This window comes from Procambarus clarkii, chromosome 76, assembly GCF_040958095.1.
Source record: "Procambarus clarkii isolate CNS0578487 chromosome 76, FALCON_Pclarkii_2.0, whole genome shotgun sequence".
Taxonomy (NCBI): domain Eukaryota; kingdom Metazoa; phylum Arthropoda; class Malacostraca; order Decapoda; family Cambaridae; genus Procambarus; species Procambarus clarkii.
Genome location: NC_091225.1, coordinates 13047506 through 13118290, shown reverse-complemented (window position 1 = coordinate 13118290; position 70785 = coordinate 13047506). Strand labels below are relative to the sequence as shown.

The 70785-nt window shown below is 52.9% G+C and overlaps 1 protein-coding gene across 1 annotated transcript; it reads left to right on the top strand.

The window, feature by feature from the left end:
- The first annotated feature begins 19103 nt into the window (after positions 1 to 19103).
- On the top strand, positions 19104 to 38750 carry LOC138357082 (serine/arginine repetitive matrix protein 1-like). The gene is made up of 2 exons (XM_069313631.1): positions 19104 to 19144; positions 36255 to 38750. Exon 2 carries the CDS (start codon positions 36402 to 36404, stop codon positions 37911 to 37913), a length of 1512 nt encoding a protein of 503 aa, XP_069169732.1. The 5' UTR covers positions 19104 to 19144; positions 36255 to 36401; the 3' UTR covers positions 37914 to 38750.
- Positions 38751 to 70785: the final 32035 nt, after the last annotated feature.

Below are 70785 nucleotides of genomic sequence, written 5' to 3'. Positions count from 1 at the left end.
GGTAGTGAGGGGCAGGAGAGGGCTGGAGGCAGGGGTAGTGAGGGGCAGGAGAGGGCTGGAGGCAGGAGTAGTAAGGGACAGGAGAGGGCTGGAGGCAGAAGTAGTGAGGGGGCAGGAGAGGGCTGGAGGCAGGGGTAGTGAGGGGCAGGAGAGGGCTGGAGGCTGGGGTAGTGAGGGGGCAGGAGAGGGCTGGAGGCAGGGGTAGTGAGGGGCAGGAGAGGGCTGGAGGCTGGGGTAGTGAGGGGGCAGGAGAGGGCTGGAGGCAGGGGTAGTGAGGGGCAGGAGTGGGCTGGAGGCAGGGGTAGTTAGGGGCAGGAGAGGCCTGGAGGCAGGGGTAGTGATGGGGGAGGAGAGGGCTGGAGGCAGGGGTAGTGAGGGGGCAGGAGAGGGCTGGAGGCAGGGGTAGTGAGGGGGCAGGAGAGGGCTGGAGACAGGGGTAGTGAGGGGGCAGGAGAGGGCTGGAGGCAGGGGTAGTGAGGGGCAGGAGAGGGCTGGAGGCAGGGTAGTGAGGGGGCAGGGTAGTGAGGGGGCAGGAGAGGGCTGGAGGCAGAGGTAGTGAGGGGCAGGAGAGGGCTGGAGGCAGGAGTAGTGAGGGGGCAGGAGAGGGCTGGAGGGAGGGGTAGTGAGGGGCAGGAGAGGGCTGGAGGCTGGGGTAGTGAGGGGGCAGAAGAGGGCTGGAGGCAGGGGTAGTGAGGGGCAGGAGAGGGCTGAAGGCAGGGGTAGTGAGGGGCAGGAGAGGGCTGGAGGCAGGGGTAGTGAGGGGCAGGAGAGGGCTGGAGGCTGGGGTAGTGAGGGGGCAGAAGAGGGCTGGAGGCAGGGGTAGTGAGGGGCAGGAGAGGGCTGAAGGCAGGGGTAGTGAGGGGCAGGAGAGGGCTGGAGGCAGGGGTAGTGAGGGGCAGGAGAGGGCTGGAGGCATGGGTAGTGAGGGGGCAGGAGAGGGCAGGAGGCAGGGGTAGTGAGGGGGCAGGAGAGGGCTGGAGGCAGGGGTAGTGATGGGCAGGAGAGGGCTGGAGGCAGGGGTAGTGAGGGGGCAGGAGAGGGCTGGAGGCAGGGGCAGGAGAGGGCTGGAGGCAGGGGTAGTGAGGGAGCAGGAGAGGGCTGGAGGCAGGAGTAGTGAGGGGGCTGGAGGCAGGGGTAGTGAGGGGCAGGAGAGGGCTGGAGGTAGGGGCAGGAGAGGGCTGGAGGCAGGGGTAGTGAGGGAGCAGGAGAGGGCTGGAGGCAGGAGTAGTGATGGGGCAGGAGAGGGCTGGAGGCAGGAGTAGTGAGGGGGCAGGAGAGGGCTGGAGGCATGGGTAGTGAGGGGCAGGAGTGGGCTGGAGGCAGGGGTAGTTAGGGGCAGGAGAGGCCTGGAGGCAGGGGTAGTGATGGGGGAGGAGAGGGCTGGAGGCAGGGGTAGTGAGGGGGCAGGAGAGGGCTGGAGGCAGGAGTAGTGAGGGGGCAGGAGAGGGCTGGAGGCAGGGGTAGTGAGGTAGCAGGAGAGGGCTGGAGGCAGGAGTAGTGAGGGGGCTGGAGGCAGGGGTAGTGAGGGGCAGGAGAGGGCTGGAGGTAGGGGCAGGAGAGGGCTGGAGGTAGGGGCAGGAGAGGGCTGGAGGCAGGGGTAGTGAGGGAGCAGGAGAGGGCTGGAGGCAGGAGTAGTGAGGGGGCAGGAGAGGGCTGGAGGCAGGAGTAGTGAGGGGCATGAGAGGGCTGGAGGCCGGGGGCAGGAGAAGGCTGGAGGCAGGAGTAGTGAGGGGGCAGGAGAGGGCTGGAGGCAGGGGTAGTGATGGGGCAGGAGTTGGCTGGAGGCAGGAGTAGTGAGGGGGCAGGAGAGGGCTGGAGGCAGGGGCAGGAGAGGGCTGGAGGCAGGAGAGGGCTGGAGGCAGGGGAAGTGATGGGGCAGGAGAGGGCTGGAGGCAGGAGTAGTGAGGGAGCAGGAGAGGGCTGGAGGCAGGAGTAGTGAGGGGGCAGGAGAGGGCTGGAGGCAGGAGTAGTGAGGGGGACAGGAGAGGGCTGGAGGCAGGAGTAGTGAGGGGGCAGGAGAGGGCTGGAGGCAGGGGTAGTGAGGGAGCAGGAGAGGGCTGGAGGCAGGAGAGAGCTGGAGGCAGGGGTAGTGAGGGGCAGGAGAGGGCTGGAGGCAGGAGTAGTGAGGGGGCAGGAGAGGGCTGGAGGCAGGAGTAGTGAGGGGGCAGGAGAGGGCTGGAGGCAGGAGTAGTGAGGGGGACAGGAGAGGGCTGGAGGCAGGAGTAGTGAGGGGGCAGGAGAGGGCTGGAGGCAGGGGTAGTGAGGGAGCAGGAGAGGGCTGGAGGCAGGAGAGGGCTGGAGGCAGGGGTAGTGAGGGGCAGGAGAGGGCTGGAGGCAGGGGCAGGAGAGGGCTGGAGGCAAGGGTAAAATAAGGCGCTAAGGAGAGCAGCAAAACACCGTTCACCATATGATCAGACAATCCAGGAGCTCCATGAACTCCTGAACATACAGCCACTAAACATCAGACTGCAGCACCAAGCCATCAGGGTGTGGAACACCATCCAAATGTTAGAGGACCCGATGTTAGGAAGATTACTCCAAGATGAGACGCCCGGCTCCCACAGCTGGTGGCCCAAGAGCCTCGATTCACTAGATGAAAACCCCGCCCCACAGTATATAATTCCCAGATGAAATACTAACCAGATATCCTTCCCCCATAATTGAAAAATTGAGTATGTATTTGTGTGTATATATGTGTGTATGTGTGTGGTGTATGTGTATATGTATATGTACATATATATTATTAAATATATCGAAAAAGTAAGATTAATAATTCTAACACGAATTTTCTCAATATTTCTTATATTTCTTTTCACTGTTGATGGTAATTGAAAAATCAATTCTCCAAAATTCATTTTTATTTCTAGTCTGACGCGACACTTGAACGCGTTTCGTAATAACTTATTACATTTTCGAAGATTTCAGTTTACACACACACACAACTATAACTAAACAGAGTTTAAACAGCTTTGATTTTATACCTGCATTTGGGTGAGGTGATATGTTACAACAGCTTTGGATGAGGTGAAAACAAACTTTCAACACAAGACAGAACACGAAACAATGGGTATAATATTTTGTAAGTTAAAGGGAAGAATGGAAGTAACTGCAAAGGGCCTATTGGCCCATATTTCTTGATGCTTCTTGGTGCGGAGTCTTGAAGTGGGTAGAATGTAATGATCTGGGGCTCAGATCATTGGTTCTCCCTTCTCCCCTCTTTTCCCTCCCCTTCTCCCCTCCTTTCCTTCTCCCTCTCCCCTCCTTCCTTCTCCCCTCCCCTTGGCCGTCATTCGTCTCCTCTCCTCTTCCCCCCCCCCCCTGTCGCCCATTTGTCAGGGTCAAGAGGTTGACCTGAGGGTAGGGTGATCGTGGATACCTTGGCTTCTCCCACTCAACTTCCCCACTCAGATATTTCCCTCTCCACCCCCTCTCATCCCTCTCTGTCCCTCTCAGCAGCGGCCTTCCCCATACCAGGCAGAGTCAAATGTCCCTACTCCTATCTTAGAGGAGACAGGCTTGAACATAAATTATCAGTTTTGTAAACATTGCTCGCAGGTGTCTGGGCTCCATAGACGCGCCTTGTCCCCCTTCTCTAGCTGGGGAGAGCTGACTCAATCTTCAGAAATTCATGTAGCTTTCCACGACAGATCAGTGAAGGTGATTGGCCTGAGATAAGGGCCAAGTCCTTATTGGCCCTAGAGAGCCAGACCTCAGGCCTACGTGTTAAATGGTTGGCCAGGGCCAAAATAATGGGGGGAGCCCTGGGGCTGTATTAGATGGTGGGAGGAGCAATCCTTCCCAGCAATAAGTTGGAAAAACTAAATTTCATTAGTGTGTCTTGGGAGTGTATTAGGAACAGGGCCGCAAGCCCGTATCCTCGGGGCTGAGGGCAGCCATCAACATCGTGGCCGTAGTGCGGGTATTTAAGGTAGAGTAGCACTTGAGTTTTTGTGTCCTCGGTAAATATCCATTGTGCCTCTAGGGAAATAGAATAGGTGATGTGTTCAAATTGTCGTAATTTACATGTTTCATAAAATAAATTGTATAGCTTGTCCAGTGGTATTCACTTAACTCCCCTTTGATATATTTTGCTACTTTGTCATTTTTTTTAGGTGTTGTATTGGAAGCCCCCCCAGGTTCTCCTACTATTAATAGATACTAAAGTTGCCCTTGGATTCAAATAAGTAACGTAAATTACACAAACTAATTTTCCAAAATTTATTACTGAAATTCATATTACCCGGAGTCCCATGGTTACTGATTCCTTGCCTTCCTGGGGGATCGGTGATTGACACATTCAGGTATGGTGGGCCGGGAAGGTGGTGGCAGTGTAAATGTGTTTTGTTATTTGTTTTTTTTAAACTAATAACCCTTGTCCTTGGTGTATCTTCCTCATTTAATATTCCTCTTACATACGTGGCAGTCCAGTGAGGGGTCATACTGGACTGTAACAGTGTTAAGCTGGGGTATTGAGTGGAGAGAGACAGAGATGTACAACAGAGAGCGTATATTACGATCACGAGAGATAACAAGATAACAGGATTAACACTGGGGGACATCGGGTTATTACAATAGAGGCCGCGGTTATTACCACAGGGTAAGTGGTCATTACAAGAATATAGTTGTGCATTAATTGGCTGTTGATTGCTGGTGTCGACTTCTTAATGTGTAGTGCCTCGCAGATATCAAGCCGCCTGCTATCGCTGTATCTATCGATGATTTCATTGTTTTTTGTTAAGACTTCTCTGGTGATGGTCTGTTTGTGGGAAGAGATTATATGTTCCTTAATGGAGCCCTGTTGCTTATGCATCGTTAATCGCCTAGAAAGAGATGTTGTCTTGCCTATATACTGAATTCTTTGAGGCTTACAGTCCCCAAGTGGGCATTTGAAGGCATAGACGACATTGGTCTCTTTTAAAGCGTTCTGCTTTGTGTCTGAAGAGTTTCTCATGAGTAGGTTGGCCGTTTTCTTGTTTTATAGTAGATCGTCAATTATATCTTCTGATTTTTGTCTGTAGGGATAACGTTTCTATTAACAATATCTTTCAGGACCCTTTCCTCCGTTTTATGAGCTGTGGAAAAGAAGTTCCTGTAAAATAGTCTAATAGGGGGTACAGGTGTTGTGTTAGTTGTCTCCTCTGAAGAGATTTTGATCTGTAATTAAAGAAATGTACAAGAGGAATAGTCTCCCATTGATGGAATTCCCAGACACTCCCTCCTCCACTAACATCATAAAAGCCCTGGTGGACAGCAATGTAGCCAGCACTACCCCAACTGTGACTACCTCCCAACAAGTGCCAGCACCCACGACCCCAGCAACCACCAACAAGCCAGAGGAAGATGATACAACACCAGCAACCACCACTCAGGACCCCCGGAGACGGGCCACACATAAACAACAAAACATACACAGGACCAGGGACTCGCAACGGCTCTCACTGCTTCCCGCACACCCACACAAAATGTCACCCAAGCCTCAGTAGAGGTCCCAAACACAATCAATTTCTTCTCAAGAAAAGCAACCCACCAGGTTACCCACAAGACCCTCCGAGAGCAAATAAAAACTCAGCACATAAAATTCCAACACAACATTCCCGGTGTCACTACGAGTGACGTGTACGACCAGATAATGTCGTATACTTTTAACCAAAACCCCATAACCATTCAATAGATAAGCGGCGAGGACTTTACCACAATGAGCAATGGTTATGGACCGGTCCCAAACAATCCACAAGGTGGAAGAGACCCATCAGATTCAACATAGCCATCCAGTCATTGACAATAATTCAACACAATGTTCTATGCTGGACTCCGCACAGAGCATTGGAACTCAGCAACTTGTACAGAGAAATTGACCCTGATATAATACTCATTAACAGCCATGGGAAAAAGAATGGTGAAAAGATCAAGATCTTCAATTACAAAATTTTCCAAGTCAACAGAGCTGACCAGGCCAACGATGGAGCGGCAATTGCCGTAATAAGAAATATTCCACACAAAATTCTAGATAACTTCCAGGAAAACTTCCTGGCAATTGAACTCCAAACTACGAAAGGTATAATCTTCATAGGAACATGCTACCAACCACCAAGACGTCCTTACCTTCCCCTGGCCGACATCGTGAAACTTACCAGAAGGAACAGACCTACCTACTTTCTGGGTGATCTGACCGCCAAGCACAGAACACTGGGACATGGAAGGAACAACTAAGCAGGAGAAGCCATCCACAATATGATAAGGAACGGAAATCTAACCCACCTGGGCCCAGACTTCCCAACTTACGTCAGACAAGGCCACAGTGGTAAACCAGACATAATACTGTCCAACAACCACCACTTCCTAAACACCCACATAGAAAGGGGACCTGTGAGCACAAGCGACCACCTACCAATAATAATGACGCTGTCAACTAACCCCATTCAGAAACCCTCACCACCAAGACTTCAATACACTGAAACTGACTGGGAAACGTTCAAAAGCAGTGCACAGGAAATCAGTGTCACAGATTTTAATGGAAAGGAAACATCATGCATAAACGCTGAGTTAAATGCATGGATTAGCACCATAGAAAAATGCATGACTGATCACATCCCCGTAGCTCACCATATAACGCTCCCACACCCCCCAGCCACTGAGGTGCTCAGGACACTGCAAACCAGATATAACAACCTTCTACAACTCATAACACAACACGGGTGGACGGATGAGCACAAAAGACTACAAAGGGAACTACAAGATGAGCTGCAAGATCTATGCAAAACAGAGTACACCAAACAATGGGATGACCTAATAAGCAAAATCCAAGTCGACTACAGGAACCCAGGAAAGTTCTGGAAAAAAGTAAAGACCCTGATGGAAAGCTCTTCTGAGGAAACACCCTACATCATAGACGCCTCAGGAAATAAACTCTATGAGGAGAGAGAACAAGAGCAGGAATTCAGGAAGTTCTGGAAAAAAATATTCAGGATAAACCCGGAAGAAAATTTAAATTTTTGCCCAATTAATGAAAGGGAAATTACAACTCAAGTCGATAACAGAGCTGCAGCACTATTCCCGACGCAAACAATAGACCTTAACAACATACGCGATGACTGCCACCTTATGAAGCACATAACCATTGCGGAGGTCCATAAAACAATTATGAGTTTCCAGAACAAGGCGCCGGGCAACAGCAAGATAAATAAGATGGTATTATCCAACCTACCAGTGAATGCACTCCATCAATACACATGTATCATAAATGCAGCTCTTGTATCTGGACTATTCCCCACATACTTCAAGAATGCCACAATAAGATTAATCCCCAAGCCAGGGAAACCCCCAACCCAAACTGAAAACTACAGGCCAATTTCCCTCCTCGAAGTACCAGGTAAAATATTCGAAAAAAATTATCAATCAGAGACTGGTGAAGTACATGGAAGAGGAAGGGAAGTATAACACCAGGCAGCATGGGTTTAGAAACCGCAGAGGGGCCCATACAGCTATAGCCCTGATCTACGAACATATAGCCAACGCGGTGTCAAAAAAAGATCAGTGTAATATAGTGCTTAGAGACGTCTCGAAAGCCATCGACAAAGTGTGGCACACACAGGCCTAATATATAAGATATCTGAACTAGGGCTTCCTGAGAGAAGCCCTAGGGCTTCTGCTACTCTCTGCAGCTTTATAGACAATAGAACTGCTAGGCTTAATATCGGCAGCTACTTGGGTGACGTAATAGAACTGAAAAGTGGAGTACCATAAGGAAGCTGCCTCTCCCCCACTCTATTCAACATATATACAGCTGACCTACCCCAACCCCAACATGGGGTTACATCACAAACGCTGACGATGTTACCCAAATAATTTGCCAACCGGGCCCATCAAAGCCGCTACTAGCCGACAAGACCAAGGCAGCAATTGAACTCATAAACAACTTTGGGAAGCAATGGAAAATTAGCACCAATAAACAAAAGTTTCAGATAATACACATTGCGAAAAGAAACCCGGACCCCATCATCCTTAACAACCATCCGATCCAATATGCGGAGGTAGGCAGAATACTGGGACTTATGATAAATAGAACAGGGATACAAATTCATGTAAAGGACCGACTAAACAAAGCCAAAGCAGCATTAGTAAAACAGAAGATTCCGAAGCCTCAGTACTAACATTCAGATCCACCTATATAAGGCTCTAGTTCGGCCGCATCTAGAGTATCTTTATGGTGTGTAGTACCACTACACACCATAAAGAAAACTAACATGCAGAAACTGCAAGCAGTACAAAATAAGGCGCTAAGGAGAGCAGCAAAACACCGTCCACCATATGATCAGACAATCCAGGAGCTCCATGAACTCCTGAACATACAGCCACTAAACATCAGACTGCAGCACCAAGCCATCAGGGTGTGGAACACCATCCAAATGTTAGAGGACCCGATGTTAGGAAGATTACTCCAAGATGAGACGCCCCGCTCCCACAGCTGGTGGCCCAAGAGCCTCGATTCACTAGATGAAAACCCCGCCCCACAGTATATAATTCCCAGATGATATACTGACCAGATATCTTTCCCCCATAATTGAAAAATTGAGTATGTATGTGTGTATGTATATATGTGTGTAGGTGTATGTATATGTGTATATATTTATGTATATGTATGTGTTTGTGTGAGTATATGTATGTATATATATTAGTATATTTTGGTAGCAGTCTTTCCTGTAGACATATATTATTAAATATGACCGAAAAAGTAAGATTAATAATTCTAACACGAATTTTCTCAATATTTCTTATGTTTCTTTTCACTGGCGATGGTAATTGAAAAATCATTTCTCCAAAATTCATTTTTATTTCTAGTGTGACGCGACACTTGAACGCGTTTCATAATAACTTATTACATTTTCAAAGACTTTAGTTTACACACACACAACTATAACCTGCAAACACTAAACAGAGTTTAAACAGCTTTGATTTTATACCTGCATTTGGGTGAGGTGATATGTTACAACAGCTTTGGATGAGGTGAAAACAAACTTTCAACATAAGACAGAACACGAAACAATGTGTATAATATTGGGTAAGTTAAAGGGAAGAATGGAAGTAACTGCAAAGGGCCTATTGGCCCATATTTCTTGATGCTTCTATATTGGTGCGGAGTCTTGAAGTGGGTAGAATATAGTTGTGCATTAATTGGCTGTTGATTGCTGGTGTCGACTTCTTAATGTGTAGTGCCACGCAGATATCAAGCTGCCTGCTATCGCTGTATCTATCAATGATTTCCGTGTTTTTTGTTAAGACTTCTCTGGTGATGGTCTGGTTGTGGGAAGAGATTATATGTTCCTTAATGGAGCCCTGTTGCTTATGCATCGTTAATCGCCTTGAAAGAGATGTTGTTGTCTTGCCTATATACTGAGTTCTTTGAGGCTTACAGTCCGCAAGTGGGCATTTGAAGGCATAGACAACATTGGTCTCTTTTAAAGCGTTCTGCTTTGTGTCTGGAGAGTTTCTCATGAGTAGGTTGGCCGTTTTCTCGGTTTTATAGTAAATCGTCTATTGTATCTTCTGATTTTTGTCTGTAGGGATAATTTCCTATTAACAATATCTTTCAGGACTCTTTCCTCTGTTTTATGAGCTGTGGAAAAGAAGTTCCTGTAAAATAGTCTAATAGAGGGGTACAGGTGTTGTGTTAGTTATCTCTTCAGAGGGTGCATGGCGTTTCACCTTCCTTCTTATGATGTCTTCAATGAAACCATTGGAGAAGCCGTTGTTGACTAGGACGTGCCTTACCCTACAGAGTTCTTCGTCGACTTGCTTCCATCCTGAGCTGTGGCTGAGAGCACGGCCGACATAAACGTTAACAACACTCCTCTTGTACCTGTCTGGGCAGTCACTGTTGGCATTGAGGCACATTCCTATGTTTGTTTCCTTAGTGTAGACTGCAGTGTGGAAACCTGCGCTCCTTTCCATGACTGTTACATCTAGAAAGGGCAGCTTCCCATCCTTCTCCATCTCGTAAGTGAAACGCAACACAGAATTCCGCTCAAATGCCTCCTTCAGCTCTTGCAGATGTCTGACATCAGGTACCTGTGTAAAAATGTCGTCAACATACCTGCAGTATATGGCTGGTTTCAAGTTCGTGTCGACTAAGACCTTTTGTTCGATGGTACCCATGTAGAAGTTCGCAAACAGGACACCTAGGGAAGAACCCATGGCGACCCCATCTACTTGCTTATACATGTGCCCATCCGGGCTCAAGAAGGGTGCCTCTTTAGTACAAGCTTGGAGTTGTTTCCTTAGAATGTTTTCTGGTATGTCAAGAGGAGTACAGGCCAGATCACGATACACTCTGTCCGCTATCATCCCGATTGTTTCATCCACAGGTACGTTGGTAAACAGTGATTCTATGTCCAATGAGGCTCTTATCTCTGTGGCCCGTGTTCCCCGCAGTAAGTCAACAAATTCCTTTGGATACTTCAGGCTGAAGGCACAAGGGACATAAGGAGTCAGCAAACCGTTGAGTCGCTTCGCCAGTCTGTACATGGGTGTGGGTATCTGGCTGATGATTGGCCGAAGTGGGTTTCCAGGCCTGTGTGTCTTGACATTTCCATACGCGTATCCAGGTTTGTATTCCCCAATAATCTTTGGCAGGTGAAGTCTGGATTTCTTGGCGTTCACAGTTTCGAGCAATTTGTTGACCTTTGCTTTCAATTCGGCTGTAGTGTCCTTCGTTACCCTTTGGAATTTAGTTTGGTCAGAGAGTATGAGGTTCATTTTCGCCAGATATTCGCCTTTTTTAAGAATGACGTATATTGGCGACTTGTCACTTCTCCTGACGACTATCTCCTTGTTTTCACGAAGGCTCTTAGCTGCCGCTTTGAGCTCGGAAGACAATATGGTGCTTCTGTAGTTGCCTCGATTCTTTCCTCCTTCCGCAATAAGTTCTGCTTGTAAGGTGTCTTTGGTGGTGACCTCCTTCTGTGTCTCGAGGTCGAATATGTTGTCCAACAGGATCTCCAACTCCACTTTCCGGGCCATCTCACTTGGTCTGGGCATAACGTGACAGTTTATACCCAGATTTAGGAGAGTGACTTGGTCCTCAGTGAGGTTGATTCCTGCAAGGTTCAGGAAGCCGTCTCTCGGTCGTGGAATTGCCATAGGTCCTCCATATAACGTTGTTAGTTTCTTGATTATCCTGGTTTCGGTGCTGAGGTGATGTCGATCTGTGAGGATGTCGAGGTGTTGTTCGATGCGAGTACGGAGACTTTCGTCTATGTTGCTGTTTCTCCATTGGTTTGTAGCATGAGGTAGTTGCGTTTTGTTGTCTTTGATTTCATTTTCTGCCTTGTGTATCTGATTTCGAATCAGATCCTGGCGATATTTTATCGTGAAGGCTTGATTCCTTAATGCTTACTGATTCTTTACTGTTGTAACATATCACCTCACCCAAATGCAGGTATAAAATGAAAGCTGTTTAAACTCTGTTTAGTGTTTGCAGGTTATAGTTGTATGTGTGTAAACTAAAGTCTTTGAAAATGTAATAAGTTATTACGAAACGCGTTCAAGTGTCGTGCCAGACTAGAAATAAAAATGAATTTTGGAGAATTGATATTTCAGTTATCATCGACAGTGAAAAGAAACACAAGAAATATTGAGAAAATTCGTGTTAGAATTATTAATCTTACTTTTTCGGTCATATTTATTAATGTATGTATATATGTGCATGTATGATCAACTCGATAAATAATAATAATAAAATAAAGAGCCTTAAACAGAACATGTGTGGAAGCATCGGAGTGTGTATATATGAATGCTACACAGTATTCATCTATAGACATCATATATGGTGAAACACATGTGAAGAACCTCTCTCACACACTCACAGCTCCCTGACAAGAGGGAGCCAGCTTAGCTTAGCTGCCAACAAACACACATGGTGTCAGCAAGGCGGACAGCCCGCCTGCTTTCATACCTGTCACTGTATTTCCCACTTCTATACTTCCCTTCACCTATGCCTCTTCTTCCTCTTTACTCCCCCCCCCCAAAAAAAAGGCAAGGGTAGTGAGGGGCAGGAGAGGGCTGGAGGCAGGGGCAGTGAGGGGCAGGAGAAAGCTGGAGGCAGAGGCAGGAGAGGGCTGGAGGCAGGGGTAGGGAGAGGGCTGGAGGCAAGGGTAGTGAGGGGGCTGGAGGCAGGGGCAGTGAGGGGCAGGAGAGGGCTGGAGGCAGGGGCAGGAGCGGGCTGGAGGCAGGGGTAGTGAGGGGGCAGGGGAGGGCTGGAGGCAAAGGTAGTGAGGGGGCAGGAGAGGGCTGGAGGCAGGGGTAGTGAGGGGCAGGAGAGGGCTGGAGGCAGGGGTAGAGCGGGGCAAGAGAGGGCTGGAGGCAGGGGTGGTGAGGGGGGCAGGAGAGGGCTGGAGGCAAGGGTAGTGAGGGGCAGGAGAGGGCTGGAGGCAAGGGTAGTGAGGGGGCAGGAGAGGGCTGGAGGCAGGGGTAGTGAGGGGCAGGAGAGGGCTGGAGGCAAGGGTAGGAGGGGCAGGGGAGGGCTAGAGGCAGGGGTAGTGAGGGGGCAGGAGAGGGCTGGAGGCAAGGGTAGCGAGGGGGGCAGGAGAGGGCTGGAGGCAAGGGTAGTGAGGGGGCAGGGGAGGGCTGGAGGCAGGGGTAGAGAGGGGCAGGAGGCAGGGGTAGTGAGAGGGCAGGAGGCAGGGGTAGTGAGGGGGCAGGACAGGGCTGGAGGCAGGGGTAGTGAGGGGCAGGAGAGGGCTGGAGGCAGGGGCAGGAGCGGGCTGGAGGCAGGGGTAGTGAGGGGGCAGGGGAGGGCTGGAGGCAAGGGTAGTGAGGGGGCAGGAGAGGGCTGGAGGCAAGGGTAGTGAGGGGGCAGGAGAGGGCTGGAGGCAAGGGTAGTGAGGGGGCAGGAGAGGGCTGGAGGCAGGGGTAGTGAGGGACAGGAGAGGGCTGGAGGCAGGGGTAGAGAGGGGCAGGAGAGGGCTGGAGGCAGGGGTAGTGAGAGGGCAGGAGGCAGGGGTAGTGAGGGGGCAGGACAGGGCTGGAGGCAGGGGTAGTGAGGGGCAGGAGAGGGCTGGAGGCAAGGGTAGGAGGGGCAGGGGAGGGCTGGACGCAGGGGTAGTGAGGGGGCAGGAGAGGGCTGGAGGCAAGGGTAGTGAGGGGGCAGGGGAGGGCTGGAGGCTGGGGCAGGAGAGGGCTGGAGGCAGGGGTAGTGAAGGGCAGGAGAGGGCTGGAGGCAAGGGTAGGAGGGGCAGAGGAGGGCTGGAGGCAGGGGTAGTGAGGGGGCAGGAAAGGGCTGGAGGCAAGGGTAGTGAGGGGGCAGGGGAGGGCTGGAGGCAGGGGTAGGGAGAGGGCTGGAGGCAAGGGGAGTGAGGGGCAGGAGAGGGCTGGAGGCAGGGGAAGTGAGGGGGCAGGAGAGGGCTGGAGGCAGGAGTAGTGAGGGGGGCAGGAGAGGGCTGGAGGCAAGGGTAGTGAGGGGGGGGGCAGGAGAGGGCTGGAGGCAGGGGTAGTGAGGGGCAGGAGAGGGCTGGAGGCAAGGGTAGGAGGGGCAGGGGAGGGCTGGAGGCAGGGGTAGTGAGGGGGCAGGAGAGGGCTGGAGGCAAGGGTATTGAGGGGGCAGGGGAGGGCTGGAGGCTGGGGCAGGAGAGGGCTGGAGGCAGGGGTAGTGAAGGGCAGGAGAGGGCTGGAGGCAAGGGTAGGAGGGGCAGGGGAGGGCTGGAGGCAGGGGTAGTGAGGGGGCAGGAAAGGGCTGGAGGCAAGGGTAGTGAGGGGGCTGGGGAGGGCTGGAGGCAGGGGTAGGGAGAGGGCTGGAGGCAAGGGTAGTGAGGGGCAGGAGAGGGCTGGAGGCAGGGGAAGTGAGGGGGCAGGAGAGGGCTGGAGGCAGGAGTAGTGAGAGGGGCAGGAGAGGGCTGGAGGCAAGGGTAGTGAGGGGGGGGCAGGAGAGGGCTGGAGGCAAGGGTAGTGAGGGGCAGGAGAGGGCTGGAGGCAGGGGTAGTGAGGGGCAGGAGAGGGCTGGAGGCAGGGGTAGTGAGGGGGCAGGAGAGGGCTGGAGGCAGGGGTAGTGAGGGGCAGGAGAGGGCTGGAGGCAGGGGTAGTGAGAGGGCAGGAGAGGGCTGGATGCAGGGGTAGTGAGGGGCAGGAGAGGGCTGGAGGCAGGGGTAGTGAGGGGGCAGGAGAGGGCTGGAGGCAGGGGTAGTGAGGGGCAGGAGAGGGCTGGAGGCAGGGGTAGTGAGGGGGCAGGAGAGGGCTGGAGGCAGGGGTAGTTAGGGGGCAGGAAAGGGCTAGAGGCAAGGGTAGTGAGGGGGCAGGAGAGGGCTGGAGGCAGGGGCAGTGAGGGGGCAGGAGAGGGCTCGAGTCAAGGGTAGTGAGGGGGCAGGAGAGGGCTGGAGGCAGGGGTAGTGAGGGGCAGGAGAGGGCTGGAGGCAGGGGTAGTGAGGGGGTAGGAGAGGGCTTGAGGCAGGGGTAGTGAGGGGCAGGAGAGGGCTGGAGGCAGGGGTAGGGATGGGGCAGGAGAGGGCTGGAGGCAGGGGTAGTTAGGGGGCAGGAGAGGGCTAGAGGCAAGGGTAGTGAGGGGGCAGGAGAGGGCTGGAGGCTGGGGCAGTGAGGGGGCAGGAGAGGGCTCGAGTCAAGGGTAGTGAGGGGGCAGGAGAGGGCTGGAGGCAGGGGTAGTGAGGGGGCAGGAGAGGGCTGGAGGCAGGGTTAGTGAGGGGGCAGGAGAGGGCTGGAGGCAGGGGTAGTGAGGGGCAGGAGAGGGCTGGAGGCAGGGGTAGTGAGGGGGCAGGAGAGGGCTGAAGGCAGGGGTAGTGAGGAGCAGGAGAGGGCTGGAGGCAGGGGTTGTGAGGGGCAGGGGAGGGATGGGGGCAGGGGTAGTGATGGGGCAGGAGAGGGCTGGAGGCAGGGGTAGTGATGGGGCAGGAGAGGGCTGGAGGCAGGGGTAGTGAGGGGCAGGAGAGGGCTGGAGGCTGGGGTAGTGAGGGGGCAGGAGAGGGCTGCAGGCAGGGGTAGTGAGGGGGTAGGAGAGGGCTGGAGGCAGGGGTAGTGAGGGGCAGGAGAGGGCTGGAGGCAGGGGTTGTGAGGGGGCAGGAGAGGGCTGGAGGCAGGGGCAGTGAAGGGGCAGGAGAGGGCTGGAGGCAGGGGCAGTGAGGGGGCAGGAGAGGGCTGGAGGCAGGGGTAGGGAGAGGGCTGGAGGCAAGGGTAGTGAGGGGGCTGGAGGCAGGGGCAGTGAGGGGCAGGAGAGGGCTGGAGGCAGGGGCAGGAGCGGGCTGGAGGCAGGGGTAGTGAGGGGGCAGGGGAGGGCTGGAGGCAAAGGTAGTGAGGGGGCAGGAGAGGGCTGGAGGCAGGGGTAGTGAGGGGCAGGAGAGGGCTGGAGGCAGGGGTAGAGCGGGGCAAGAGAGGGCTGGAGGCAGGGGTGGTGAGGGGGGCAGGAGAGGGCTGGAGGCAAGGGTAGTGAGGGGCAGGAGAGGGCTGGAGGCAAGGGTAGTGAGGGGGCAGGAGAGGGCTGGAGGCAGGGGTAGTGAGGGGCAGGAGAGGGCTGGAGGCAAGGGTAGGAGGGGCAGGGGAGGGCTAGAGGCAGGGGTAGTGAGGGGGCAGGAGAGGGCTGGAGGCAAGGGTAGCGAGGGGGGCAGGAGAGGGCTGGAGGCAAGGGTAGTGAGGGGGCAGGGGAGGGCTGGAGGCAGGGGTAGAGAGGGGCAGGAGGCAGGGGTAGTGAGAGGGCAGGAGGCAGGGGTAGTGAGGGGGCAGGACAGGGCTGGAGGCAGGGGTAGTGAGGGGCAGGAGAGGGCTGGAGGCAGGGGCAGGAGCGGGCTGGAGGCAGGGGTAGTGAGGGGGCAGGGGAGGGCTGGAGGCAAGGGTAGTGAGGGGGCAGGAGAGGGCTGGAGGCAAGGGTAGTGAGGGGGCAGGAGAGGGCTGGAGGCAAGGGTAGTGAGGGGGCAGGAGAGGGCTGGAGGCAGGGGTAGTGAGGGACAGGAGAGGGCTGGAGGCAGGGGTAGAGAGGGGCAGGAGAGGGCTGGAGGCAGGGGTAGTGAGAGGGCAGGAGGCAGGGGTAGTGAGGGGGCAGGACAGGGCTGGAGGCAGGGGTAGTGAGGGGCAGGAGAGGGCTGGAGGCAAGGGTAGGAGGGGCAGGGGAGGGCTGGACGCAGGGGTAGTGAGGGGGCAGGAGAGGGCTGGAGGCAAGGGTAGTGAGGGGGCAGGGGAGGGCTGGAGGCTGGGGCAGGAGAGGGCTGGAGGCAGGGGTAGTGAAGGGCAGGAGAGGGCTGGAGGCAAGGGTAGGAGGGGCAGAGGAGGGCTGGAGGCAGGGGTAGTGAGGGGGCAGGAAAGGGCTGGAGGCAAGGGTAGTGAGGGGGCAGGGGAGGGCTGGAGGCAGGGGTAGGGAGAGGGCTGGAGGCAAGGGGAGTGAGGGGCAGGAGAGGGCTGGAGGCAGGGGAAGTGAGGGGGCAGGAGAGGGCTGGAGGCAGGAGTAGTGAGGGGGGCAGGAGAGGGCTGGAGGCAAGGGTAGTGAGGGGGGGGGCAGGAGAGGGCTGGAGGCAGGGGTAGTGAGGGGCAGGAGAGGGCTGGAGGCAAGGGTAGGAGGGGCAGGGGAGGGCTGGAGGCAGGGGTAGTGAGGGGGCAGGAGAGGGCTGGAGGCAAGGGTATTGAGGGGGCAGGGGAGGGCTGGAGGCTGGGGCAGGAGAGGGCTGGAGGCAGGGGTAGTGAAGGGCAGGAGAGGGCTGGAGGCAAGGGTAGGAGGGGCAGGGGAGGGCTGGAGGCAGGGGTAGTGAGGGGGCAGGAAAGGGCTGGAGGCAAGGGTAGTGAGGGGGCTGGGGAGGGCTGGAGGCAGGGGTAGGGAGAGGGCTGGAGGCAAGGGTAGTGAGGGGCAGGAGAGGGCTGGAGGCAGGGGAAGTGAGGGGGCAGGAGAGGGCTGGAGGCAGGAGTAGTGAGAGGGGCAGGAGAGGGCTGGAGGCAAGGGTAGTGAGGGGGGGGCAGGAGAGGGCTGGAGGCAAGGGTAGTGAGGGGCAGGAGAGGGCTGGAGGCAGGGGTAGTGAGGGGCAGGAGAGGGCTGGAGGCAGGGGTAGTGAGGGGGCAGGAGAGGGCTGGAGGCAGGGGTAGTGAGGGGCAGGAGAGGGCTGGAGGCAGGGGTAGTGAGAGGGCAGGAGAGGGCTGGATGCAGGGGTAGTGAGGGGCAGGAGAGGGCTGGAGGCAGGGGTAGTGAGGGGGCAGGAGAGGGCTGGAGGCAGGGGTAGTGAGGGGCAGGAGAGGGCTGGAGGCAGGGGTAGTGAGGGGGCAGGAGAGGGCTGGAGGCAGGGGTAGTTAGGGGGCAGGAAAGGGCTAGAGGCAAGGGTAGTGAGGGGGCAGGAGAGGGCTGGAGGCAGGGGCAGTGAGGGGGCAGGAGAGGGCTCGAGTCAAGGGTAGTGAGGGGGCAGGAGAGGGCTGGAGGCAGGGGTAGTGAGGGGCAGGAGAGGGCTGGAGGCAGGGGTAGTGAGGGGGTAGGAGAGGGCTTGAGGCAGGGGTAGTGAGGGGCAGGAGAGGGCTGGAGGCAGGGGTAGGGATGGGGCAGGAGAGGGCTGGAGGCAGGGGTAGTTAGGGGGCAGGAGAGGGCTAGAGGCAAGGGTAGTGAGGGGGCAGGAGAGGGCTGGAGGCTGGGGCAGTGAGGGGGCAGGAGAGGGCTCGAGTCAAGGGTAGTGAGGGGGCAGGAGAGGGCTGGAGGCAGGGGTAGTGAGGGGGCAGGAGAGGGCTGGAGGCAGGGTTAGTGAGGGGGCAGGAGAGGGCTGGAGGCAGGGGTAGTGAGGGGCAGGAGAGGGCTGGAGGCAGGGGTAGTGAGGGGGCAGGAGAGGGCTGAAGGCAGGGGTAGTGAGGAGCAGGAGAGGGCTGGAGGCAGGGGTTGTGAGGGGCAGGGGAGGGATGGGGGCAGGGGTAGTGATGGGGCAGGAGAGGGCTGGAGGCAGGGGTAGTGATGGGGCAGGAGAGGGCTGGAGGCAGGGGTAGTGAGGGGCAGGAGAGGGCTGGAGGCTGGGGTAGTGAGGGGGCAGGAGAGGGCTGCAGGCAGGGGTAGTGAGGGGGTAGGAGAGGGCTGGAGGCAGGGGTAGTGAGGGGCAGGAGAGGGCTGGAGGCAGGGGTTGTGAGGGGGCAGGAGAGGGCTGGAGGCAGGGGCAGTGAAGGGGCAGGAGAGGGCTGGAGGCAGGGGCAGTGAGGGGGCAGGAGAGGGCTGGAGGCAGGGGCAGTGAGGGGGCAGGAGAGGGCTGGAGGCAGGGGTAGTGAGGGGCAGGAGAGGGCTGGAGGCAGGGGTTGTGGATGGCAGGAGAGGGCTGGAGGCTGGGGTAGTGAGGTGGTAGGAGAGGGTTGGAGGCAGGGGTAGTGAGGGGGCAGGAGAGGGCTGGAGGCAGGGGCAGTGAGGGGGCTGGAGAGGGCTGGAGGCAGGGGCAGTGAGGGGGCAGGAGAGGGCTGGAGGCAGGGGTAGTGAGGGGCAGGAGAGGGCTGGAGGCAGGGGTAGTGAGGGGCAGGAGAGGGCTGGAGGCAGGGGTAGTGAGGGGCAGGAGAGGGCTGGAGGCAGGGGTAGTGATGGGGCAGGGGAGAGATGGGGGCAGGGGTAGTGATGGGGCAGGAGAGGGCTGGAGGCAGGGGTAGGGAGGGGCAGGAGAGGGCTGGAGGCTGGGGTAGTGATGGGGCAGGAGAGGGCTGGAGGCAGGGGTAGTGAGGGGCAGGAGAGGGCTGGAGGCAGGGGTAGTGATGGGGCAGGGGAGAGATGGGGGCAGGGGTAGTGATGGGGCAGGAGAGGGCTGGAGGCAGCGGTAGTGAGGGGCAGGAGAGGGCTGGAGGCTGGGGTAGTGATGGGGCAGGAGAGGGCTGGAGGCAGGGGTGTTGAGGGGGCAGGGGAGGGCTGGAGGCAGGGGTAGTGAGGGGGCAGGAGAGGGCTGGAGGCTGGGGTAGTGATGGGGCAGGAGAGGGCTGGAGGCAGGGGTGTTGAGGGGGCAGGAGAGGGCTGGCGGCAGGGGTGTTGAGGGGGCAGGAGAGGGCTGGAGGCAGGGGTAGTGAGGGGGCATGAGAGGGCTGGAGGCAGGGGTAGTGAGGGTGCAGGGGAGGGATGGGGGCAGGGGTAGTGAGGGGCAGGAGGCAAGTAGCCTATTAAGGGAGGGTTGTGGTGGAGAGCGAACAGTGTTGTGTTTGTGCTCGTCGAGCGTGTTAGTGTGTGCTGGTGGGTCCCCTAGTGTCAGTGGGTACGCTGCCCACCTGCTCTACCAGTGTGTGTTGGTGGGTCCCCTAGTGCCAGTGGGTACGCTGCCCACCTGCTCTACCAGTGTGTTTGCTGGTGGGTCCCCTAGTGTCAGTGGGTACGCTGCCCACCTGCTCTACCAGTGTATGCTGGTGGGTACGCTGCCCACCTGCTCTACCAGTGTGTTTGCTGGTGGGTCCCCTAGTGTCAGTGGGTACGCTGCCCACCTGCTCTACCAGTGTGTGCTGGTGGGTCCCCTAGTGTCAGTGGGTACGCTGCCCACCTGCTCTACCAGTGTGTGCTGGTGGGTCCCCTAGTGCTAGTGGGTACGCTGCCCACCTGCTCTACCAATGTGTGCTGGTGGGTCCCCTAGTGCTAGTGGGTACGCTGCCCACCTGCTCTACCAGTGTGTGCTGGTGGGTCCCCTAGTGCTAGTGGGTACGCTGCCCACCTGCTCTACCAGTGTGTGTGCTGGTGGGTCCTCTCATCCTATTAGAGGACAGCGTACTCAGATACGGTAAAAATGAGAACCTTAAACATAATACAGGGTACAAAACGCAATCAAATCTGCCATATTTAATCACCCACACAAATACACATCTATAATCTTTTGTGTCACAAGTGATCAACAAGAGGCTCCCAACAGTCACTATACAAGGCACTTTACATCTATGATGAGTCACACAGTTACTAGTCTTGCTCCACACCCACCCAACTGGGCGGCAGCTTTACAGTCATGTGCTCCACACCCACCCAACTGGGCGGCAGCTTTACAGTCATGTGCTCCACACCCACCCAACTGGGCGGCAGCTTTACAGTCATATGCTCCACACCCACCCAACTGGGCGGCAGCTTTACAGTCATGTGCAAGCATTACTTAGGCCGGCCACACATGTGCAGTTTTAACTGACAGTTATAACTGTTCAGTTAAAACTGTCACAGTTCAAACTGACGTCAGTTAAAAATGAAATGCACACACACACACACAGTTCAACCCGTCAGTTTTACCATGGATTCCGAGGAGTAGGATCTTGCCGCTCCTGGTGTATTCTTGGTAATGCTATAGCAAATAGAAAAAAGAAAACTAAGAAGCGTAAGCAGGGGTGCAAAAAGTGGTTACTAATACTGAAGGAATTAAGTGAAGAACCAATTGATTTTCTCAATTATTTGCGCATGACTGAAACTGTGTACCAAAAGCTGCTTTCGCTGGTTTCTCCTTTCATTAAAAAGAAAGATACAATAATGAGAAGAGCAATATCGCCACATGAAAGATTAACTGCCTCAACCTTCTTTTTCTCCTTGCGATAAGCGCATCTCAAACTATTAATTTTCATCAAGACTGACTTCTTAGTGGCACCAGGCTCAAGTTCCTCCAACTTCTTTACTAATTTGCTCTAGGCAACATGTGCGGTCATGATACTCTTCACTTTTAACTTGCCACAGGCAAGGTTCAGATCGATAGAGTTCAATGAATTCAACAATCACGTGGTTTTGTTTACGTGCCATCTCAAACATCACTCACCGCTACCACCTGTAGAAATACAACCCGTTCTCGCAAATTTAATAAGTCAATATTGACTTATTAAATATGTGCATAGGTGACATACTTAACATAATAGATACCCTTAAAAAGATTCATAGAAAACACCGACCTTACCTAACCTTGTTAGTATCTTAAGATAAGCATTTTATTGCTTCGTAATTACAATTATTACCTAACCTATAATAGGTATAGGTTAAGTAATAATTGTAATTACGAAGCAATAAGATGCTTATCTTAAGATACTAACAAGGTTAGGTAAGGTCGGTGTTTTATATGAATCATTTTAAGGGTATCTATTATGTTTAGTATATCACCTATGCACGTAGTTAATAAGTCAATATTGACTTTACGAATTTGCGAGAACGGGTTGAGAAATGAGAAGTTGAGAACTGTACAGTTACGAATCCCCACACACACTCGGTTCAGTTACTCCTTTCAGTTAAAAATATGGAACATTGCATTTGTCGCAGTTTAACTGTACAGTTCTGTTGAACTGACGAAATGAGCAACTGAGATACCCACACACGTGCAGTTTTAACTGAACAGTTATAACTGTCAGTTAAAACTGCACGTGTGTGGCCGGCCTTACAGTAAGCAAGTTTTGGATACTTCGTCAAGGTTTCGGGCAGCACATCATTATGAATGAAGTACTTACACATTTCTTGGACACTATTGATGGTGTTATCTCTAAATTCCGCGATTTTTTCACATTCCATTATATAATGACACAAAGTATGCGAATAGTTCTGCTGACAGAGTTTATATTTAGTCAAATCTACATCAGCAGATGTTACAAACTCCCAGAGGTACTTGTAGCCGAGCCTAAGCCTAGCAGTGGTAACATCTAGAAGTCTGCTAACATTATTGGATGACCCATAGACGTGCGGTACTTCCTGCATAATAGAATGATGATAGATGGAGTAACTGGTGTCAATTTCACTTTGCCTCAAGTCTTCGAAATTTAGTTGATGTTCCTGGGATATTGCTGCTCAAAGGCAGTCCAAGTTGGTAATCAATTCCCTCTTTACGAGCAAGTCTTGGCTAGCTCATCAGTTCTATCATGCATTCGGAGACCAATATGGAAAGGAATCCACAGGAGACAAACTCTGACTCCATCATTGATTATTTCACTATATTTGTGTCTAGCTTCAGAGATAAGCACGTCACAGTTATGCCTTAGGGAGCTGAGGGCAGTCAAGGATGACAAGGAATCACTTACAATTAGCGTGCCAACTTTGGATTCATATACGCGCTCGAGTACAAGGATTATGGCAACCAATTCTGTTTGAAGAGTGGAGGCCCAGTTACTTAGACGCGCTCCACACTCATGGGAGAAGGAACCATCTCTCCCTGTCACAACAACTGCACTTCCAGCTGCACCATGGGACTGATGCAAGGATCCATCAGTGTAAATAATCTGGGAAAGTGAGCGCTCTCTGACTAAAGCATCAATTTGGCATTATACTTTGCTTCTTGTCGAAGCAAGCTTGTTCTTTAATCAGCTTCTTGGGTGGGAAAGGGGGGACAGTAATTTGGAAAGGAGTGATCTCCCATGGGGCAGGAAAGTGTTGTTGTTGTCTCTAGGTAGGGGTGATGAAAGTTATACATTCTGAGTACATTGGCATTTTCGGAAATCTATTTGGAGGGATGCTGGAAGAAAATGCAGAATAGAACCAGTGAAGAGCAGAGGTGCCATAAGCACAATCAGAGAACACTGTATAAACATCAGAGGTCCGCGGTTGTTCAACGTCCTCCCAGCGACTATAAGAAATATTACCGGAACAACCGTGGACATCTTCAAGAGAAAACTAGATAGTTTCCTCCAAGGAGTGCCGGACCAACCGGGCTGTGGTGGGTATGTGGGCCTGCGGGCCGCTCCAAGCAACAGCCTAGTGGACCAAACTCTCACAATTCAAGCCTGGCCTCTGGTCGGGCTTGCGGAGTAGAAGAACTCCCAGAACCCCATCAACCAGGTAGTGCCAGTGGGTACGCTGCCCACCTGCTCTACCAGTGTGTGTGTGTTGGTGGGTCCCCTAGTGTCAGTGGGTACGCTGCCCACCTGCTCTACCAGTGTGTGTGTTGGTGGGTCCCCTAGTGTCAGTGGGTACGCTGCCCACCTGCTCTACCAGTGTTTGTGTTGGTGGGTCCCCTAGTGTCAGTGGGTACGCTGCCCACCTGCTCTACCAGTGTTTGTGTTGGTGGGTCCCCTAGTGTCAGTGGGTATGCTGCCCACCTGCTCTACCAGTGTGTGTGTGTTGGTGGGTCCCCTAGTGCTAGTGGGTACGCTGCCCACCTGCTCTACCAGTGTGTGTGTGTTGGTGGGTCCCCTAGTGCCAGTGGGTACGCTGCCCACCTGCTCTACCAGTGTGTGTGTGTTGGTGGGTCCCCTAGTGCCAGTGGGTACGCTGCCCACCTGCTCTACCAGTGTGTGTGTGTTGGTGGGTCCCCTAGTGTCAGTGGGTACGCTGCCCACCTGCTCTACCAGTGTGTGTGTGTTGGTGGGTCCACCTAGTGTCAGTGGGTACGCTGCCCACCTGCTCTACCAGTGTGTGTGTGCTGGTGGGTCCCCTAGTGTCAGTGGGTACGCTGCCCACCTGCTCTACCAGTGTGTGTGTGTTGGTGGGTCCCCTAGTGCCAGTGGGTACGCTGCCCACCTGCTCTACCAGTGTGTGTGTGTTGGTGGGTCCCCTAGTGTCAGTGGGTACGCTGCCCACCTGCTCTACCAGTGTGTGTGTGTTGGTGGGTCCTCTAGTGCCAGTGGGTACGCTGCCCACCTGCTCTACCAGTGTGTGTGTGCTGGTGGGTCCCCTAGTGTCAGTGGGTACGCTGCCCACCTGCTCTACCAGTGTGTGTGTGTTGGTGGGTCCCCTAGTGTCAGTGGGTACGCTGCCCACCTGCTCTACCAGTGTTTGTGTTGGTGGGTCCCCTAGTGTCAGTGGGTACGCTGCCCACCTGCTCTACCAGTGTTTGTGTTGGTGGGTCCCCTAGTGTCAGTGGGTACGCTGCCCACCTGCTCTACCAGTGTGTGTGTGTTGGTGGGTCCCCTAGTGCTAGTGGGTACGCTGCCCACCTGCTCTACCAGTGTGTGTGTGTTGGTGGGTCCCCTAGTGCCAGTGGGTACGCTGCCCACCTGCTCTACCAGTGTGTGTGTGTTGGTGGGTCCCCTAGTGTCAGTGGGTACGCTGCCCACCTGCTCTACCAGTGTGTGTGTGTTGGTGGGTCCTCTAGTGCCAGTGGGTACGCTGCCCACCTGCTCTACCAGTGTGTGTGTGTTGGTGGGTCCACCTAGTGTCAGTGGGTACGCTGCCCACCTGCTCTACCAGTGTGTGTGTGCTGGTGGGTCCCCTAGTGTCAGTGGGTACGCTGCCCACCTGCTCTACCAGTGTGTGTGTGTTGGTGGGTCCCCTAGTGTCAGTGGGTACGCTGCCCACCTGCTCTACCAGTGTTTGTGTTGGTGGGTCCCCTAGTGTCAGTGGGTACGCTGCCCACCTGCTCTACCAGTGTTTGTGTTGGTGGGTCCCCTAGTGTCAGTGGGTACGCTGCCCACCTGCTCTACCAGTGTGTGTGTGTTGGTGGGTCCCCTAGTGCTAGTGGGTACGCTGCCCACCTGCTCTACCAGTGTGTGTGTGTTGGTGGGTCCCCTAGTGCCAGTGGGTACGCTGCCCACCTGCTCTACCAGTGTGTGTGTGTTGGTGGGTCCCCTAGTGCCAGTGGGTACGCTGCCCACCTGCTCTACCAGTGTGTGTGTGTTGGTGGGTCCCCTAGTGTCAGTGGGTACGCTGCCCACCTGCTCTACCAGTGTGTGTGTGTTGGTGGGTCCACCTAGTGTCAGTGGGTACGCTGCCCACCTGCTCTACCAGTGTGTGTGTGCTGGTGGGTCCCCTAGTGTCAGTGGGTACGCTGCCCACCTGCTCTACCAGTGTGTGTGTGTTGGTGGGTCCCCTAGTGCCAGTGGGTACGCTGCCCACCTGCTCTACCAGTGTGTGTGTGTTGGTGGGTCCCCTAGTGTCAGTGGGTACGCTGCCCACCTGCTCTACCAGTGTGTGTGTGTTGGTGGGTCCTCTAGTGCCAGTGGGTACGCTGCCCACCTGCTCTACCAGTGTGTGTGTGTTGGTGGGTCCCCTAGTGTCAGTGGGTACGCTGCCCACCTGCTCTACCAGTGTGTGTGTGTTGGTGGGTCCCCTAGTGTCAGTGGGTACGCTGCCCACCTGCTCTACCAGTGTGTGTGTGTTGGTGGGTCCCCTAGTGTCAGTGGGTACGCTGCCCACCTGCTCTACCAGTGTGTGTGTGTGTGTTGGTGGGTCCACCTAGTACCATTGGGCACGCTACCCACCTGCTCTACCAGTGTGTGTGCTGGTGGGGTCCTGCAAGAAACACATGGTAGTGGAGCTGACCATGGTAGTGGGGCTGACCATGGTGGTGGGGCTGACCATGGTAGTGGGGCTGACCATGGTGGTGGGTGTGCTCTGGTAGTGGGGCTGACCATGGTGGTGGGTGTACTCTGGCAGTGGGGCTGACCATGGTGGTGGGTGTGCTCTGGTAGTGGGGCTGACCATGGTGTAGGGTGTGCTCTGGTAGTGGGGCTGACCATGGTGGTGGGGCTGACCATGGTAGTGGGGCTGACCATGGTGGTGGGTGTGCTCTGGTAGTGGGGCTGACCATGGTGGTGGGTGTGCTCTGGTAGTGGGGCTGACCATGGTGGTGGGTGTGCTCTGGTAGTGGGGCTGACCATGGTGGTGGGTGTGCTCCGCTAGTGGGGCTGACCATGGTGGTGGGGCTGACCATGGTAGTGGGGCTGACCATGGTGGTGGGTGTGCTCTGGTAGTGGGGCTGACCATGGTGGTGGGTGTGCTCTGGTAGTGGGGCTGACCATGGTGGTGGGTGTGCTCTGGTAGTGGGGCTGACCATGGTGGTGGGTGTGCTCTGGTAGTGGGGCTGACCATGGTAGTGGGGCTGACCATGGTGGTGGGTGTGCTCTGGTAGTGGGGCTGACCATGGTGGTGGGGCTGACCATGGTAGTGGGGCTGACCATGGTGGTGGGTGTGCTCTGGTAGTGGGGCTGACCATGGTGGTGGGTGTGCTCTGGTAGTAGGGCTGACCATGGTGGTGGGTGTGCTCCGCTAGTGGGGCTGACCATGGTGGTGGGGCTGACCATAGTAGTGGGGCTGACCATGGTGGTGGGTGTGCTCTGGTAGTGGGGCTGACCATGGTGGTGGGTGTGCTCTGGTAGTGGGGCTGACCATGGTGGTGGGTGTGCTCTGGTAGTGGGGCTGACCATGATGGTGGTGGGCTGACCATGGTAGTGGGGCTGACCATGGTGGTGGGTGTGCTCTGGTAGTGGGGCTGACCATGGTAGTGGGGCTGACCATGGTGGTGGGTGTGCTCTGGTAGTGGGGCTGACCATGGTGGTGGGTGTGCTCTGGTAGTGGGGCTGACCATGGTGGTGGGTGTGCTCTGGTAGTGGGGCTGACCATGGTGGTGGGTGTGCTCTGGTAGTGGGGCTGACCATGGTGTAGGATGTGCTCTGGTAGTGGGGCTGACCATGGTGGTGGGTGTGCTCTGGTAGTGGGGCTGACCATGGTGGTGGGTGTGCTCTGGTAGTGGGGCTGACCATGGTGGTGGGGCTGACCATGGTGGTGGGTGTGCTCTGGTAGTGGGGCTGACCATGGTGGTGGGTGTGCTCTGGTAGTGGGGCTGACCATGGTGGTGGGTGTGCTCTGGTAGTGGGGCTGACCATGGTGGTGGGTGTACTCTGGTAGTGGGGCTGACCATGGTGGTGGGTGTGCTCTGGTAGTGGGGCTGACCATGGTGGTGGGTGTGCTCTGGTAGTGGGGTTGACCATGGTAGTGGGGCTGACCATGGTGGTGGGTGTGCTCTGGTAGTGGGGCTGACCATGGTGGTGGGTGTGCTCTGGTAGTGGGGCTGACCATGGTGGTGGGTGTGCTCTGGTAGTGGGGCTGACCATGGTAGTGGGGCTGACCATGGTGGTGGGTGTGCTCTGGTAGTGGGGCTGACCATGGTGGTGGGTGTGCTCTGGTAGTGGGGTTGACCATGGTAGTGGGGCTGACCATGGTGGTGGGTGTGCTCTGGTAGTGGGGCTGACCATGGTGGTGGGTGTGCTCTGGTAGTGGGGCTGACCATGGTGGTGGGTGTGCTCTGGTAGTGGGGCTGACCATGGTAGTGGGGCTGACCATGGTGGTGGGTGTGCTCTGGTAGTGGGGCTGACCATGGTGGTGGGTGTGCTCTGGTAGTGGGGCTGACCATTGTGGTGGGTGTGCTCTGGTAGTGGGGCTGACCATGGTAGTGGGGCTGACCATGGTGGTGGGTGTACTCTGGTAGTGGGGCTGACCATGGTGGTGGGTGTACTCTGGTAGTGGGGCTGACCATGGTAGTGGGGCTGACCATGGTAGTGGGGCTGACCATGGTGGTGGGTGTGCTCTGGTAGTGGGGCTGACCATGGTGGTGGGGCTGACCATGGTGGTGGGTGTACTCTGGTAGTGGGGCTGACCATGGTGGTGGGTGTACTCTGGTAGTGGGGCTGACCATGGTGGTGGGTGTGCTCTGGTAGTGGGGCTGACCATGGTGTAGGGTGTGCTCTGGTAGTGGGGCTGACCATGATGGTGGTGGGTGTGCTCTGGTAGTGGGGCTGACCATGGTGGTGGGTGTGCTCTGGTAGTGGGGCTGACCATGGTGGTGGGTGTGCTCTGGTAGTGGGGCTGACCATGGTGGTGGGTGTGCTCTGGTAGTGGGGCTGACCATGGTAGTGGGGCTGACCATGGTGGTGGGGCTGACCATGGTAGTGGGGCTGACCATGGTGGTGGGGCTGACCATGGTAGTGGGGCTGACCATGGTGGTGGGGCTGACCATGGTAGTGGGGCTGACCATGGTGGTGGGTGTGCTCTAGTAGTGGGGCTGACCATGGTGGTGGGTGTGCTCTGGTAGTGGGGCTGACCATGGTGTAGGGTGTGCTCTGGTAGTGGGGCTGACCATGGTAGTGGGGCTGACCATGGTGGTGGGTGTGCTCTGGTAGTGGGGCTGACCATGGTGGTGGGTGTGCTCTGGTAGTGGGGCTGACCATGGTGGTGGGTGTGCTCTGGTAGTGGGGCTGACCATGGTGGTGGGTGTGCTCTGGTAGTGGGGCTGACCATGGTGGTGGGGCTGACCATGGTAGTGGGTGTGTTCTGGTAGTGGGGCTGACCATGGTGGTGGGGCTGACCATGGTAGTGGGGCTGACCATGGTGGTGGGTGTGCTCTGGTAGTGGGGCTGACCATGGTGGTGGGTGTACTCTGGTAGTGGGGCTGACCATGGTGGTGGGTGTGCTCTGGTAGTGGGGCTGACCATGGTGTAGGGTGTGCTCTGGTAGTGGGGCTGACCATGGTGTTGGGTGTGCTCTGGTAGTGGGGCTGACCATGGTGGTGGGTGTACTCTGGTAGTGGGGCTGACCATGGTAGTGGGGCTGACCATGGTGTAGGGTGTGCTCTGGTAGTGGGGCTGACCATGGTGGTGGGTGTGCTCTGGTAGTGGGGCTGACCATGGTGGTGGGTGTGCTCTGGTAGTGGGGCTCACCATGGTGGTGGGTGTGCTCTGGTAGTGGGGCTGACCATGGTGGTGGGTGTACTCTGGTAGTGGGGCTGACCATGGTAGTGGGGCTGACCATGGTGGTGGGGCTGACCATGGTAGTGGGGCTGACCATGGTGGTGGGGCTGACCATGGTAGTGGGGCTGACCATGGTGGTGGGTTTTGAGGTCAGGGTTGAGGATGAGTCACAACTTGATATGCAGGAAATGACATGATGAGCTGCTGTGTGTGTCAGTGATGAGTTTGTTGGTGATGGGCGCTTGTTGTAGTGAGTTGTAGGGTTGTGTTGACCAGTGTTGTGGTTACCCACTGACCAGTGTTGAGGTTACCCACTGACCAGTGTTGAGGTTACCCACTGACCAGTGTTGAGGTTACCTCACTGACCAGTGTTGAGGTTACCCCACTGACCAGTGTTGAGGTTACCCCACTGACCAGTGTTGAGGTTACCCCACTGACCAGTGTTGGGGTTACCCCACTGACCAGTGTTGAGGTTACCCCACTGACCAGTGTTGAGGTTACCCCACTGACCAGTGTTGAGGTTACCTCACTGACCAGTGTTGAGGTTACCTCACTGACCAGTGTTGAGGTTACCCCACTGACCAGTGTTGAGGTTACCTCACTGACCAGTGTTGAGGTTACCCCACTGACCAGTGTTGAGGTTACCTCACTGACCAGTGTTGAGGTTACCTCACTGACCAGTGTTGAGGTTACCCCACTGACCAGTGTTGAGGTTACCCCACTGACCAGTGTTGAGGTTACCCCACTGACCAGTGTTGAGGTTACCTCACTGACCAGTGTTGAGGTTACCTCACTGACCAGTGTTGAGGTTACCCCACTGACCAGTGTTGAGGTTACCCCACTGACCAGTGTTGAGGTTACCCCACTGACCAGTGTTGAGGTTACCCCACTGACCAGTGTTGAGGTTACCCCACTGACCAGTGTTGAGGTTACCTCACTGACCAGTGTTGAGGTTACCTCACTGACCAGTGTTGAGGTTACCCCACTGACCAGTGTTGAGGTTACCCCACTGACCAGTGTTGAGGTTACCTCACTGACCAGTGTTGAGGTTACCTCACTGACCAGTGTTGAGGTTACCTCACTGACCAGTGTTGAGGTTACCCCACTGACCAGTGTTGAGGTTACCCCACTGACCAGTGTTGAGGTTACCTCACTGACCAGTGTTGAGGTTACCTCACTGACCAGTGTTGAGGTTACCTCACTGACCAGTGTTGAGGTTACCCCACTGACCAGTGTTGAGGTTACCTCACTGACCAGTGTTGAGGTTACCCCACTGACCAGTGTTGAGGTTACCCCACTGACCAGTGTTGAGGTTACCCCACTGACCAGTGTTGAGGTTACCCCACTGACCAGTGTTGAGGTTACCCCACTGACCAGTGTTGAGGTTACCCCACTGACCAGTGTTGAGGTTACCCCACTGACCAGTGTTGAGGTTACCCCACTGACCAGTGTTGAGGTTACCCCACTGACCAGTGTTGAGGTTACCCCACTGACCAGTGTTGAGGTTACCCCACTGACCAGTGTTGAGGTTACCCCACTGACCAGTGTTGAGGTTACCCCACTGACCAGTGTTGAGGTTACCCCACTGACCAGTGTTGAGGTTACCCCACTGACCAGTGTTGAGGTTACCTCACTGACCAGTGTTGAGGTTACCTCACTGACCAGTGTTGAGGTTACCCCACTGACCAGTGTTGAGGTTACCTCACTGACCAGTGTTGAGGTTACCTCACTGACCAGTGTTGAGGTTACCCCACTGACCAGTGTTGAGGTTACCCCACTGACCAGTGTTGAGGTTACCCCACTGACCAGTGTTGAGGTTACCTCACTGACCAGTGTTGAGGTTACCCCACTGACCAGTGTTGAGGTTACCTCACTGACCAGTGTTGAGGTTACCTCACTGACCAGTGTTGAGGTTACCTCACTGACCAGTGTTGAGGTTACCTCACTGACCAGTGTTGAGGTTACCTCACTGACCAGTGTTGAGGTTACCCCACTGACCAGTGTTTACACCAGCTTATAAACACCAAGCCTGGGCTTGTTACACTGCTGGGCGGCCCTGGTCCGACTGCTTCTTGGAAGAGCGCTCTCTGTGTGTCTCTCAGAGAGAGAGAGAGACAAGTGCAAGCAAGTGTGGAGAAAGGCCCAGTTAGGTGAAGGGGGACAGAGCCCGGCCTGCAGCTCACAAAGCTTACCCCCCCCCCCCCCACCAGGGTAAGGCTGAGGAACTACTACTCAAGTAATGTGGTGCAGCAGCCTCCTCCTCCCTCCCTGCTGAAGTAAGCAGGACACGGCTTGTGGAGTAGAACAACTCCCACAACCCCCATCAAGCAGGACCAGCTCCTGCGGTATAGTGACAGAAGAGTCAGGATAACAAGAACACAGACTAGCGATGATAGAGGGAATACAGAGAACATATACGGCACGCATAGACCAGATAAAGCACCAAAATTATTGGGATAGTCTCAAAGCTCTCCAAATGTACTCTCTAGAAAGGAGACGAGAGAGATACCAAATAATATACACATGGAAAATACTGGAGGGTCAGGTCCCAAATCTACACAGTAAAATAACAACGTACTGGAGTGAACGATATGGAAGAAAATGCAGAATAGAACCAGTGAAGAGCAGAGGTGCCATAGGCACAATCAGAGAACACTGTATAAACATCAGAGGTCCATGGTTGTTCAACATCCTCCCAGCGACTATAAGAAATATTGCCGGAACAACCGTGGACATCTTCAAGAGAAAACTGGACTGTTTTCTAAGACAAGTTCCGGATCAGCCGGGCTGCGGTGGGTATGTGGGCCTGCGGGCCGCTCCAAGCAATAGCCTGGTGGACCAAACTCTCACAAGTCGAGCCTGGCCTCGGGCCGGGCTTGGGGAGTAAAAGAACTCCCAGAACCCCATCAAGACCAGTATGGCCAACCCATCACAGCCCAGGAAGTAAGGGGCGCCATGAAAAGGGGTAAAAGTACAGCACCTGGTGAAGATGGCGTCACCTACGACATTCTCAGTGCACAACCCGTTCTCGCAAATTTAATAAGTCAATATTAACTTATTAAATATGTGCATAGGTGACATACTTAACATAATAGGTTTCCCTTGAAAAGCTTCATAGAAAACACTGACCTTACCTAACCTACTTAGTATGTTAAGATAAGCATCTTATTGCTTCGTAATTACAATTATTACCTAACCTATTCCTATAATAGGTTAAGTAACAATTGTAATTACGAAGCTATAAGATGCTTATTTTAACATACTAAGTAGGTTAGGTAAGGTCGGTGTTTTCTATGAATCTTTTCAAGGGAGACTATTATGTTTAGTATGTCACCTATGCACGCAACTAATAAGTCAATATTGACTTATTAAATTTGCGAGAACGGGTTGCAGTGCACTGTGTGAAGTGTCTGGGAATCCACTACTCTTCTTCACGTTATCTTAAGGTGATTTCGGGGCTTAGCGTCCCTGCGGCCCGGTCCTCGACCAGGCCTCCTTGTTATTACACACCCCACCCATGGGAGCCGGTCGGCCGAGCGGACAGCACGCGGGACTTGTGATCCTGGGTTCGATCCCAGGCGCCGGCGAGAAACAATGGGCAGAGTTTCTTTCACCCTATGCCCCTGTTACCTAGCAGTAAAATAGGTACCTGGGTGTTAGCTGTCACGGGCTGCTTCCTGGGGGTGGAGGCCTGGTCGAGGACCGGGCCGCGGGGACACTGAAAGCCCCGAAATCATCTCAAGATAACCCCCAGGAAGCAGCCCATAGCAGCTGTCTAACTCCCAGGTACCTGTTTACTGCTAAGTAAACAGGCACATCAGGGTGAAAGAAACTCTGCCCATTTGTTTCCGCCTCCGCCAGAGATCGAACCCGGCTCTTAGGACTAAGAATTCTGAGCGGTCTCCACTCAGCCGCCAGGCCCGTCAACAGACTCCACCTGTTTAACAAATCATTCCCAAGTGGAGTGTTGCCCACACAATGGAAACACTCAGTAATCGTTCCCATACCGAAGCCCAATGACCCTGGTAATTACAGACCTATCAGTCTCTTGTCATGCACTTGCAAGATGCTTGAATGGATCATCCTACACCGACTGTTAAACAAAAGAGGCAGGCTAGGGGAGGGGGTCAATGGATTTATTAAAGGATGAAACACATCAAATTGAATAGTTAATTACTTGGCTAATGACACAGCTAGGTATTCTGCATTTGTTGACATCAAAGGAGTCTTCGACAAAGCGCAGGGGATTGCGATCCTTTACGAGCCTGCATTCGTGGGTGTCAAGAGGAGACCCATGAAATGGGTTGAAGACTACCTCACAGGGAGGAAAGCCAAGGTCTGGCTTCAATGGAGCAGTCTCAAGAACAATGAGCATGGAACTCGGGGACCCCTCAAGGAGGAGTCTAAAGCCACCCACTTTTCCAACCTGTCCTCGAGTCAAGTCCATTACATCCCAACCCATCCTCTTAAAAATAACGTCACTTTTGGCTCGTATGCGCGCTATGGCCAAATTTGTACGTAATTTGAAATAAAGTCGACTCACAAAAGTGACGTACTGTTCCGTTTTCTGTTTGTCGTCCGGCCGTCTTCACAGCTTAGAAGGGGAACTTTCAATTAACGATTTTCATACCGTTCTGAAACTTTATGAGAATTTCCTGCCCACCTAACCTATCAGAGGACCCTTAACTTACTGTTGTTGAAAAAAAAAATCCCAAATTTATTTTCAATTTTTTTTCATTTTCAAATTACGTCCATATTCGGCCATACGGGCAAACGGCCAAAAGCGACTTTCTTTTTAAGAGGACAGGTTGAAGCAACAGCCGTCGGCCCCACAGACGCATTCATAAACTTTAACATGCTGTTCATTCAAAACGGAAATTTTCTCAAATATAAATTAATGTAATATATTAGCATATTGTGCATATATAGGCATAGGTTAGGTTAGGTGTTTAGGTTCTGTTAGCGATTATTTGTATTTGTAGGACGTGGGTGAAGCATTTACAGCGTTTATGAACAAAATTCGTCAGTGAAGCACTTGTTCCAAAAGTGTTCGAACGTCAGCAGTTGTGAGTCGTGTGTAAACCGTTTTCATTCATAGGGGGTTGGGCGAGTGCATGGAATCACTTTTAGGTCTTTGTTTGGGGGACTGGCTGCGCAAGCCCTTACGAATCTGTACATCTTTTCTCAATCTTTGGCAGCTGTGTATACAATTGTTATACAGTTAAGGAGTTCTGAAGCACCAGGAGGCTGTTTATAACAATAACAACAGTTGATTTGGGAAGTCTTGATGCTTGTAAACTGTTTAATAAATGTAACCAAAGCCGTCAAAGATTGAGGAAAGGTGTATACGTTCGTAGGTACTTGCGTACCTGCTTCGTGAATCTGGACCCAGGTACTTAGGCATAGTGTAAACGAGGAACTTAAGTGAAACACAGGGTACAGGACACTATCAGACACTTGATATCTGTTTGATGGGGTTCTGGGAGTTCTTCTACTCCCCAAGCCCGGCCCGAGGTCAGGCTTGACGTGTGAGAGCTTCGTCCACCAGGCTGTTGCTTGGAGCGGCCCGCAGACTCACATACCCACCACAGCCCGGTTGATTCCGGCACTCCTTGAACTATCGGGAATTTCATCAAGATGTCCACGGTTGTTCCGGCAATATTTCTCATGCTCGCTGAAAGGGCGTTGAACAACCGCGGACCTCTGATGTTTATACAGTGTTCTCTGATTGTGCCTATGGCACCTCTGCTCTTCACTGGTTCAATTCTACATTTTCTTCCATATCGTTCACTCCAGTACGTTGTTATTTTACTGTGTAGATGTGAAACCTCCAGTGTTTTTCCACTTGTATATTAGTTGATATCTTTCTCGTCTCCTTATTGAGTACATTTGGAGAACTTTGAGACTATCCCAATAATTTAGGTGCTTTATCTCGTCTATGCGTGCCGTATATGTTCTCTGTATTCCCTGTATTTCAGCAATCTCTCCTGCTGTGAAGGGAGAAGTGAGTACTGAGCAGTACTCAAGATGGGACAACACAAGTGACTTGAAGAGTACAACCATTGTGATGGGATCCCTGGATTTGAAACTTCTCGTAATCCATCCGATCATTTTCTTGGCTGACGCAATATTTGCTTGGTTATGCTCCCTAAACGATAGGTCGTCAGACATCATTATTCCCAAGACCTACTCATAGAAGGAAATCAATATGTAAAAGATCTGGGAATTATGATGTCTGACGACCTAACATTTAGTGAACATAACCGAGCAAATATAGCGGCGGCCAGGAATATGATTGGATGGATTATGAGAACGTTCGAATCCAGGGATTCCACAGCAATGCTAACACTATTTAAATCACTGGTGTTGTCCCGTCTTGAGTACTGCTCGGTACTCGCTTCCCCTTTCAGAGCGGGAGTGATCTCTGAAGTAGAGGGAATACAGAGAACATGTACTGCACGCATAGAAACAATATAACATCTAAATTATTGAGACCGTCTAAAAGCTTTAAAAATGCACTCTCAGGAAAGGAGAAAGATGGCTGTGGTGGTGCAGAGATGGTGGCGACTGGGGTAGTTGTGACTGGGGTGGTGGTGGCTATGGTGGTGGCTGCGGTGGGGGGGGGTGGCTGTGTTGGGGGGTGGCTGTGGTTGTGTCAGGAGTGGTGGTGGTTGCGGTGGGGGTGGCTGTGGTGGGGGTGGCTGTGGTGGTGTCAGGAGTGGTGCTGGCTGGGGTGGTGTCAGAGATGGTGGTAGCATGGTTGTGGTGGCGGGGAAGTGGTCTGGTCCTCAGTGCTGGCTGGGGTGGTGTCAGAGATGGTGGTAGCATGGTTGTGGTGGCGGGGAAGTGGTCTGGTCCTCAGTGGTGACTGTGGTGGTGGTGTCAGGAGTGGTGGTGGCTATGGTGGTGGTGGCTGTGGTAGTGGTGGCTGTGGTAGTGTCAGGAGTGGTGGTGGCTGTGGAGGTGTCAGAGATGGTGGTGGCGGGGAAGTGGTCTGGTCCTCAATGGTGACTGTGGTGGTGGTGTCAGGAGTGGTGGTGGCTATGGTGGTGGTGGCTGTGGTAGTGGTGGCTGTGGTAGTGTCAGGAGTGGTGGTGGCTGTGGAGGTGTCAGAGATGGTGGTGGCGGGGAAGTGGTCTGGTCCTCAGTGGTGGCGCCAGTCTAGTTCTACTGGTTTATTTGTATTATGATGACGTGACCTTGTTGTTGAACACTCTGGTGCCGCCGTCACCACGTCACCGCCGCCGTCACCACGTCACCGCCGCCGTCACCGTGTAAGGCACTCTGTTACAATGTGTAGGACTTGTCATCTCCCAGTGTCAGGGCTGGACATCCTGTCACAGGACTTTGGGTGCGTGCATATTACTTAAGATAGCGTCTTACACCCTCCCGAGGTCTCGGTACCTTGTAGTCTTCTGTACTTAAATGTCTTGTGGGGAACTGTCTAAAATAACCTCCGACTCTCTTCGGAGACATGACGTGTCCATCACGTCTGTCTGGCTGGATCACCATTAAGTTGATCAGACTGAAGTTTTCACGAAAGCGGTACTATTGCTTTCAGATGAAATGCCCATCTTGCTAATTTCACTGTGTCACTGTTTTCCTGCATAGAAAGTGCAATTTTGTTATTGCATTTGCCTCCAAAGTATTGAAAATGGCTGTTCCCTCAAATTTGCTGTGACCTTTACCTAAGAACAACTTTGGAAGGCTTAGGAATACGGTTTATGTGTTTCGTGGAGTACTGGAAACTGTGTGGGCGTCTCTCCATGCTGTCTGAGATTACCAGTCATGTAATGTCTCAGTAATTATTAACCTGTCGCATGGTGTGTAAGTTGATCAGTGTTAACATCCCTAACAATACCACTTTTTTCTTCACGTATTTAACCAAATTAATTTTGGTTGTGTTAATTACTGAGGTATTACATGTTAAGCTTATAATGACATAATTTCAGAAAGTTTTTATAACAGTCATTTGTTCTGACTACAACTGAAGCTATATTTTGGCATAACTTCCTGGTGACTGCTGTTATTGTAATAGAGAAGTGCTGAGGCAGTAACAAGTGAATAAGGGTGTGTGTGTGGCGTGTCAGTTGGGCAAGATGCCTGGGAACAGGAAGGCTGGGTCCCCAGAGCCGGAGTACAAGCTAGTGCGACATGCCAGGTTCCGCACCTCGGACGCCACCCTGGGCGTGCAGCACGAGCCGGTCTCCTCTCAGGAGGTGGTACTGGCTCGCCTCGATGCTCTCTTCAATGACATTAAAGCCAGGCAAGAAGAAGACTACGTCAGGAGGCATAGCTACATCGACTCCTCCACCTGCCTCCAGCACAAAAAAGGTTCCATTGGGGAGAGGCGCGGTAGTGTAGGGGAGAGGTATGGAAATATAGGGGATAGGAAAGCCAGTCTTGGGGAAAGGAGAGGCAGCATTGGGGACAGAAGAACAAGTGTAGGTACCAACGGCATGGGAGAGCGGCGGGGCAGCACCAGTTCCATTGCTGACCGCCGCCGTACCAGTGTGAATTCAGCCGGCGATCATCGAAGAAGCTTCAACAGCCTACTGGATAATCATAATCGTAGTGGTGGCTTCAATGGCACTGGTGTCGGTGAGAATCGCAAGCATGTAAATGGCACTGGTGTCAGCGAGCGGCGCAAGAGTGCAAGTAGCACTGGCGTTGGTGACCGTGGCAGCAGTGGGACTGTGTCAGGTGCCAGAAGCTCCATGAATGGTGGGCCAGAGTGGCGGAGCAGCATCAGTGATCGTCGTGGTAGCTTTTCTGGTCCTGAACCAACCTCAGTGATGTTCCGTCTGCACCCTCGTGTGTCCCCACACCGCGACCTGGGCTCCCCTCGTGCGTCTCCACACCGTGACCTGGGCTCCCCTCGTGCGTCCCCACACCGTGACCTAGGCTCCCCTCGTGCGTCCCCACACCGTGACCTGGGCTCCCCTCGTGCGTCCCCGGTTCGAGAGACTGGGTCTCCACGGGCCTCTCCAAAGCGTGACCTAGGACCCACCTCTATGCCTGGCAGGGGGTCATCATCCGGCATCAACACTTCTCAAGATGTAGAAGATAACCATTTTGACCCCATAGAAGCTGTTAAATCTGGATACCGTCGTGACTCCCTAGATGTGGAAGCGTTGCTGGGATCTCGACGGCTGTCCCTCTATGACTCCAGGATTCTTGAAGAGGACGAGAGCAATCCCACCACCACCATCAGAATCACGCCGCCTCGCCTCTCACCATCACCCAGGGCTTCTCCCAGAGCATCTCCCTCACGATCCACGCCTCCTAGGACCTCCCCCTCGCGATCCACACCTCCTAGGACCTCCCCCTCAACGGCCACATCGCCGCGTGCCACCTTTGTGCGCAAGAACAATGGCCTAGCACTCTTCTCTGCACCTATCAATTGCCCTCTTGATGACCTATTCCTTGAGCTCGGGATTGGCAATGATGTATCACGACAGAATAAGGTGAGTACCTTATATGTGGGTATAACTGAGCATTTGATCAATGCAAAGACAATAACTACATTTTTATTTTCAGTTTTAATTGCTAACACTCACCATAGGCAGATGAGTCTTTATTATACAGACCAACCCAACCTTATCACCTAATGTTCTTCTGTTAAGCATAGGAATTATTGTCGGAATAACCGTGGGCATCTTCAAGAAAAAACTAGATAGTTTTCTTCAAGAAGTGCCAGACCAACCGGACTGTGGTGGGTATGTGGGCCTTTGTGCCGCTCCAAGCAACAGCCTGTTGGACCAAGCTCTCACAGGTCAAGCCTTGCCTCGGGCCGGGCTTGGGGAGTAGAAGAACTCCCAGAACCCCATCCAGGTTCAATCTGAAAACACTGCACTCTGGTATCTACATTTCGTTATCACAGTAGTTCATAATGTGAATTTCTGTGAATGTTGCAAATAATACATTTCTCTCAGTGACATCGGTCATAAGATACTGTAATAGTTTTTGCTTTTATTGAAACCTTAAATATTTTCAAATAAAAATCTCTGCATTTGTTTTCATGTGTTTCTGATTTCATTGTCTAGTAATGTGGTTTGATTGCTTGGTATCTGTGACAGAACATGGAACAGTGTTTCATAACATTGTTTCTCAATGTGTTGTATCACCTTTTTGGGAGGAAAAAATTGTGAAGGGTTATGAAATGGTCCAACAGCCTGTTCGACCAAGTTACCGCGAGTCGACGCAGGCCCCAAGCCAGGCTCGGGAAATAGAAGACCCTCTCCAAGTATGCTCCAGACACTTACCGTTACCATTATGATGATGGCATTTCTTTTGGTGATCATACTTGCTTGGTGCACTATATCTACAGATTGTCCATATCTGCACTCTTTCTCCAAAACATATAGGAGCATAATAAATGAAACTGGGGAAGGCCCATTGGCCCTTGCGAGGTAGCTCACATTATATTCAACCAGATGTTCCATTCACCTGGACTGTATGGGTCTCGAACCATGGACCCCACATGTGCGAGACCATAGCTCTATCAAGTGGGGTATGAGGAGTCTATAGACTGCTCATACCCCAGTCAATAGAGCTACTGCCTCACATGCATGGAGTCCACGGTTAGAATGGAATGTTTATTTCCACGGAAGTGTGGAGGGCAATTTATCATTCAACCAGATGGATTCATTTATATTTAGCTTTCCCCTTGAAGCAGTCCAGGGATCCTAAGTCTATTATGCTATCTAGTGATTTATTCCATAAATGAACTCTGTCGGTGTGAAAGTTAGCAGACACCAGCTAGGACACACATACTAGCCACCCCAGCCAAAGCACTAACAACCCTACATACCAAACACCCAAACAAACGACCCACAACTTACCCCAACATATGGTGGACATGCCATCGAAGTTTCAAGCCTCCTTCCTCTCTCTACACCCAAGTCCTCTTCAGACTTTCACCTCCCATCCCTCTCCCCACCCCCCCCCCCCCCCCCACCTATCCTTTCCAAGCCCTTTGGACATCAAATCGCAAATCGTAACAACCCAATTTAATTGGCAATTTTTATCCAATTTTTCATATTCTATTTTTTGCATTTAATTATTTAACATCTTAATATCCTCTTATCAATTTGTACACTTCACTTAATTTTGTCCTCGTGGTGTGTAGGTTCATGTTGGTTTGTGTCCATTCTGCAGTATGTAGACCAACACTGAACACAAGCATCTGGAATATGAGTCCTAGATAAGACTCCCTCCCAGTATCCTATTTGTCTCATATGTTACATTTACACATTGATTTTTGCCCTTAAAGTCTATACTTACCATGACAACAAATCGTTTGACATTCAGATTGATCAATTCGAACATTGCTAAGCTGATATTTGATAACTATTATTATTTTTTGGGTACCGGGACCCAACATTTGTGAGTATTAAGCTGCCTCTGTCTGTCTTTACATTATAAAAGTGTACTCGGGTAGTCCTGCGGCAGAGATTTTGAGCTTGAATGTTTTCAGCTTCCTATGCCAGCGTCATCGCCAAGTTTGCTAGTGTTTCTGGGAAGTGATGGATTTATCTCACTTATACATGTTCTCACCTAGTTGTACTTGCTGGGGTTGAGCTTTGTCTCCTTGGTCCCACTGGTGAGGGGGGGGGCAACCAACCCCTTTCACCTAATACCTCATAATTTTGGTATGAAAGTGGCCAATCTGTTCAAAATAGAATGTGTTATCAAAATGAAAGCACTGTAATATTAACTTATATGCATGGGCCTTGAGTGGTTAGGTAGGTTGCTACATTTCTGGTTGCTAAATCGAGAGAAGAGGCTGGAACAAGAGATCTTAAGAGTGTCGTGAGCCACCATACAAGCTGATCTGTTGTCGGCTGTTCTGGTTCCTTTGGGGACGTCCCTTCCGCCTCTCTCGCAATAGCTGGGTTCGGCTTCTGGGGGTCTTGCATCGGCTGCTGCATCGCCGGCTTCCTCTTCGTATTTTTTTGGTTCAGTGCACTGGCGCTTACCCGAGCCCTTGCTCGATGTGTTATGTACCCATCGTCTCTTGGCTGGGGCTTTGTGACTAGTGCTCTCCAGGCCGGCCAGGGACCGTGGGGTCTGTCCTTTCCTCGGGACCTCAGCATGGTGCGGGAGTTCACGGCAGTGTGGATGTCGCTTTAAAGGGTTCAGGTCGCTCATGGATCGATGATCAGACTCCATTCGAACTGCTCCCCTCTCCATCTGCTGGTCACTCCTTGGGGCTGGTCATTTCGGGTGACTCGTCTGCTGAGTTCTCGGGGTTTGGCTCTCCTGGCCGTTCACGTTCGGAGGGTGTCCAACATCCTGGCGGACGGCCTGTCCCGATACATTCCTCTGTCCACGGAATAGACGGTCGACGCCGACTTGTTAAGTTGGCTCTGCCGGACTTACGGGCTCCTGGAGGTGGACCTCTTCATGTCGGCATGGTCGAGGTGTCTCCCGGTATCCACATTTGCTCGGTGTTCGAACCCAGAGTTTTTCCTGCGGTTCCGCCTCTTTCAGCAGATCAGTCCAATCTATTATGAGGCTGGTTCAATCTTCTCCTCGAGTCTTCGCCTCTGGTGTTTTTGACTCAAGTCTATCACCATGTGTTTGGTGATCAGGTGGTTTGGTTAATAGTGTCCCACCTGCGTGCTTAGTCTTGGCGACAGTATGAAGTTTCTTTGAGGCCCTTCCGTTTCTTTTTGTCTCTTCGTAGGTGTACTTTTCTTTCTGATAAGGTTGTCTTGTCCTTTCTCTCATAGTTGTCTCAGGACCGTCATCTTATTCCAAATACTGTCGTCTCGTATTATGCGGACGGTCTAAGATGCGTCACATGCGTCAAGGTCTGGCCTGGTGGACAGTGCGTCATAGTGCCAGAGTCTAAGATGCGTCACATGCGTCAAGGTCTGGGCTGGTGGACAGTGCGTCATAGTGCCAGAGTCTAAGATGCGTCACATGCGTCAAGGTCTGGGCTGGTGGACAGTGCGTCATAGTGCCAGAGTCTAAGATGCGTCACATGCGTCAAGGTCTGGGCTGGTGGACAGTGCGACATATTGCGAACCGTAGTGCCAAAACTGGACGAACCACTACCACAACAACACACCCTGGACCTGGGTAGAGTGGAGGGAGAACTACCAAAGCCCACCAGAAGTGACACACAATATGGGAAATCATTCATATTTGCAAACATTCAAGGTCTAAAGTCAAAGTCAAGAAATAAAGTTAAGTTCATAACAGGCCTTCTAATAGAATCGAACTCAACTCAACTTCGAACTCAATATTTGGTGCATTTACAGAAACCCACACAAAAGACCACATGAATAGTGAAATCTGGATCCCAAATTATAATCTATATAGATGTCACAGAGTAATTAGATCAAGTGGAGGAGTTGGTCTGAATATTAAAGAGGAGCTGGCATGCACAGAGCTCCTGAACTCGTTCAATGAGGTGGTAGAGGTACTTGGAACCCGGTAGAAAATATTAATCTACTTATTATTTAAATATACAAACTGCCAGATGCAACAGTTGAGGAATTCACTGAACAGATCCACAAAATAGGGAATATCCTTGATAACCTAGCAAACTCAGTTCCAGATATTATCTTCCTTGGAGACTTCAATCTACCCAGTTTAAAATGGAGAATAGTAAAAATAACATTATAGCAGGAAATCAACCTGGAAATAACCAACCACAGGTCAGAGAACTACTGAGATTCTGTGACAAATTCTCGCTCAGTCAGCAGATTACAGAACCAACTAGGAACGAGAACACGCTGGACCTGATATTCACGAACAATGAGGAGCTAATCAGAAACATTACTGTCTCAGACACTACGTACTCGGACCACAAGATCATTGAAGTGCAAACTAACATTAATAACGGTAATGGCCCAAGAGAAACAACAAGCGAGAAGGGCTATTCAATAAATTAAATTTTAATAATAAAAGGATAGACTGGGAGAAAATAAACAAATAACTTACAAACATTCAATGGGAAAATGTTCTAAGACATAAAAATCCTACACAAGGAATAGAAAAACTGACTTCTGAAGCATATGAAGTCTGAAACATGTTCCTTTGAGGAAAGCCAGAAGAGGTTCAACGTCGAAAGAGAACGCAGACGACACTACAAAAGAAGAAAAAAGTTAACGGAAATGCTGAAGCAGACACAACTTTCCAAATAAAGAAGGAATAATTTAAACAGGGAGATTGAAGAAATCGAACAGAGACTGAAGAATTCATATTAGATTGAAGAAAGGCAACTAGAACAGAAAGCAATACAAGAAATAAAGAAAAACCCAAAATATTTCTTCACATATGCTAAATCAAAAGCAAAAACCCATGCCAGTATTGGACTTATTCGTACTAGTGAAGGTTCACATACTGAGGATGACAAAGAAATTAGTGACCTAAAAAAGCAATATGAGGACATGTTTAGCACTCCGATACACTGCATGAAAGTGGAAGATCCAGACAACTTCTTTATGCGTGATATTCAAACACCTGTAAATATAACTGATATCAACACGAGCGTGGCAGATTGTGAAAGAGAAATTTGACAATATGCCCATGCATTCAGCCCCAGGTCCAGACTCATGGAATTCAATATTTATAAAGAAATGCAAAGTGCCAGTAGCACAGGCACTCAGTATAGTGTGGAGGAAGAGCTTGGACACGGGGTAGATACCAGATGCGCTTAAAGCAGCAGACATTGCCCCTCTACACAAGGGAGGTAGCAAAGCATTGGCAAAGAATTACAGAACAGTTGAACTAACGTCCCACATAATAAAAGTATTTGAGAGAGTGATCAGGAGTCAGATCACTAGATTCATGGAGACTAATGACCTCCACATCCCAGGCCAACATGGATATAGAGCAGGAAGATCATGCCTCTCACAGCTACTTGACCATTACGACAAAATCACTGAGGCATTAGAAGAAAAACAGAATGCTGATGTGGTATACACGGATTTCGCAAAGGCATTCGATAACTGTGTCCTGAGCTGTCTGCTCAGCCGCCGGCTGAGCAGACAGAACACTAGACGCGTGATCCTTGTGGTCCCGGGTTCGATCCCGGGCGCCGGCGAGAAACAATGGGCAGAGTTTCTTTCACCCTCATGCCCCTGTTACCTAGCAGTAAATAGGTACCTGGGAATTAGCTGACATGGGCTGCTTCCTGAGGGTGGAGACCTGGTCGAGGACCGGGCCGCGGGGACACTAAGCCCCGAAATCATCTTAGGATAACCTAAAGATATGGAGTGATAACACACAAAATGAGGTCAATGGGAATAACTGGTAAAGTAGGACGCTGGATACCCAGTTTTCTGTCGAACAGAACACAGAGAGTAACAGTCAACCATATAAAATTGAGTCCACGCGCAGTTAAAAGCTCTGTACCTCAAGGTACAGTCCTTGCACCACTGTATTTCCTTATTCCCGTATCGGATATAGATTCAAATACAAGGCATAGCTTCGTATCATGCTTTGCAGATGACACAAAAAACAGCATAAATGTATTCCGAATGTACTCGCTAGAAAGACAACGAGAGAGATATCAAATAATATACACCTGGAAGATACTGGAGGGCCAAGTACTACATCTACACAATAAAATAACAACGTACTGGAGTGAACGACATGGAAGAAAATGCAGAATAGAACCAGTGAAGAGCAGAGGTGCCATAGGCACAATCAGAGAACACTGTATAAACATCAGAGGTCCGCGGTTGTTCAACGTCCTCCCAGCGACTATAAGAAATATTGCCGGAACAACCGTGGACATCTTCAAGAGAAAACTAGATAGTTTCCTCCAAAGAGTGCCGAACCAACCGGGCTGTGGTGGGTATGTGGGTCTGCGGGCCACTCCAAGCAATAATGGACCAAACTCTCACAAGTCAAGCCTGGCCTCAGGCCGGGCTTGGGGAGTAGAAGAACTCCCAGAACCCCATCAAGCAGTGCGGGAGTCTAACATGCGTCAAGGCCTGGCCTGGTGGACAGTGCGTCTTAGTGTAGGGGTCTAAGATGGGTCACATGCGTCAAGGTCTGGCCTGGAGGACAGTGCGTCTTAGTGTAGGGGTCTAAGATGGGTCACATGCGTCAAGGTCTGGCCTTGTGTACAGTGCGTCTTAGTGTGAGGGTGTAGGATGCGTCAGTCAGAGACTGGCTGAGAGAGCCACTTAGAACAGGTATGCAAGAGGCAATTAAGGATGGATGCCGTCAGCTCACTCCTATTGGTACACCTCTGTCGTGGTGTGCTCACCTAGGTGTGCTCACCTAGATGTACTCCCTTAGATGTGCTCACCTAGATGTGCTCACCTAGATGTGCTCACCTAGATGTACTCCCTTAGATGTGCTCACCTAGATGTGCTCACCTAGGTGTGCTCACCTAGATGTACTCCCTTAGATGTGCTCACCTAGATGTGCTCACCTAGATGTGCTCACCTAGATGTACTCCCTTAGATGTGCTCACCTAGATGTGCTCACCTAGATGTGCTCACCTAGATGTGCTCACCTAGGTGTGCTCACCTAGATGTACTCCCTTAGATGTGCTCACCTAGATGTGCTCACCTAGATGTACTCACCTGGATGTGTTCACCTAGATGTGCTCACCTAGATGTGCTCACCTAGATGTGCTCACCTAGGTGTGCTCACCTAGATGTGCTCACCTAGATGTGCTCACCTAGGTGTGCTCACCTAGATGTGCTCGCCTAGATGTGCTCACCTAGATGTGCTCACCTAGATGTCCTCACCTAGATGTGCTCACCTAGATGTGCTCACCTAGGTGTGCTCACCTAGATGTCCTCACCTAGATGTGCTCACCTAGATGTACTCACCTAGAGGGGTTTGCAGGGTTGAACTAGGCTCTTATCCCCTACCTTTTGAATGTTCTTCGATTAATGGAGTGAATCAATTTTCACGATTTTATCATATTTACATTTTAGAAATAATCGAATTGACTTCAATGACTCTTGCATGTAACTAATTCAGTTTATTGACAGCTCTAATACTGAACAAAATCTTGCAAGTTGATTAAAAATTCCTGGGTTAGTCTTAGCTAGTTTCAAGTATGTAATATTTTATGATACTCTTGTCAAAAATTGTAATGGAATTAAACTCCCCAGATTCTTATGTATCAAATGTAGGGATAGATTGAATTCATTGTCACAAACCATTGTAACATCACTGTATTGTAACACCACTAAAAAAAGTTCTAATTCAATTTATCCCTACATTTAATGGTGAGAAGTAAAGCAGAAGGAAGGGAGGAAGGAATCAAGGAGAAAAGAGGGGAGGTGGAAAGATTTAGAAAACGTGGACGGGGAGGGGGAGCTCGTCTGTGGGGTAACAGAAAACGAGGGGCGCACAGGCAGAGGGGAGGTAGGAGGAGGAGAGGAGGGTGATAGTGAGGAGTAGGAAAGAGCATGAGGAGAGAAGGGAGGTGGAAGGTAATAGGGAGAGTAGGGTGACGGATGACTACTAATATATACAGAGTAACACTTCCTACTGGTTGTACTTGGGAACATTTTGTTACTGAACACTTGCATGTATATTTAACGTACTAGTAAGGGACATACGGTGTACCACTGGTGGTAACACCGGGGACCAAGGGCAACCTTCAAGGAAATGCTACACAGTATTAACTAAACTGCCACCACCCTGCTTGTCCACTAACTACATCAAGCCCTATGTTAACAACCTGTATCCAGACGTAACAGCATCCAACAATTGACACAGAGAGTTTAACATGAGTTTATTGTGAACAAAATATGAAATTCACCAAAGATAAGCCCTACTCTACACTGGTAATTGTGATGTAATTCACACACGAAACAATACCCTCAGAGATCACACTTTACCTTAAGACCTCTGTCTCTCCATCCGGTGGATTCACTCTGTCTCTCCCTGGCTGTGTGATGGTCTCACAGACCCGCTCTGGATCCTGGTATCCGGGGCCCAACCTGGCTGTGTTGAGGCCGGATACTAGGTTAAGGGGGGCAGGCCGGGTTCTGCCCCCCTTAGCTATCTGAATTTTTGTCCACACTTGTCTTGCAGATGTTTCTCTTCCAATGGAGCTGGTGAAGTCAAGCCATTGTCTTTCCCCGCTCTTTAATCTTCTCTTCCCTGGCTACTTGACACACAGTTTTGAACAGTTCTTGGTTACTGTCTGTGGGATGTCTCCGGTACTCTCTACTCATGCTCCTAGCATTTGCATTGAGCATCTTTATGTAGTCGTTCTCATACCATTTTATTTTCTTCTGGGGGTTACTTCGCCCAGGCGTACGGCACGGAGCTCTGAGACAGCTCTCAATTTGGTGATTAAGGTCATCAACAAATGTGTCAATGTCTTCTGGGATTTGGTATTCCGTGAACCAGTCACTCATCCTGTTTATGAAGTGCGGCCTCATATCTGGTCCGAGTGATAACCTTTTTCTTTTATTTGTCTCTTTCCTTCTCTTGCTCATGTCGACGGTGGTAATCAGTGCCCAGTGGTCATTACATAAACTGTGCACAATGTGTGTACTGGCATCCGTGTCCTGTGCATTCAGCAGGAGAGCATAGTCCAATCTTCCTCCTCTGAGGTGAGTTGGCTGTTCATCACCCAGGACTCTAAGGTTTTCACTTCCCCTGACAAAGAGTGACAGTTTCCGTCCATTGACATTGGGCTGATGACAGTTGGCACCAAAGTGTGGGTGTCTGGCATTAAGGTCACCAACCAGCAGGGTAGGTTCTTCATTAACAAATTCAGGCAGTGTGTCAAGGTCAAGTTTACTCTGTGGCACATATAGGTTGATTATATGTAGAGCATTATTGTTTAAGTGAAGGGTTACTCCCATGTCGTCATCAATAATCTGTGTAGGTATGTTGTTGCTGACATTGTGTGGGAGGTGTGGCGTAGTGTGGGGGGGGTGTGGTGTAGTGTGGGAGGTGTGGTGTAGTGTGGTGGGGCTCACTAGTGCCACTGACCCCGTTGCTACACGCCTCCAGGCGCTTAATCTACACTTTCTCTAACTCTTACTACACGACTCTTAGTCTGGGCTCTTACTCCTGCTCTTACTACACGACTCATAGTCTGGGCTCTTACTGGTGTTGTTACTACACGACTCTTAGTCTGGGCTCTTACTCCTGCTCTTACTACACGACTCTTAGTCTGGGCTCTTACTGGTGCTCTTACTACACGACTCATAGTCTGGGCTCTTACTGGTGCTCTTACTACACGACTCTTAGTCTGGGCTCTTACTGATGTTCTTACTACATGATTCTTAGTCTGGGCTCTTACTCCTGCTCTTACTACACGACTCTTAGTCTGGGCTCTTACTGATGTTCTTACTACACGACTCTTAGTCTGGGCTCTTACTGATGTTGTGGTCTTAGTACTGATGTAAGAGGTGACAGGTGTGGGCCGGGGGGATGTGAGAGGTGGCAGGTGTGGGCTGGGGGTGATGAGAGGTGGCAGGTGTGGGCCGGGGGGATGTGAGAGGTGGCAGGTGTGGGCCGGGGGTGATGTGAGAGGTGGCAGGTGTGGGCCGGGGGTGATGTGAGAGGTGGCAGGTGTGGGCCGGGGGGGATGTGAGAGGTGGCAGGTGTGGGCCGGGGGTGATGTGAGAGGTGGCAGGTGTGGGCCGGGGGGATGTGAGAGGTGGCAGGTGTGGGCCGGGGTGATGTGAGAGGTGGCAGGTGTGGGCCGGGGGGGATGTGAGAGGTGGCAGGTGTGGGCCGGGGGTGATGTGAGAGGTGGCAGGTGTGGCGGGTGTGGGCCGGGGGGATGTGAGAGGTGGCAGGTGTGGGCCAGGGGGGATGTGAGAGGTGGCAGGTGTGGGCCGGGGGGATGTGAGAGGTGGCAGGTGTGGGCCGGGGGGATGTGAGAGGTGGCGGGTGTGGGCCGGGGGGGCTGTGAGAGGTGGCAGGTGTGGGCCGGGGGGATGTGAGAGGTGGCGGGTGTGGGCCGGGGGGGCTGTGAGAGGTGGCAGGTGTGGGCCGGGGTGATGTGAGAGGTGGCAGGTGTGGGCCGGGGGGATGTGAGAGGTGGCAGGTGTGGGTCGGGGGGATGTGAGAGGTGGCAGGTGTGGGCCGGGGGATGTGAGAGGTGGCAGGGGTGGGCCGGGGTGATGTGAGAGGTGGCAGGTGTGGGCCGGGGGTGGTGTGAGAGGTGGCAGGTGTGGGCCGGGGGGGATGTGAGAGGTGGCAGGTGTGGCGGGTGTGGGCCGGGGTGATGTGAGAGGTGGCAGGTGTGGGCCAGGGTGGATGTGAGAGGTGGCAGGTGTGGGCCGGGGGGGATGTGAGAGGTGGCAGGTGTGGCGGGTGTGGGCCGGGGGATGTGAGAGGTGGCAGGTGTGGGCCGGGGGGATGTGAGAGGTGGCGGGTGTGGGCCGGGGGGATGTGAGAGGTGGCAGGTGTGGGCCGGGGGGGTGTGAGAGGTGGCAGGTGTGGGCCGGGGGGGATGTGAGAGGTGGCAGGTGTGGGCCGGGGAGGATGTGAGAGGTGGCAGGTGTGGGCCGGGGGGATGTGAGAGGTGGCAGGTGTGGGCCGGGGGTAATGTGAGAGGTGGCAGGTGTGGGCCGGGGGTGATGTGAGGTGGCAAGTGTGGGCCGGGGGGATGTGAGAGGTGGCGGGTGTGGGCCGGGGGGATGTGAGAGGTGGCAGGTGTGGGCCGGGGGGGATGTGAGAGGTGGCAGGTGTGGGCCGGGGGGGATGTGAGAGGTGGCAGGTGTGGGCCGGGGGGATGTGAGAGGTGGCAGGTGTGGGCCGGGGGTGATGTGAGAGGTTGCAGGTGTGGGCCGGGGGGATGTGGGAGGTGACAGGTGTGGGCCGGGGGTGACGTGAGAGGTGGCAGGTGTGGGCTGGGGGATGTGAGAGGTGGCAGGTGTGGCGGGGGACAGGTCTGGGCTGGGGGATGTGAGAGCTGGCAGGTGTGGGCCGGGGGTGATGTGAGAGCTGGCAGGTGTGGGCCGGGGGGTGATGTGAGGTGTGGCAGGTGTGGGCCGGGGGTGATGTGAGAGCTGGCAGGTGTGGGCCGGGGGTAATGTGAGAGATGTCAAGTGTGGGCCGTGGATGATGTGAGAGGTGGCAGGTGTGGGCCGGGGATGATGTGAGAGGTGGCAGGTGTGTGCCGGGGGTGATGTGAGAGCTGGCAGGTGTGGGCCGGGGGTGATGTGAGAGGTGGCAGGTGTGGGCCTGGGGGGGATGTGAGAGGTGGCAGGTGTGGGCCTGGGGGTGATGTGAGAGGTGGCAGGTGTGGGCCGGGGGGATGTGAGAGGTGGCAGGTGTGTGCCGGGGGTGATGTGAGAGGTGGCAGGTGTGGGCCTGGGGGGATGTGAGAGGTGGCAGGTGTGGGCCTGGGGGTGATGTGAGAGGTGGCAGGTGTGGGCCTGGGGGTGATGTGAGAGGTGGCAGGTGTGGGCCTGGGGGGATGTGAGAGGTGGCAGGTGTGGGCCTGGGGGGGATGTGAGAGGTGGCAGGTGTGGGCCTGGGGGGGATGTGAGAGGTGGCAGGTGTGGGCCTGGGGGGGATGTGAGAGGTGGCAGGTGTGGGCCTGGGGGTGATGTGAGAGGTGGCAGGTGTGGGCCTGGGGGGGATGTGAGAGGTGGCAGGTGTGGGCCTGGGTATGATGTGAGAGGTGGCAGGTGTGGGCCTGTTGGGGATGTGAGAGGTGGCAGGTGTGGGCCTGGGGGTGATGTGAGAGGTGGCAGGTGTGGGCCTGGGGGGGATGTGAGAGGTGGCAGGTGTGGGCCTGGGGGTGATGTGAGAGGTGGCAGGTGTGGGCCGGGGGGATGTGAGAGGTGGCAGGTGTGTGCCAGGGGTGATGTGAGAGGTGGCAGGTGTGGGCCGGGGGTGATGTGAGAGGTGGCAGGTGTGGGCCTGGGGGGATGTGAGAGGTGGCAGGTGTGGGCCTGGGGGTGATGTGAGAGGTGGCAGGTGTGGGCCGTTGGGGATGTGAGAGGTGGCAGGTGAGTGCCGGGGGTGATGTGAGAGGTGGCAGGTGTGTGCCGGGGGTGCTGTGAGAGATGGCAGGTGTGGGCCTGGGGGGGATGTGAGAAGTGGCAGGTGTGGGCCTGGGGGTGATGTGAGAGGTGGCAGGTGTGGGCCTGGGGAGGATGTGAGAGGTGGCAGGTGTGGGCCTGGGGGGGATGTGAGAGGTGGCAGGTGTGGGCCGGGGGTGGTGTGAGAGGTGGCAGGTGTGGGCCGGGGGTGGTGTGAGAGGTGGCAGGTGTGGGCCGCGGGTGGTGTGAGAGGTGGCAGGTGTGGGCCGGGGGTGATGTGAGAGGTGGCAGGTGTGGGCCGGGGGTGATGTGAGAGGTGGCAGGTGTGGGCCGGGGGTGGTGTGGGCCGGGGGTGATGTGAGAGGTGGCAGGTGTGGGCCGGGGTGGTGTGAGAGGTGGCTGGTGTGGGCCTGGGGGGGATGTGAGAGGTGGCAGGTGTGGGCCTGGGGGTGATGTGAGAGGTGGCAGGTGTGGGCCGGGGGGATGTGAGAGGTGGCAGGTGTGTGCCGGGGGTGATGTGAGAGGTGGCAGGTGTGGGCCGGGGTGGTGTGAGAGGTGGCTGGTGTGGGCCGGGGGTGGTGTGAGAGGTGGCAGGTGTGGGCCGGGGGTGGTGTGAGAGGTGGCAGGTGTGGGCCGGGGGTGATGTGAGAGGTGGCAGGTGTGGGCCGGGGGTGATGTGAGAGGTGGCAGGTGTGGCCGGGGGTGGTGTGAGAGGTGGCAGGTGTGGGCCGGGGGTGATGTGAGAGGTGGCAGGTGTGGGCCGGGGGTGGTGTGAGAGGTGGCAGGTGTGGGCCGGGGGTGATGTGAGAGGTGGCAGGTGTGGGCCGGGGGTGATGTGAGAGGTGGCAGGTGTGGGCCGGGGGTGGTGTGAGAGCAGGCAGGTGTGGGCCGGGGGTGATGTGAGAGGTGGCAGGTGTGGGCCGGGGGTGGTGTGAGAGCAGGCAGGTGTGGGCTTTCTCCATCTGCCCCAGCGTCGTGTTGACCCCCCCCCCCTTCCCACTGTTTTCTCTTCTCACATCCCAACCCCACATACACCCCCTTCAACCCCCACCACATACGCACAATTGTGCGTATGTGTGCCGGAGGTGGCAGGTGTGGGCCTGTTGGGGATGTGAGAGGTGGCAGGTGTGGGCCTGGGGGTGATGTGAGAGGTGGCAGGTGTGGGCCTGGGGGGGATGTGAGAGGTGGCAGGTGTGGGCCTGGGGGTGATGTGAGAGGTGGCAGGTGTGGGCCGGGGGGATGTGAGAGGTGGCAGGTGTGTGCCAGGGGTGATGTGAGAGGTGGCAGGTGTGGGCCGGGGGTGATGTGAGAGGTGGCAGGTGTGGGCCTGGGGGGATGTGAGAGGTGGCAGGTGTGGGCCTGGGGGTGATGTGAGAGGTGGCAGGTGTGGGCCGTTGGGGATGTGAGAGGTGGCAGGTGAGTGCCGGGGGTGATGTGAGAGGTGGCAGGTGTGTGCCGGGGGTGCTGTGAGAGATGGCAGGTGTGGGCCTGGGGTGGATGTGAGAAGTGGCAGGTGTGGGCCTGGGGGTGATGTGAGAGGTGGCAGGTGTGGGCCTGGGGAGGATGTGAGAGGTGGCAGGTGTGGGCCTGGGGGGGATGTGAGAGGTGGCAGGTGTGGGCCGGGGGTGGTGTGAGAGGTGGCAGGTGTGGGCCGGGGGTGGTGTGAGAGGTGGCAGGTGTGGGCCGCGGGTGGTGTGAGAGGTGGCAGGTGTGGGCCGGGGGTGATGTGAGAGGTGGCAGGTGTGGGCCGGGGGTGATGTGAGAGGTGGCAGGTGTGGGCCGGGGGTGGTGTGGGCCGGGGGTGATGTGAGAGGTGGCAGGTGTGGGCCGGGGTGGTGTGAGAGGTGGCTGGTGTGGGCCTGGGGGGGATGTGAGAGGTGGCAGGTGTGGGCCTGGGGGTGATGTGAGAGGTGGCAGGTGTGGGCCGGGGGGATGTGAGAGGTGGCAGGTGTGTGCCGGGGGTGATGTGAGAGGTGGCAGGTGTGGGCCGGGGTGGTGTGAGAGGTGGCTGGTGTGGGCCGGGGGTGGTGTGAGAGGTGGCAGGTGTGGGCCGGGGGTGGTGTGAGAGGTGGCAGGTGTGGGCCGGGGGTGATGTGAGAGGTGGCAGGTGTGGGCCGGGGGTGATGTGAGAGGTGGCAGGTGTGGCCGGGGGTGGTGTGAGAGGTGGCAGGTGTGGGCCGGGGGTGATGTGAGAGGTGGCAGGTGTGGGCCGGGGGTGGTGTGAGAGGTGGCAGGTGTGGGCCGGGGGTGATGTGAGAGGTGGCAGGTGTGGGCCGGGGGTGGTGTGAGAGGTGGCAGGTGTGGGCCGGGGGTGATGTGAGAGGTGGCAGGTGTGGGCCGGGGGTGATGTGAGAGGTGGCAGGTGTGGGCCGGGGGTGGTGTGAGAGCAGGCAGGTGTGGGCTTTCTCCATCTGCCCCAGCGTCGTGTTGACCCCCCCCCCCCCCCTTCCCACTGTTTTCTCTTCTCACATCCCAACCCCACATACACCCCCTTCAACCCCCACCACATACGCACAATTGTGTGTGTGGGGGGGGGGGGTGCGTGCGTCCGGGGCGTGGGTGTAAGGGTGGGTGGGTGTGTGTACTCACCTAGTTGTGCTTGCGGGGGTTGAGCTCTGGCTCTTTGGTCCCGCCTCTCAACTGTCAATCAACAGGTGTACAGGTTCCTGAGCCTATTGGGCTCTATCATATCTACACTTGAAACTGTGTATGGAGTCAGCCTCCACCACATCACTTCCTAATGCATTCCATTTGTCAACCACTCTGACACTAAAAAAGTTCTTTCTAATATCTCTGTGGCTCATTTGGGCACTCAGTTTCCACCTGTGTCCCCTAGTGCGTGTGCCCCTTGTGTTAAACAGCCTGTCTTTATCAACCCTGTCGATTCCCTTGAGGATCTTGAATGTGGTGATCATGTCCCCCCTAACTCTTCTGTCTTCCAACGAAGTGAGGTTTAATTCCCGTAGTCTCTCCTCGTAGCTCATACCTCTCAGCTCGGGTAATAGTCTGGTGGCAAACCTTTGAACCTTTTCCAGTTTAGTCTTATGCTTGACTAGATATGGACTCCATGCTGGTGCCGCATACTCCAGGATTGGTCTGACATATGTGGTATATAATGTTCTGAAAGATTCCTTACACAAGTTTCTAAAGGCCGTTTGTATGTTAGCCAACCTGGCATATGCTGCTGCTGTTATTCTCTTGATATGAGCTTCAGGGGACAGGTCTGGCGTGATATCAACCCCCAGGTCTTTCTCTCTCTCTCGGACTCTTGAAGTATTTCATCTCCCAAGTGATACCTTGTATCTGGTCTCCTGCTTCCTACCCCTATCTTCATTACATTACATTTGCTTGGATTAAACTCTAACAGCCATTTGTTCGACCATTCCTGCAGCTTGTCCATGTCTTCTTGAAGCCTCAAGCTGTCCTCCTCTGTCTTAATCCTTCTCATAATTTTGGCGTCGTCAGCAAACATTGAGAGGAATGAGTCTATACCCTCTGGGAGATCATTTACGTAGTTAAATAACATACATTACGTAGTTACATAATTACGTGTGTGTGTGTGTGTGTGTGTGTGTGTGTACTCACCTAATTGTGCTTGCAGGGGTTGAGTTTTGGCTCTTTGGTCCCGCCTCTCAACTGTCAGTCAACTGGTGTACAGATTCCTGAGCCTACTGGGCTCTATCATATCTACATTTGAAACTGTGTATGGAGTCAGCCTCCACCACATCAATTTCTAGTGCATTCCATTTATTAACTACTCTGACACTGAACAAGTTCTTTCTAACGTCTCTGTGGCTCATCTGGGTACTAAGTTTCCACCTGTGTCCCCTTGTTCGTGTCCCACCCGTGCTGAAGAGTTTGTCTTTGTCCACCCTGTCAATTCCCCTGAGAATTTTGTAGGTGGTGATCATGTCTCCCCTTACTCTTCTGTTTTCCAGGGATGTGAGGTTCAGCTCCTTTAGCCTTTCCTCGTAGCTCATTCCTCTCAGTTCCGGGACCAGTCTGGTGGCATACCGCTGAATCTTCTCTAACTTTGTCTTGTGTTTAACTAGGTATGGACTCCAGGCTGGAGCTGCATACTCCAGGATTGGTCTTACATAAGTGGTATACAGGATTGGTCTTACATAAGTGGTATACAGGATTGGTCTTACATAAGTGGTTTACAGGATTGGTCTTACATAAGTGGTATACAGGATTGGTCTTACATAAGTGGTATACAGGATTGGTCTTACATAAGTGGTATACAGGTATATGTGTTGTGTGGGCGTGGGTGGGTGTGTTGTTTGGGGGGGGGGAGAACAACAAGGTGTCACCTAGTTGTACTCACTCAGTTCTTCTTGTGGGGGTTGAGGTTTGGCTCTTTGGTCCCGCCTCTCAACCGTCAATCTACTGTTGTACAGATTCCCGAGCTTCTCGAGCTCCATCATAACTACACTTGAAACTGTGCATGGAGTCAGCCTCCATCACATCAAAGTTCTTTCGCTCGAGATGTTCACTAGTTTTGTTCACACAATCTTCTCCGTCAACTTGCATATAATGCAACTTAGTGACACTGACCTGTGGTTCAGTGCCTCCTGTTTATCCCCATTCTGGTATGAGGACTACATTAGTCGTCTTCCAAATTGTTGGCAGTTCTCATGTTACCAGTGATGTGTTATACACCATGGAGAGTGGCAGGCACAGTGCTTCTTCTCTTTCCTTTAGTACCCATGGGGAGATTCCATCCGGGCCTATAGCCTTTGTCACATCCAACTCTAGCAGATGCTTCCTCACCTCCCCACTGGTAATCACAAACTCATCTAGTTGTGTTTGGTTAGATATTCCCTCTCTTATCTCTGGACCCGTGCTCTATTGTGAAGACCTGTTGTATGTGTGTGTAATTACCTAAGAGTTATTACAGGATGAGAGCTACGCTCGTGGTGTCCCGTCTTCCCAGTACTCTTTGCTGTATAACACTTTTAAACTACTGAGGATTTTGGCCTCCACCACCTTCTCACTTAACTTGTTCTAACCGTCTACAACTCTACAAAAAAAAACCTTTCTAATGTTTTTTCAGCACCTTTGTTTCCTTAGCTTTAATCTGTGTCCTCTTGTTTGTTCAGTTGTTGGTTTCAGGAATTCCTCTTTGTCAATTTGGTCGATTCCTGTTAGTACTTTGTAAGTGGTAATCATATCACCTCTTTTTCTTCTATCTTCTAGTTTCCGCATCTTTATAGCTTCTAGTCTCTCCTTGTAACTGATGTGTTTCAGTTCCGGAAGCCATTTTGTAGTATTCCGTTGCACCTTTTCCCGTTTCTTTATGTGCTTCTTGAGATTTGGTCACCATTCAATTGCTGCATATTCCCATTTTGGACTCATAAAAGTCAAGAAGAGTTTCTTTACTATCTCACCGTCCATATAATTAAAAGCAAGTGTGAAGTTGGGAAGCGACGCACACGCTCCTCTCACAATGTTCTTTATGTGTTCCTCTGGCGACACTTTACTATCCAAAACCACTCGTAGGTCTCGTCCTTTATTAGTGTTCTGTATTTCCTTTCCACATTATTTGTAAGTTGTGTGTGGCTTATTTTCTTAGATTCCACATTCCACAACATGACATTTATTCACCTTGAATTCCATTTGCCACTTGACGCTCCAAGCACTTATTTTATCTAGATCACTTTGAAGGGCGTTACAATCACGTGCGTCTCCTGTCTTCCCCGGTATCTTAGCATCATCCACACACATGTTCATATAATTCTGTATTGCTTCTGGTAGATCATGTATGTAGACGATGAACATTACTGGTGGAACCCTGTGGTACCCCCTAGTAACACCACACTACTAGCAGTACCACACACTAGTGAGAGAGAGAGAGAGAGAGAGGGGGGGGGGGAGGGAGGGAGGGAGGTAGGTAGGTAGGTAGAGAGGTGTGTAGTATATTAAGAATGTGAAAGATGAGAAAGCAGAGCGAGGGAGCATTGTTGTGTGTGTACACTCAGCTGTTTGTACACTCAATTGTTTGTACACACCTATTTGTGTCTGCAGTATCGAGCTCTAGCTCTTGGATCCCGCTTTTCTAGCCGCCGGTTGTTTAATATAATGCCTCCTGATCTATTGTCCTAGCATACCTGCTTTTAAAGTTGTGAATTGAGTTAGCCTCTACAACCTGCTCCTTTACCTGATTCCATTTTCCCGCTACTCTTACACTAAAGTAAAACCTTCTAACATCTCTGTGACACATGAGAGTCTCAAGCTCCCATCTTGTGCCTCCAATGTTTTTATTTATTGTAAATATTCTCCTCCTTTTCCAACCAAGTGTCCCTCTTGAGTTGTGTACACGTCTGTATCATGTTCCCCCCCTCCCCTCACTCTCTCTTCTCCTTACTAGCGTCGTTAGGTTTAGTTCCTTCAGTCGCTCTTCATACCTCATCCTTCTCAATTCTGGGAAGAGTCTCGTGGCAAACTTATGCCCTTTTACCGTCTCAAAGCTCTCCAAATGTACTCGCTAGAAAGACAACGAGAGGGATATCAAATAATATACATGTGGAAGATACTGGAGGGCCAGGTACCAAATCTACACAGTAAAATAACAACGTACTGGAGTGAACGATATGGAAGAAAATGTACAATAGAACCAGTGAAGAGCAGAGGTGCCATGGGCACAATCAGAGAACACTGTATAAACATCAGAGGTCCGCGGTTGTTCAACGTCCTCCCAGTAAGCATAAGAAATATTTCCGGAACAACCGTGGACATCTTCAAGAGAAACTAGATAGTTTCCTCCAAGGAGTGCCGGACCAACCGGGCTGTGGTGGGTATGTGGGCCTGCGGGCCGCTCCAAGCAACAGCCTGGTGGACCAAACTCTCACAAGTCAAGCCTGGCCTCGGGCCGGGCTTGGGGAGTAGAAGAACTCCCAGAACCACATCAACCAGGTATCAACCAGGTATCAAGCTTGTGTGTTTTTTCAAATGAGTGCCGCTCCAGGATGGGGCGGCATACTCAGGACTGGCCTCACGTAGGCGGTATACAGTGATCTTAACTCCTTATTCAAGTTTCTGAAGGATGTTCTGACTTGTAGCGTAGAGTATGCGGCTGACGTTATTCAACTTACATGAGCCTCTGAAGTTAGGTTTGGAGTTATGTCCACTCCCAGGTCTGTTTCTCTAGTCGTTATAGGGAAGTAGTTTCCTTTCATCGTGTATTGGCCTTTCGGCCTCCTGGCTCTTGGGCCAATTTTCACCACCTTACACTTGCTGGGGTTGAACTCCAGCAGCCATTTCTCGGACTCTGCAGCTTGTTCACCTCATCTTGGAGAATCTTGCAATACTCATCTGTCTCAACCTTATTAGTTTGGCATTGTCTGCAAACATCAACATACAAAACTCAACTCCTGCAGCCAAATTATTTACATACACGAGGAATATTATGGGAGCCAGCAGCGAGCCTTGAGGCGCCCCGCTTGTTACTGTATGCCTGTCACACTCCTCCCTCTCACACTCTGGCTCCTGTCTCGTAGGTAATTCCTTACCCATGATAGTGCGCTTCCGTCTACTCCCTCCTGTCTTTCGAGTGTGTATAGTAGTAGCCTTTGTGTGTGTGTGTGTGTGTGTGTGTGTGTGTGTGTGTGTGTGTGTGTGTGTGTGTGTGTGTGTGTGTGTGTGTGTGTGAGGGAGGTAGATTAAGAATGAGAAAGTGGAGCGAGGTGGGAGTGTTGTGGAGATGATAATTACTGAGAGTTGGTATAACGGCACAATAGCTTGTGTTGCGGGTTGTGCAATGGCGGCCATTGGTGATTTGTGGCGGCGCGTCATTGTTGTGCAACATGTGGCCACAACCGCGGTGGGCGGGAGCTGTTGACACTTGTTGTACTGCTCTGTGGCCAGGGCGGTCCACCAGTGTCCTGCTTCACACTGGTGTGTGGCCAGGGCGGTCCACCAGTGTCATGCTTAATGCTGGTGTGTGGCCAGGGCGGTCCACCAGTGTCATGCTTCATACTGGTGTGTGGCCAGGGTGGTCCACCAGTGTCATGCTTCATGCTGGTGTGTGGCCAGGGTGGTCCACCAGTGTCATGCATCATACTGGTGTGTGGCCAGGGTGGTCCACCAGTGTCATGCTTCATGCTGGTGTGTGGCCAGGGCGGTCCACCAGTGTCATGCTTCATGCTGGTGTGTGGCCAGGGCGGTCCACCAGTGTCATGCATCATACTGGTGTGTGGCCAGGGTGGTCCACCAGTGTCATGCTTCATGCTGGTGTGTGGCCAGGGTGGTCCACCAGTGTCATGCTTCATACTGGTGTGTGGCCAGGGCGGTCCACCAGTGTCATGCATCATACTGGTGTGTGGCCAGGGTGGTCCACCAGTGTCATGCTTCATGCTGGTGTGTGGCCAGGGCGGTCCACCAGTGTCATGCTTCATGCTGGTGTGTGGCCAGGGCGGTCCACCAGTGTCATGCTTCATACTGGTGTGTGGCCAGGGTGGTCCACCAGTGTCATGCTTCATACTGGTGTGTGGCCAGGGTGGTCCACCAGTGTCATGCTTCATACTGGTGTGTGGCCAGGGTGGTCCACCAGTGTCATGCTTCATGCTGGTGTGTGGCCAGGGCGGTCCACCAGTGTCATGCTTCATACTGGTGTGTGGCCAGGGCGGTCCACCAGTGTCATGCTTCATGCTGGTGTGTGGCCAGGGCGGTCCACCAGTGTCATGCATCATGCTGGTGTGTGGCCAGGGCGGTCCACCAGTGTCATGCATCATGCTGGTGTGTGGCCAGGGCGGTCCACCAGTGTCATGCTTCATACTGGTGTGTGGCCAGGGCGGTCCACCAGTGTCATGCTTCATGCTGGTGTGTGGCCAGGGCGGTCCACCAGTGTCATGCATCATGCTGGTGTGTGGCCAGGGCGGTCCACCAGTGTCATGCTTCATACTGGTGTGTGGCCAGGGCGGTCCACCAGTGTCATGCTTCATGCTGGTGTGTGGCCAGGGCGGTCCACCAGTGTCATGCATCATGCTGGTGTGTGGCCAGGGTGGTCCACCAGTGTCATGCTTCATGCTGGTGTGTGGCCAGGGTGGTCCACCAGTGTCATGCTTCATACTGGTGTGTGGCCAGGGTGGTCCACCAGTGTCATGCTTCATGCTGGTGTGTGGCCAGGGTGGTCCACCAGTGTCATGCTTCATGCTGGTGTGTGGCCAGGGTGGTCCACCAGTGTCCTGCTTCATACTGGTGTGTGGCCAGGGTGGTCCACCAGTGTCATGCTTCATGCTGCTCTGTGGCCAGGGTGGTCCACCAGTGTCATGCTTCATGCTGGTGTGTGGCCAGGGTGGTCCACCAGTGTCATGCTTCATGCTGCTCTGTGGCCAGGGTGGTCCACCAGTGTCATGCTTCATGCTGGTGTGTGGCCAGGGTGGTCCACCAGTGTCCTGCTTCATACTGGTGTGTGGCCAGGGTGGTCCACCAGTGTCATGCTTCATGCTGCTCTGTGGCCAGGGTGGTCCACCAGTGTCCTGCTTCATACTGGTGTGTGGCCAGGGTGGTCCACCAGTGTCATGCTTCATGCTGGTGTGTGGCCAGGGCGGTCCACCAGTGTCATGCTTCATGCTGGTGTGTGGCCAGGGTGGTCCACCAGTGTCATGCTTCATACTGGTGTGTGGCCAGGGCGGTCCACCAGTGTCATGCATCATACTGGTGTGTGGCCAGGGCGGTCCACCAGTGTCATGCTTCATACTGGTGTGTGGCCAGGGCGGTCCACCAGTGTTAGCTTCATGCTGGTGTGTGGCCAAGGTGGTCCACCAGTGTCATGCTTCATGCTGGTGTGTGGCCAGGGCGGTCCACCAGTGTCATGCTTCATACTGGTGTGTGGCCAGGGCGGTCCACCAGTGTCATGCATCATACTGGTGTGTGGCCAGGGCGGTCCACCAGTGTCATGCATCATACTGGTGTGTGGCCAGGGCGGTCCACCAGTGTCATGCATCATGCTGGTGTGTGGCCAGGGCGGTCCACCAGTGTCATGCTTCATACTGGTGTGTGGCCAGGGTGGTCCACCAGTGTCATGCTTCATACTGGTGTGTGGCCAGGGTGGTCCACCAGTGTCATGCTTCATGCTGGTGTGTGGCCAGGGTGGTCCACCAGTGTCATGCTTCATACTGGTGTGTGGCCAGGGTGGTCCACCAGTGTCATGCTTCATACTGGTGTGTGGCCAGGGTGGTCCACCAGTGTCATGCTTCATACTGGTGTGTGGCCAGGGTGGTCCACCAGTGTCATGCTTCATGCTGGTGTGTGGCCAGGGTGGTCCACCAGTGTCCTGCGTCATACTGGTGTGTGGCCAGGGTGGTCCACCAGTGTCATGCTTCATGCTGGTGTGTGGCCAGGGTGGTCCACCAGTGTCATGCTTCATGCTGGTGTGTGGCCAGGGTGGTCCACCAGTGTCCTGCTTCATACTGGTGTGTGGCCAGGGTGGTCCACCAGTGTCATGCTTCATACTGGTGTGTGGCCAGGGCGGTCCACCAGTGTCATGCTTCATACTGCTCTGTGGCCAGGGTGGTCCACCAATGTCATGCTTCATACTGGTGTGTGGCCAGGGTGGTCCACCAGTGTCATGCTTCATACTGGTGTGTGGCCAGGGTGGTCCACCAGTGTCATGCTTCATACTGGTGTGTGGCCACGACGGTCCACCAGTGTCATGCTTCATACTGGTGTGTGGCCAGAGGGGTCCACCAGTGTCATGCTTCATACTGGTGTGTGGCCAGGGTGGTCCACCAGTGTCATGCTTCATACTGGTGTGTGGCCAGGGTGGTCCACCAGTGTCATGCTTCATACTGGTGTGTGGCCAGGGGGGTCCACCAGTGTCCTGCTTCATACTGGTGTGTGGCCAGGGCGGTCCACCAGTGTCCTGCTTCATACTGGTGTGTGGCCAGGGCGGTCCACCAGTGTCATGTTTCATACTGGTGTGTGGCCAGGGCGGTCCACCAGTGTCATGCTTCATACTGGTGTGTGGCCAGGGGGGTCCACCAGTGTCATGCTTCATACTGGTGTGTGGCCAGGGCGGTCCACCAGTGTCCTGCTTCATACTGGTGTGTGGCCAGGGTGGTCCACCAGTGTCATGCTTCATACTGGTGTGTGGCCAGGGCGGTCCACCAGTGTCATGCTTCATGCTGGTGTGTGGCCAGGGCGGTCCACCAGTGTCCTGCTTCATGCTGGTGTGTGGCCAGGGCGGTCCACCAGTGTCATGCTTCATGCTGGTGTGTGGCCAGGGCGGTCCACCAGTGTCATGCTTCATGCTGGTGTGTGGCCAGGGCGGTCCACCAGTGTCATGCTTCATACTGGTGTGTGGCCAGGGGGGTCCACCAGTGTCATGCATCATACTGGTGTCTGGCCAGGGCGGTCCACCAGTGTCATGCATCATACTGGTGTGTGGCCAGGGCGGTCCACCAGTGTCATGCTTCATACTGGTGTGTGGCCAGGGCGGTCCACCAGTGTCATGCTTCATGCTGGTGTGTGGCCAGGGCGGTCCACCAGTGTCATGCTTCATACTGGTGTGTGGCCAGGGCGGTCCACCAGTGTCATGCTTCATACTGGTGTGTGGCCAGGGCGGTCACCAGTGTCATGCTTCATACTGGTGTGTGGCCAGGGCGGTCCACCAGTGTCATGCTTCATACTGGTGTGTGGCCAGGGCGGTCCACCAGTGTCATGCTTCATACTGGTGTCTGGCCAGGGCGGTCCACCAGTGTCATGCATCATACTGGTGTGTGGCCAGGGCGGTCCACCAGTGTCCTGCTTCATACTGGTGTGTGGCCAGGGCGGTCCACCAGTGTCATGCTTCATACTGGTGTGTGGCCAGGGCGGTCCACGAGTGTCATGCTTCATACTGGTGTGTGGCCAGGGCGGTCCACCAGTGTCATGCTTCATACTGGTGTGTGGCCAGGGCGGTCCACCAGTGTCATGCTTCATACTGGTGTGTGGCCAGGGCGGTCCACCAGTGTCCTGCTTCATACTGGTGTGTGGCCAGGGCGGTCCACCAGTGTCATGCTTCATACTGGTGTGTGGCCAGGGCGGTCCACCAGTGTCATGCATCATACTGGTGTGTGGCCAGGGCGGTCCACCAGTGTCATGCTTCATACTGGTGTGTGGCCAGGGCGGTCCACCAGTGTCATGCTTCATACTGGTGTGTGGCCAGGGCGGTCCACCAGTGTCATGCTTCATACTGGTGTGTGGCCAGGGCGGTCCACCAGTGTCATGCTTCATACTGGTGTGTGGCCAGGGCGGTCCACCAGTGTCCTGCATCATACTGGTGTGTGGCCACGACGGTCCACCAGTGTCATGCTTCATACTGGTGTGTGGCCAGGGCGGTCCACCAGTGTCATGCTTCATACTGGTGTGTGGCCAGGGCGGTCCACCAGTGTCCTGCTTCATACTGGTGTGTGGGCAGGGCGGTCCACCAGTGTCCTGCTTCATACTGGTGTGTGGCCAGGGCGGTCCACCAGTGTCCTGCTTCATACTGGTGTGTGGCCAGGGCGGTCCACCAGTGTCCTGCATCATACTGGTGTGTGGCCAGGGCGGTCCACCAGTGTCCTGCTTCATACTGGTGTGTGGCCAGGGCGGTCCACCAGTGTCATGCATCATACTGGTGTGTGGCCAGGGCGGTCCACCAGTGTCCTGCATCATACTGGTGTGTGGCCAGGGCGGTCCACCAGTGTCCTGCATCATACTGGTGTGTGGCCAGGGCGGTCCACCAGTGTCATGCTTCATACTGGTGTGTGGCCAGGGCGGTCCACCAGTGTCATGCTTCATACTGGTGTGTGGCCAGGGCGGTCCACCAGTGTCATGCTTCATACTGGTGTGTGGGCAGGGCGGTCCACCAGTGTCCTGCTTCATACTGGTGTGTGGCCAGGGCGGTCCACCAGTGTCCTGCTTCATACTGGTGTGTGGCCAGGGCGGTCCACCAGTGTCCTGCATCATACTGGTGTGTGGCCAGGGCGGTCCACCAGTGTCCTGCTTCATACTGGTGTGTGGCCAGGGCGGTCCACCAGTGTCATGCATCATACTGGTGTGTGGCCAGGGCGGTCCACCAGTGTCCTGCATCATACTGGTGTGTGGCCAGGGCGGTCCACCAGTGTCATGCTTCATACTGGTGTGTGGCCAGGGCGGTCCACCAGTGTCATGCTTCATACTGGTGTGTGGCCAGGGCGGTCCACCAGTGTCCTGCATCATACTGGTGTGTGGCCAGGGCGGTCCACCAGTGTCATGCTTCATACTGGTGTGTGGCCAGGGCGGTCCACCAGTGTCCTGCATCATACTGGTGTGTGGCCAGGGCGGTCCACCAGTGTCATGCTTCATACTGGTGTGTGGCCAGGGCGGTCCACCAGTGTCATGCTTCATACTGGTGTGTGGCCAAGAGGGGCCATGGATGTCCGCCACAGCCAGTGAACACGTTCTGGCTGCCCGCCACAGCCAGTGAACACGTTCTGGCTGTCCGCCACAGCCAGTGAACACGTTCTGGCTGCCCGCCACAGCCAGTGAACACGTTCTGGCTGTCCGCCACAGCCAGTGAACACGTTCTGGCTGCCCGCCACAGCCAGTGAACACGTTCTGGCTGTCCGCCACAGCCAGTGAACACGTTCTGGCTGTCCGCCACAGCCAGTGAACACGTTCTGGCTGCCCGCCACAGCCAGTGAACACGTTCTGGCTGTCCGCCACAGCCAGTGAACACGTTCTGGCTGTCCGCCACAGCCAGTGAACACGTTCTGGCTGCCCGCCACAGCCAGCTCTCGTGGTGTGGTGGTGGTCATGGCATGACACATGACACATAACATCGTGGTTCAACAGGTGCTCGTGGCGCCACACACAAGAAGGGACCAAACACAGGCGTATGTATACTGCCTTCGTCTGCTGCGGACGTCAGGGATACTTGTGTCATTTCCTGACACATATTTACCGCTTGTAACGTGAGCCTCGCTCTTATCCTACAGCGTTGACCTCTCTCAGCTGTGTCGCTGTCACGGTGCTGAGTAGTGGTGGTGGTGACCTCTCTCAGCTGTGTCGCTGTCATGGTGCTGAGTAGTGGTGGTGGTGACCTCTCTCAGCTGTGTCGCTGTCATGGTGCTGAATAGTGGTGGTGGTGACCTCTCTCAGCTGTGTCGCTGTCACGGTGCTGAGTAGTGGTGGTGGTGACCTCTCTCAGCTGTGTCGCTGTCACGGTGCTGAGTAGTGGTGGTGGTGACCTCTCTCAGCTGTGTCCCTGTCATGGTGCTGAGTAGTGGTGGTGGTGACCTCTCTCAGCTGTGTCCCTGTCATGGTGCTGAGTAGTGGTGGTGGTGACCTCTCTCAGCTGTGTCCCTGTCATGGTGCTGAGTAGTGGTGCTGAGTGGTGGTGACCTCTCTCAGCTGTGTCCCTGTCATGGTGCTGAGTAGTGGTGCTGAGTGGTGGTGACCTCTCTCAGCTGTGTCCCTGTCATGGTGCTGAGTAGTGGTGCTGAGTGGTGGTGACCTCTCTCAGGTGTGTCCCTGTCATGGTGCTGAGTAGTGGTGCTGAGTGGTGGTGACCTCTCTCAGCTGTGTCCCTGTCATGGTGCTGAGTAGTGGTGCTGAGTGGTGGTGACCTCTCTCAGCTGTGTCCCTGTCACGGTGCTGAGTAGTGGTGCTGAGTGGTGGTGACCTCTCTCAGCTGTGTCCCTGTCATGGTGCTGAGTAGTGGTGCTGAGTGGTGGTGACCTCTCTCAGGTGTGTCCCTGTCATGGTGCTGAGTAGTGGTGCTGAGTGGTGGTGACCTCTCTCAGCTGTGTCCCTGTCATGGTGCTGAGTAGTGGTGCTGAGTGGTGGTGACCTCTCTCAGCTGTCATTACTCAGTTCTGGATTAAAGCACTTTTGTTTTAATATTAGATTTTAGTTAAATTTGTATATAAATTATTTTTATTTTTTAATTATTTCAGCCAACTTTTTTGTTTATGCTAATTTGTTATTATTTTTGCAGGTAAGGACGCCGCTGCTGGTGGATGAGCGTGTACGGCGATCCCCCCTGAGGGTGAGTGTGGGGGGGGGGGCAGGTAAGGTGTGGGATGGTGGAGGGGGGTTATCTTGAGGTTATCTTGAGATGATTTCGGGGCTTTTTAGTGTCCCCGCGGCCCGGTCCTCGACCAGGCCCCCACCCCCAGGAAGCAGCCCGTGACAGCTGACTAACACCCAGGTACCTATTTTACAGCTAGGTAACAGGGGCATAGGGTGAAAGAAACTCTGCCCATTGTTTCTCGCCGGCGCCTGGGATCGAACCCAGGACCACAGGATCACAAGTCCCGCGTGCTGTCCGCTCGGCTCCCTCTCCCTTACCGGGGGAGGGTAAGGTGTGGGATGGGGGGGCAGGGTAAGGTGTGGGATGGTTGGGGGGGAGGGTAAGGTGTGGGATGGGGGGCAGGGCATGGTGTGGGATTGGGGGATTATTCGGGATTATATCAAGGATTATACTGGGGTGTGCAACAGTGACAGGTTAATAAGGGAGAACCTAACCCAACTGATGAATGCCATACCCGCGTCACACAGATTAACATTCAGAGACAAGCTGCCAGTGATATATGCGCAGTGTGAACAAACAACAGTGGATAAGGACCAATACTCAGGAACAGGTAGTTTAGAGTACCACAGCAGTAGTGTGGTGGAGGAGGAGAGTATTGTGGTACTCAGGAACAGGTAGTTTAGAGTACCACAGCAGTAGTGTGGTGGAGGAGGAGAGTATTGTGGTACTCAGGAACAGGTAGTTTAGAGTACCACAGCAGTAGTGTGGTGGAGGAGGAGAGTATTGTGGTACTCAGGAACAGGTAGTTTAGAGTACCACAGCAGTAGTGTGGTGGAGGAGGAGAGTATTGTGGTACTCAGGAACAGGTAGTTTAGAGTACCACAGCAGTAGTGTGGTGGAGGAGGAGAGTATTGTGGTACAACACAATAACAATATTACAGAGCCAGGTAATATAAACAATGAGAGCAACAGTGAGACACAGTGCACACACGAAGGACTTGGGACGAACACCGGAGATGGCTCCATTAAACAGGCGGCCAAGACAGGCACAAGTATAAATATCCTGAAAACAACAAAAGCTGAAAATATTTGCAAATTCTATGCACAAGGAATAAGCAAATATGGGAAATTAGGTGCAGAATGCACTTTTCTGCATCCTTGAAAATGCAGGAACATGTTGGCGAGGGCTACATGCCGGGTTGGAACAGTGCAGATACTTCCACCCTGAACTGTGTCAATTCTCAATTAGGGACAAAATATTTTACACTCTCCAGTGCCCGGAATCCAGGTGAGAGGTACACAGCGTTATAGACGGGAAGGTCAATATGATACTACTGTAAACTTTTAGAGGAAGGCAGAAACAGAGAAGAACATATAAGAGAGAGGAACAGTCAGATGGAACCACTGCAGGATTACAGAGGGGAGGGAGATACCCACAAGACTGGTATACAAGTCATCAAGAGGTACACAGGTACTACACCACACAACACCCACACTACCACCAACACTGGACGAACCACTACCACCAACACTGGACGAACCACTACCACCAACACTGGACGAACCACTACCACCAACACTGGACGAACCACTACCACCAACACTGGACGAACCACTACCACCAACACTGGACGAACCACTACCACCAACACTGGACGAACCACTACCACCAACACTGGACGAACCACTACCACCAACACTGGACGAACCACTACCACCAACACTGGACGAACCACTACCACCAACACTGGACGAACCACTACCACCAACACTGGACGAACCACTACCACCAACACTGGACGAACCACTACCACCAACACTGGACGAACCACTACCACCAACACTGGACGAACCACTACCACCAACACTGGACGAACCACTACCACCAACACTGGACGAACCACTACCACCAACACTGGACGAACCACTACCACCAACACTGGACGAACCACTACCACCAACACTGGACGAACCACTACCACAACAACACACCCTGGACCTGGGTGGAGAGGGGGGGGGGGAGAACTACCAAAGCCCACCAGAAGTGACACACAATATGGGGAAATCATTCATATTTGCAAACATACAAGGCCTAAAGTCAAAGTCAAGAAATAAAGTTCATAAATGGCCTTCTAATAGAATTGAACTCAATATTTGGTGCATTTACAGAAACCCACACAAAAGACCACATGGGTAGTGAAATCTGGATCCCAAATTGTAATCTATATAGATGTCGCAGAGTAATTAGGACAAGTGGAGGAGAAGGTCTGTATATTAAAGAGGAGCTGGCATGCACAGAGCTCCTGAACTCGTCCAATGAGGTGGTAGAGGTACTTGGAATCAAGATAGAGAATATAAATCTAATTATTATTCTAATATACAAACCGCCAGATGCAACAGCTGAGGATTTCACTGAACAGGTCCACAAAATAGAGAATATCCTTGATAACCTAGCAAACCCAGTACCAGATATTATCTTCCTTGAAGACTTCAAACTAACCAGTTTACAATGGAGAATAGTAAACAATAACATTATAGCAGGAAATAACCCCTGTAAATATAACTGATATAAACACGAGCGCACTAAATTTTGAAAAAGAAATTGAAAACATGCCCATGCACTCGGCCCCAGGCCCAGACTCATGGAATTCAATATTTATAAAGAAATGCAAAGTGCCGGTAGCACAGGCAATCAGTATAGTGTGGAGGAAGAGCTTGGACACGGGGGAGATACCAGATGCACTTAAAGTAGCAGACATAGCCCCTCTGCACAAGGGAGGGAGCAAAGCATTGGCAAAAAATTATAGACCAGTTGCACTAACATCGCACATCATAAAAGTATTTGAGAGAGTGATTAGGAAGTCAGGTCACCAATTTCATGGAGACCAATGACCTTCACAACCCAGGCCAACATGGATTTCGAGTGGGAAGATCGTGCCTCTCACAGCTACTTGAGCACTACGACAAAGTCACTGAGGCATTAGAAGAGAAACAGAATGCTGATGTGATATACACGGACTTCGCAAAGGCTTTCGATAAATGTGACCATGGCGTGATAGCACACAAAATGAAGTCAATGGGAATAACCGGTAAAGTAGGACGCTGGATACTCAGTTTTCTGTCAAACAGGACTCAGCGAGTAACTGTCAACCATATAAAATCTAGTCCAAGTGCAGTTAAAAGCTCTGTACCTCAGGGTACAGTCCTTGCACCGCTGCTTTTCCTTATTCTCATATCAGATATAGACAAAAATACAAGTCACAGCTTCGTATCATCCTTTGCAGATGACACAAAAATCAGTATGAAAATTACCTCGGCTGAGGACATTGAAAAACTTCAAGCTGATATTAATAAAGTTTTCGACTGGGCATCAGAAAATAACATGATGTTTAACAGTGATAAATTCCAGGTACTCAGGTGCGGTAAAAATGAGGACCTTAAACATAATACAGAGTACAAAACACAATCAAATGTACCCATAGTAGGAAAACAGCATGTAAAGGATTTGGGAATAATAATGTCTGACGACCTAACGTTTAAGGAGCATAACCAAGCAAATATTGCGACAGCCAGAAAAATGATAGGATGGATTACGAGAACTTTCAAATCCAGGGATCCCATCACAATGGTTGTACTCTTCAAGTCACTTGTGTTGTCCCGTCTTGAGTACTGCTCAGTACTCACTTCCCCCTTCAGAGCAGGAGAGATTGCTGAAATAGAGGGAATACAGAGAACATATACGGCACGCATAGACGCAATAAAGCACCTAAATTATTGGGATCGTCTCAAAGCCCTCCAAATGTACTCACTAGAAAGAAGACGAGAGAGATATCAAATAATATACACCTGGAAGATACTGGAGGGCCAAGTACCAAATCTACACAGTAAAATAACAACGTACTGGAGTGAACGACATGGAAGAAAATGTAGAATAGAACCAATGAAGAGCAGAGGTGCCATAAGCACAATCAGAGAACACTGTATAAACATCAGAGGTCCGCGGTTGTTCAACGTCCTCCCTGCAAGCATAAGAAATATTGCCGGAACAACCGTGGACATTTTCAAGAGGAAACTAGATTTATTCCTCCAAGGAGTGCCGGACCAACCGCGCTGTGGTGGGTCAACCCGTTCTCGCAAATTTAATAAGTCAATATTGACTTATTAAATATGTGCATAGGTGACATACTTAACATAATAGATACCCTTAAAAAGATTCATAGAAAACACCGACCTTACCTAACCTTGTTAGTATCTTAAGATAAGCATTTTATTGCTTCGTAATTACAATTATTACCTAACCTATAATAGGTATAGGTTAAGTAATAATTGTAATTACAAAGCAATGAGATGCTTATCTTAAGATACTAACAAGGTTAGGTAAGGTCGGTGTTTTCTATGAATCTTTTTAAGGGTATCTATTATGTTTAGTATATCACCTATGCACGTAGTTAATAAGTCAATATTGACTTTACGAATTTGCGAGAACGGGTTGGGTGGGTATGTGGGCCTGCGGGCCGCTCCAAGCAACAGCCTGGTGGACCACACTCTCACAAGTCGAGCCTGGCCTCGGGCCGGGCTTGGGGAGTAGAAGAACTCCCAGAACCCCATCAACCAGGTATCAACCAGAATACGAGAATGGCAGATTTTGAAAGAGAAATTGACAATATGCCCATGCACTCAGCCCCGGGTCCAGACTCATGGAATTCAATATTTATAAAAAAATGCAAAGTGCCGGTAGCACAGGCGCTCAGTATAGTGTGGAGGAAGAGCTTGGACACGGGGGAGATACCAGATGCGCTTAAAGCAGCAGACATTGCCCCTCTACACAAGGGTGGGAGTAAAGCATTGGCAAAGAATTATAGACCAGTTGCACTAACGTCCCACATAATAAAAGTATTTGAGAGAGTAATCAGGAGTCAGATCACTAGTTTCATGGAGACCAATGACCTCCACAACCCAGGCCAACATGGATCTAGAGCAGGAAGATCATGCCTCTCACAGCTACTTGACCATTACGACAAAATCACTGAGGCATTAGAAGTATAACAGAATGCAGTTGTGGTATACACGGATTTCCCAAAGGCATTCGATAAATGTGACCATGGAGTTTTTTTTTTTTTTTTTTTTTTTTTTTTATTATTATTATTATTATTATTATTATTTTCTACCACAGACGTGGCCAGACATTTACAATGCTAACCAGAATATATACATTTTTCTTCTGTCCTCCAAGGACAGGGTTAGAGAAGTGTTAAACATATAGTTCAAGGGTTTATTGAACACTCAACCACAGAAGGTGATTCGGTGCTTTTAAAATGCTAAGCTAACCTACATACGTAAATACATAGATACACAGATTTACGTATGCCCTACATAAAGTGTTAGATGTGTCTTTTACATAGTGTCATTAATGTACATTCACAAAGGTGAAATGTAATTCTGATCAGCTTCCATATATGCTTTATACCCATACATATACATACACACACACACACATACATATATACTACACACACACACATGCATTCACATACATTTGTCTCATTTACTCTG

What these genes read in the sequence shown, in the direction of transcription:
- LOC138357082 (XM_069313631.1), top strand. Translation starts at nt 36,402, where the DNA reads ATGCCTGGGAACAGGAAGGCTGGGTCCCCAGAGCCGGAGTACAAGCTA.